Below are 72,089 nucleotides of genomic sequence, written 5' to 3' on the forward strand. Positions count from 1 at the left end.
CCTTTGAAAAATTGGAATTGATAATCATATGGGTTTGTGTGTAGTAAATTTTGTGTTCCTGTAAACATAAAGAAGGGGTTTATAGTCAAGTGTTGATGCTCTCTGAGGGTAATTATAAACACTGCTCTCCACACAGACTGTTATATTTGTTTAGTTTTTATTGACTTATAAAATTGTAAAAATAATGTAGCAATAGCATTAAGTGAATTTGGAAAAAAGAACAAAAGAAGAAAAATCTCCAGCAATCTCACCATTCTGATGTCATAACTGTTTTTATGTTTGAGTTGTCCCTTTTTACTGTTGGCTGACACATTTCTACCCAGTTGGAATCCTAGCTACACAGATTTTTAATTTACCCAATAACATTTGCAAACTGGAAGCAGCTTCAGTGGTAGATCCATGTACGGATGAGCAAGAAGGGGCATTCGAGAGCTTCTAGCTTGATCTCCTTGTTCTGCTGGAGAAATGGCAAAAGCCCAGAGAGGTGAAGGGATTTGCCTGAAGGATAAAGATTGGGAGTAGCTGAGCTGGGACTTTTCCCAACGCAGTGCTGCTTCTGACCACTCCATAATATCTCTTTAACTTAGTCCTGAGAGTTGCCTCCAACACCACATATCTCTTCAACTTGGCTTTAAAAACATATATATATAAATATAAAAAAAATTATATATATATATATGCACACATATATATATACGCTCGAACATGTATATGCATGTCTGTACATATACATGTAAATATATATTTATGTTTATAGACATGAATGCTATCTGCTATATAGAAAAACTCCAATTTCATAAACAATTTAAAAAATGGAAAAGATTTGAAAAAATTGTTATGGGACTATGGAATTTGATGTTTTCTCACTTAAGTCTCCTAAAAAAGTTTTTTCTAAGATTTTACACTAGGTGCTATTAGGTTATTTATAATGGAATACCACTGCCTAGAAATGTGAAAACCTTACTGGCCCTAGGAAGGAATTCCACAGGAGATGAAAAAGAGAGTAAAGCCATGGGGTGAGCTCATTACAGTGGACAATTGTTTTCTCACAAACAAAACTGAAGTTTATATAAACCTTACTAAATGGGGAAACCACAAGTTTGTTGATTTATTTATTTGACTCTAAGTGATAATAAAGATTAATTCCCCACTGGGGTGGAGGTTGTATTTTTTTTTTTTTTTTTAATCCTGGTCTTTAATATTAGCCTTTAGCAGAAGTCTGTAGAAATGGTAGTCAACATCTTGGAATGTTTTTAATCCATCTACCTCTACATCTAACTTTTAGGTGTAGTTAGCCATACTTTCACAAATGAGTAACTGCAGAGATTAAAGAGAGTGAAAAAATCTGATCAGATTTACTTGAGAGGTAGTTTTGGGGAGGGGAATTTTTTCCTAGACTATACATTGATTTTGGGAGTTAAAAATATCTGTCAAAGGCAAATATTTTTCCAGTTTCAAATTAGCTCCTTGAAAGAACAATGCTTTTTCTGATAGAAAAAACAGTGTTTTTCTGATAGAAGATGCCCTTTTGGGTTTCCTAGTTCAGGAAGAATAATGTATCTCCAGCACATCAGGACACCCTGTCACAAAAATAAGTGCTTAATAAATATTTCTTAAATGAATGGATTTTCTTCATTCAATTTCTTTTCTTTCTGGCCTATTTCCCCTGTTGGTACTCACCAGAAAAAGATCTTCTATGTAGTTTGTATCCGTCAGGTAGACTAGGTTATGCTGCGGTAACAAACTGGCCCATACGTTTCTGTGACTTTACACTCATGCTACATATCCATCATGGGTCAACAGGGAGGCTCTGCTCATCTAGTCATTTAAGCTGATGGAGGCTCCATTTCAACATGTCCTCCCACATCATTGCTATAAGGAGGAAAGAATGCAGTGAATCATGCTGCTCTTGAATCTTCTACTCGGAAGAGACAGTTATCACCTTTTGCATTGGCTAAAGCAAGACGCATGGCCACACCTAGGTCAAATCCTACCATGTTCCCTGGAAGGAGGATCAGAATAAATGGGAACAGACCTGATGACTACAACCTGATTATAGGGTAATAATGATGATTCGGGTGGACTTTTTCCTGAAGAGTTTAAAGTGATTTTAGTGTTTATAACCAATCCACATTTAAGAGAGACAGGGAGGTTGCTGGTGCCACTGTTCCTGGAGGAAGTAGAAGGATGTAGGGAGGGAGAATTAGTGACCTACTCGAAGCCATGGAAAGTGTTAGCAGAAATCCTGCCACCCAGACCCCCAGATTCCCGATGTGCTCTCTTCAGAACCACCTTCACATCTCTCCATAGCCTTTTCAGGGATAACTTTCGTTTCTTTAAGCATCTTCAATCCAGGTCTCTAAGTGGTGATGGGTGAGTTTGCAGTTTAAATAGACTTTAGAATGATTCGTCTTTTCTTCTGGAGAAGCTCTGGGAGGCTGAATTGTATAGACTAGACATAAAAAAATAAAATTTGTATTAAAGTTAGGCAGGTCTGGGTTTAAATTCCAGTCTTGTCTCTCCCCTGTGTGACCTTGGAGAAGTTACTTAACTTGTCTGAGATTAAATTTCTTTCTCTGAAAAGTTAGGATAATATTTCCCACCTTGCAAGTTGTGGTGCTGAGTGAAAGAGGAAAGGTTGTGAAATGCATAGCACCCAGGAGCAGTTCTGTAAGTGGGAGCTGTTGTGATCAACATCACCCGATTCTTCAGTTTTTTGTTTCTCACGTTTTGAGTGCCAGAACAGGCCCAGGAATATCGGGGCACTATTCCCAAGTGAGGCTGATGTTGTTTCAAGATAAACAGTTTGGTTTTTGTTTGTTGTAAGCTACTCAATTTATTTTGCTAAAATATCATTAAGTTCTATCAGACATTTCAGGGCCTTTTTTGTTTTGTTTTGTTTTGTTTTCTCCCCCATTCTTGGAACTGCTGTTAGGGCAACCCAATAGTTGTGGTATGGGCAAGTAGGCACCAAGAAATGACTCAAGTCAAACAGCAGCTTCTAAGAACTGCCTCATCCTACTTCCAAGAGACCTTTGGATACTCAGCGCCAGGGAGCCTGTCTTTCTGTTATTTGTGGGGAAACTCTTGCCACGGTGATAGCAGAGAGGAGTCAGCCGGGAGCTGACTGCCTTGTTGAAAAGCATAACTCTGCTCTAGGCAGAAGATGGTCTAGTCTCGCTTTCCCCGTTTAATGGGACGCCAGCCTGTGCCAACTTCCTCTGTTGTAGTTCATGTGGGTGGGATCACATGTTTCAACAGCATTGCTGGGTGCCTTGCAGGTCTGATTTCATTCTGAGTTTCTCTTTGCTTCACTTTCAAGGTGAATTGCAAATTGAGGCTGTTTGGACTTAAGTCAGGAGAGTTTGGGAAAAAGAAAACAAAACATTTGGATTCAACAGTTTCTTAGTAAGTAGTTGCTGACCAGGAATCTACCACTTGTTTTGACTATTATAAGCTGAAAAAAGATAATTCAAACTGGTTTATGAGCATAGATACCATCTCAGTTTTTTTAAGGCCTACAAATAAAATCTAATCTTTAAAAGTGTGTACTTGTTTGTAAAGAGACATAAATGTTGGGTCAAAATTTGAAATGAGCCTAATATCGCCGCTCAAATTCCAAACTACAGACGGTCTGTCCCTGACTTATGACGGTTCAACTTAGGATTTTTCGACTTTATGATAGTGCGAAAGCAATACACATTCAGTAGAAATTGTACTTCAAATTTTGAATTTTGATCTTTTCTTGGGCTAGCGATATGCTGCGATACTCTTTCGTGATGCTGGGCAGTGGCAGCGAGCCGCGGCTCCCAGTCCGCCACACCATCATGAGGTTAAACAACTGATAAACTTACAACCATTCTGTACCCACACAACCATCTGTTTTTCACTTTCAGTACAGTATTCAATACATTACCTGAGACAGTCAACACTTGATTATAAAATAGGCTTTGAGTTAGATGATTTCGCCCAACTGTAGGCTAATGTAAGTGTTCTGAGCATGTTTAAGGTAGGCTAGGCTAAGCTATGATGTTTAGTAGGTTAGGTGTAAAATGCATTTTCGACTTATGATATTTTCAACTTACGATGGGTTTATTGGAATGTAACCCAGCCGTGAGTCAAGGAAGATCTGTAGTTAAAACCCTATTCCTTAGACTTTATTTTAAATAACCTCCCTTGTTTCTCTCCCTCACCTCCAGCTCTAGCTGGCTTCCTTCTTCTCTCCCTTTTTCTGAGAGGCTGAAATAGGCTTATGTATTAGCAGGTCCATTCGAAATCAAGGTCGGATGCTCTTCTTTGAGCAGGTTGAATAAATAATAACAAAACATGATCTTTGCTCAATACCCCCTCCCTCACCCCTTTCTCCCTCTTTTTTTTCGTAATATACCCGGGAGAAAAAACTTTCCAAACACAGAACTTTATGGCCAGAGACAATCTGGCTGCTGGAATAAACAGTCTGCTCCCTCGTTTACCATTCCATCATGGGCTTAAATCCTGAGAAGCTCGCGGCTGCCCGCAATAGTTCTTGCTTGGCAGCGGGGAAGTCTGCCAACATCCCATCAGGCTTGTTTCTTAAGCAAAGTTGTATAAGTTAACAGGTTTTATTGTTGGGGGTAATCTGGGGTTGTTCTTACAGGAGGAAGGGATGAGGCCCCCAGAGTGTTTGCCAGCAACAGCCCTTGGCTTTACTCATTGCCGCTCCTCATTAATTTGTGTGAGCTCAGCTCGGATAACAAACGGTGGGGCAGGGGGATCCTATTCAGCCAGGCCTGGCCCCTGTACGGCCTGTGAGCTAATTGCTCTAATTGAGGGGGAGGGACTGCCTTCCTCTCCATTCCATCCCTTCCCAGCCCTGTGTGGAGAGCAATGAATGGAGGCCCACTTCAGCTCCTGCTGGCAGCCCACGCAGCCAGCTCGGCCATAGGATCCAACGCTGGGTCCACATCACCGTCAGTCCTATTACAACTGCTGCTCTGGCCCTTCATTGTGTGAAGAGGTATTCCAACAGTGCTCATACTGGGCTTTGCTCTCCTGCTTTCCTTTCGGGTTGAGAAACATTCTGCTATAATTTATATCTGGGAAACAGCATTAGAAATGTGTTAGCGTTCTGCTCCGGATGGACAGACCATTTACAACTAGCACAATATATTATCAATGTGCTGCTCTTTAGGACCTGCTATATAATAGACATGTAATGAAGCATGGAAAACATGGATTTCATTTCCAAGCCCCGAAAGGGGAAAATGATTTCGGGGCGGAAAACTCACCCCAGGTTGGGGGCAAAGGGTGGGGCTTGGGGGAACAGGGGGAAGGGTCTGTCTCTTTAAGACAGACTAGGAGGAAAACCAAAAGTCACCAACTCCGAAAGTAACAAATGAGAGCCCAGAGCTGTGGAGCTAATGTGCAAACTTGTTTCTGTCCTCTATGGCGCCATCATTTATTCAGGAGGTAGAAGCAGAAGACGGGGACTTGCATTTGCTTGATACTCAATTATACATTAGTGTACATCACTTGGCAATCTGTTCATATCAATTTAATTGGATTTTAATATTGCCTCTGATCTTGTTGTCCAATTAACAGTACTGGCTGGCAATAAAGCAGAACCACACACTATGTAACACCTTTGATCCCTGCCATATGGAGCTCTTCCATTGATTACCACATTTTCAAAAAATTTCACTCTCTCAATATGGGCTGTGATAAATGGGAGAAAAAGCACATCCCTGATGTGATAAAAATTTCACTTCAACTCGCAACTTCATTTATTTTGTTGACATTCGGCTCTGATTAAGAACAATAAAAAAATCATGCCCTGAATATCATATGCAAATACAACCCTGGGCATGAATCTAATCATGCCATGGGAGCATTACCATGACTAGCCTGGCATCAGCTCAATTTTTTTTAAAGTGACAGCATACAGTTCTGGGCTCCCTGTGCAAAGTAGTTGCCACCGCTATGTCATTTAATAAACATGTGATGTTTCGGTTCCCACCAAGGCATGGAGAAAGCATTTGAATTTCTGCCTGTTAGCGTGAGGCCTCTGTGTTCAGGTGATGTCTTGCATTGACCCTCCCCTATCCCCATTCCCTGACTCCCTGTTCCGGTAGAGCCAGGCAGCTGGGAGCTGGGATGGGGTGAGGTTCCTGGGTGATGCCTCAGCCTTCTGCCTCCTCTTGGGGCCACCCCACAGAATGGGTAAGGGGGTGGAGCTTTGGTTTGGAAGGGGCTGCAGAGCCACGGACAGGACCAGCTTGCTCTAGGAAGCTTGTGCATGTGTGTGTGCAAGCCAGCTTCCTGTTTGCCTCTTGGAGTTATGCAAGCAATTATGGCTTAATGCCCCGGAGACACTCCCAAATGGCAGGATTAACCCCCAAGGGAAACAGGCTTCTGTTGTGAAGGATTACATCAACGTTCTAAAAAGCCCTTCCACAGCTCTGAGGAATCGCTGATCCTTTTCATGCCCGGACAAGAAGGTTGCCAGTGGCCAGAGCTGGGAAATGCCAGAGAGGCCCCTGTCTGGTCTGTGGGCTCTGCTTTCACACCCTTTCTTGCTGGTAGTGCTCTGGGACAGACTCCATGGGCCATCTCTGTGCCTGTGCTGCTGGCTGCTACCCAGCTAGTCCTGGGGAGTTTGACTCCCAGCTTTAGAGCAGGGCCAGCCCCCCCCAGCAGTCTCACAGGGACCTGGGGGAGAAAGGGTGGCTAAGATGGCCATGTCCAATGGCAGTGGCAGCCAGGGCTCACCCGGAATCCCAGGGACTTTGGAATGTGGGAGGGGGGCTAAGGCGTTGGGTTACACATGTCATAAATTATTTCTTGACCATTAGCAGTGTTTCTGCCTCATAACTGTTCTTCAGGCGTATTAAATCAGCGAGAAGGAAGAGCATGCTAGGACATCTGGGGCTGCCAGATAATTCAGTTAATTTCTATTCCCTTGAACCTGGAGGTGTTAATTTGGAAGCACAACAGAAGAGTCTGAAGAATGCTAACACGTCATTTGAATGATTAATGCAATCAGGGGGATTGGGGGGACCTCTGTTTACTCTTTAATTTTGACATGGCACAGCAAGGAGGAGAGTGGCTAATTTTCCAAAGTTAAGGGCAAGTTGGTTTCATTTCAGTCGTGTGGCCTCAGCTGGGGTTTGGGGAGCTGGGGTGACTCAGAAGGGCTGTATCAGGCGATGGGGGCCAGTTTTGTTCGTATAATGGCTACAGCCAGGAAAACAGATGAAATTGTTTGTGATCTGATGAGCCCTGTCCTCTTGGGTGAGGAAGCTCCCAGAAGCTGCTGGGAACAGCAAACAGAAGGAGAAAAAAAGAAAGAAAGAAAGGAAAAGAGAGAGGCTGGAAAAACATAGCTGAAAATAGGTGATAGCCTTATAATGTACATGTATTTTTATCTGACATTTCCAAATTGAGTGGCTTTCTTTAAAAGAAGGAAAATATTTCCAAATTTATTTAAATGGAACCTTATTAGGGAAAGCTTAGGACTGAGCGACTATTTAAAAATATATTTTGAGGAGAGACGCAAAGGAAGACATTTAATTCTTAGCAGACTGTAGGCATTTTAAAGAAGGCTTGTGTCTATTTATTGCACTGCCTCTGATTAGAGGCAGCTTATGACTGTGATAACAGGAAATTTCAAAGGGCACTTTCCCCCCACCAGCCAGACACTATAGTATCTCCTTTTTAAAACAAAGGAAGTATTGTGAGAGTGAAAAGGATTTGGCCCCAAGCACTAAACAAATTCTAGAGAGCAGAAAAAACCCTGTAATTATGTTAATAGTAAATTAATGTTTTGCAATTTACCCATATCACCTCAGAATAGGTGTTGTTCAGAAGTACTTATTGGAAATATTCGGCAGAGATGCTAGAGAAGCGAAGAAGTCAAAATGTTTAGTTCCCTATAAAGCCTTGTGTTTAATCTACAAATGGAGCTTCCCAGTGGCAGAAATACCTGTTTTCCTGAGGTGCCGCCCAGACACTGCTTACAGAAGCTGGGACTAAGGGGCACTTTCCTGAGTCTCCTGGGGTGTGGAGTCTCCTTGTCTGTAAACGACTGGATGGACTACTACCTGATCTCGCAGGTCCTTTCCATCTTGGAATTCTTTGACTGTGACCAGCCCAGACTTCCTGGGTCTGTAACGCAGGACATGTTACCTCCCGTGACCACTGACTTCGGCTCTTGGTCTTAGATGACCCACCCATGGGGTCTCAGTTCATATAGGGCCCAAGTTGAATAGACCTCAGTTTTGATTCTCATGGAAAGGTTTCTCAGTTCATTTGAAGTTCTTTGTCTAAGTCCAACACACAGATTAATAAACATTTACTGAGGAACTATATATGCCGGGAAATGTGCTGAGATCTTTCTGGAACATAAGATTTTTCTTGATTAATTCTCAAAACAGCCCTGAGGTGTATGAGTTATTATCCATGTTTTGCTGATGAGGAAATTGATGCTGAGTAACTTGCCTAAGGCCCCAACTGAGGTGGGGCACGTTTTCTGACCAGGCTGTTCTATGCACAATTGTGAAGTAGACCGGTTCCCTTGGTACCCTAGGCATCCTCTCGTATACATATTCCCTTCCTCAGTGATGTTTCTTCTTCCCTTCATGAATCTACTATTTTTTTTATGCTCTATATTTTCATCAAAGCCTACTTTCAAGAAAGGATCTTATATTAGTCATGTATTCTTTAGTATGAATTTTAAGCCAAGTCAGAAACTGTGCTAGGCTTTTTTTTTTTAACACACAATTTTTCTTGATTAATTCTCAAGGGATCTCAGTATTTAAAATTTTATAGCTAATAATGGAATAAAATATTCTACCTGCCTTTTAAAGTAGCTGAGGCAATAATGAGTAGGAACAATTAGGGCGGATTTGCCTTAATCTTTCAAGTAAAGTAAATGTTGGCTTTTTCTGCCATACATCAGCTAGAAGCACTCTAGAAAGCAGCATTTCTGATAAGCCTTATTATGGAAATTGTTTTAAATAAAACACCTGACAAGGAGTGAGGAAGCCTGGATTTCAATTCCATGTCACTAAAGTGTGTGTTTTGGGGCATACAGGACTGGAAAATGAAGGAGCTGGATCATGGCAATGCTCTCTCCCTATCTCCTCATCCATAGCAGACATCATTAATTAATCTTGAGGCTCTATCTGATCAGGTCTGGATGCTGTTTGGAATCTATCTCTACTGATCCTCTAAGCTGCATTATTTATCATGTGCAATTGGCACTCAAGATGAAACTTATTGCCACTTAAGGGCTAGATGGTGTTCAACATTTCTTCCTGTTAAAAATTTCGTGATATCTTCAATCTAGGAATGTAACTAGGTCCATGGTTCCCAAACCTGTCTGTGCATCAACACTGGGGGCTTTGTAAATTATCTGTTCAATCGGATTCTTTAGAAGTGAAGTTTGAGAATCTATATTTTTATAAGGCTTCTCCAATGATTATGATATAGCCAGTCTATGGACTGGCATTTGAGCACTGCCACTTTAGATTGTGTGATTTGCAGTTTTGTTCATTTTAATAATGGGAATTTGCAAGTTGAAATCATTGCCATTTCTAGCAGAGATTCATGAATTGACTTTTAATTAGCTAAAAATTTTTAATGAATTTCTACTTTTAATTTTTGCTGTTTCATCATCAAGCTTCTAAAGAGTACTATGGAATACTGCCCACACTCGGGCTTGTAGAACCCTGTTCTGACTGGGTTCAAATATTGGATACATAAGCTTATCAGCTGTGTAGCCTTGAACAGGTCATTTAACATAGGCAAGTAATTAATCTTATCTTCTGTAAAACCAATGTCAGAATACCTACCTTGCAGAGTTGATTCTGTTATTTCTAGTTGACGTTATGCATAACAGTTTTTGAGCACCTACTAATGGACCAGGTGGTATAAAATCAAGTGAAGAGACAAGATGAATAAATAGAATCATGGTTTCTGAAAGTCATCTAAACCACTGTTTTACTTTTGTTATACAATCCTCACGTTACACTTAGGCACATGTGTACACACAGACAACTGAAACAAAAATTTTTATATTTATCCTTGCTGTGTGTAATGCACTTTGAAAATTTCCATTCTATTCCATTAAACAATACTGACCATGACACCTACATTAATGTCATTGGCCACTAATGGGCCATTACCTGCACTAAACCACTCTCTTCCCCAGTTCCTCTAGTGATTCCTCGACATGACCATCCAACCCCTGTGTGTCTACCTCCAGTGATGGGAAACTCTTTGAAGCCAGGAAAAATATCTCTCAGTTCACTCTAGTTAATATTAATTGGGCATCGACTATTAACAAAATAATCCACTACCTTCATACTGTGTGTTTTACCTAACGGCCTGTAAACTGATTATTTGGAATGCTGGTTGGGTTTCCATAGTACCCTCTACTGGTCCTTGGCTATCCAGGACCTACTCTGGTACGGCTTTCTATTCCAGACTATGAAGTCTTTATTCTGTCAGAACTCAGCAGTCTTGTGACCCAGTGTTGATAAGCTAATTACAGCCAAGAGTTTCCTGACTGACAATGACAAGTGTTGCCTTGCATTTTAAGAGTAACCTTTGAAGGCTAAAACAAGGAATTTTTTTTTATTAGAAAAAGCTAGTAAAGAGAAAATTTTGGTCATGACAGAATTTTGGAATCACTTAAAACTGTTTCTACTCTTGGGAACTAAGATCAAGAACTTAAACTGGGTATGTAGTTGTATGTTGGGGTCTGATTGGACTGCTGGTGTAGCCTGTCATGGTTCTTCTGAATATACCAAAGTATAAGGATGCTTCCATGAGGCGTTTGCTCTCATCTAGAGGGAAGATGAAAGGACAGTTCACATATGCATTCCAAAGTGAGGCATGATCAAGAATAAATTCTTGGGTGAGGACTGCATTAGTAATAACCACTTAAATCATGTTTGAGGCAGTGATAATGCACTTATGTAGAGGAAGCACTATGTCTGAAACTCAGATTTGTGCCAGGTTAACACCAGGGTTGGATTTTTTATATTGATAAATTGATTGTTAATTGAATTACTTATGTTGACAATTCAGCACTGATCCAAAAGAATTCCTGATTTAAAAAAAATCAAATATAAATTTGCTGATTTGATTTGGAAGACACATGGGTGTCCTTGTTTAGCCATAGGGAGGTTTATGATGCCTTATTCTTGGGGGTACACTGTAATGGTCACCAAGATTAACTCTTTAAATCTGTAGTGATATTGCATTAACTGAGGATGAGTGGGGAGGAAGAGGAAAAACACACATACACGAATATATTCACACAAAGTGCAAAAGAGGATTGGCAGAGAGAGAGACTAGTTATAAACAATGCCTTGAGAGAAGTGAATGATGGAACCTAGGGATTAACTAGGCTGTACACCAATAAATGTGTACCACTACAAAATATAATTAAGTAGGAAGCTGGTAATGATAAAAAAGAGTTTTGGTTTAAGGATTAATCAGTTCTGTGACCTTAGGCAAGTTAATTGACCTCTTTGAGCCAGTTTCTTCATTTAGAAAATAAAAGGGTTAGGCGACAAGATTTCTCTTAAGCCTTTCTGCAGCTTGAAAATGCTATTATTCCAGGGATTTATACAAGTTACACATCAGTGAAACATTACAATGGCTTCTAAGCAATGCCTTCTAAATTCATAAATTTATCCATTTAATAAATATTGAATAAGGACCTACTAGTATTTTAGCTCCACATCAAAGTGACAAAAGTTTCTCAGCTGTGCTCACTACCACTTGGCTTTTACACTTTTCTGAGCTCGATCAAAACTCAGGCCACAGCAGGCTGAGGATAGATTCTGTCACAGGAAGGAGGCAGAGTAGTGTCAGGATTTAATGCCGAGCCTCCTTAGGCCACACACATCCACTTCCTTTTTCTTCAGAGGAGCAATAGCCAGCAAGGATCTTTCTGCTGGCTTCTATGGGGTAGCTGTTGACTGACTGATGGGTGTGAAGGGAAGAGAGGGAGGAAGGGAGAGGCTGGTCAACCTTCTCAGGAACCAACCCGCCACGTACATCAAAAGCAAATGATGGCATTGGTAAACCCAGGTCTTACCAATATAGGGAAATGAGACGCTTATGTTGTACACAACTCATCCTTTGGGTTCAGTAGGTCAGAGATAAAGGGAGAAGAACCCTTATAAGACATAAAATAAAATGGATCTATATTGGAGAAAATGCTGAAAATACATGAGAAAATGTAGCATGAAATGCTTAACCAAAAACAGAAAGAAGAACGGCCAGCTGAGCTCACAGTCTTTCTCGTTGACTGTGCCTACATATTTTAGGGTGCTGCTTGCAGCGTGTTACCTTAGCATTTATTTTGTTCATTGTCTAATTTTACCCTCTAGCCATTACTACAAAAATTAATCTCCTTTTTTTTAGAACTAATGAATTGCAAGATGAAATATGCAATAAATATTGTATCATATAGATGTAATATAAAGTCAATAAGTGTGTAAATAAAACAGTTATCTTGTCACCTTAGTGACAAACAAACATAAGAATAAACTTGAATTTCTTAAAAATGGACTCTTTATTATGACAAAAGTTATAGGTTGTTCCAGGTTATATAATTTATTTGATTTTTAAAATTCTCAATAAATATACTGTAAGTGAAGAATTACATATATAGGAGAGTACACAATCATAAGTGTAAAGCTTAATTAATTTTTAAAATAGATTTTATTTTTTAGAACAGTTTTAGATTTACAGGAAAACTGAGAAGATATTACAGAGAGTTCTCATATAGCTGACACCTGGTTTCCTCAATTGTTAACACCTTATACTAGTAAGGTACATTTGGTATGATAATTCAACCCATACTGATACATTATTGTTAACTAAAGTCCACACTTTATTCATATTTTCTTACTTTTAACGTAATGTCCTTTTTCTGTTCTAATATCTCATCCAAGACACCACCATACATTTAGTTGTCATGTCTCCTTAGGCTCCTCTTATCTGTGACAGATTTTCAGACCTTTCTTGTTTTAGATGACCTCGACAGTTTTGAGGAGTACTGGTCAGATATGTTGGAGAAATCCCCTTAATTAGAATGTGTCTGATGTTTTTCTCATGATTAGACTGGGGCGATGGGTTTCTGGAAAGAATATAGAGGTAAATTGCCACTTTCACCGCATCACATCATGTCGACGGTGCACGCTATCAACATGATTTCTCATTGCTGGTATTGACATTTATCACCTGGTTGAAGTAATGTTTGCCTGGTTTCTCCACTGTAAAGTTACTCCCCACCGCTTTCCATACTGAACTCTTTGGAAAGAAGTCATTTTGTGAAAACTACACTTAAGGAATGGGGAACTATGGTCTAGCTGCTTAAGGGGGAAGTATATATAAATTATTTGGAATTCTGCATAGGAGATTCATATATTATCTGTAACTTATTTTTTTATATCAGTATGGACTCCTGGATATTTATTTTATACTTTGGGTTATAATCCAAAACTATTTTATTTATTTTGTTGCTCGAATTGTTTCAGCTTTGGCCATTGGGAGCTCTTTCAGTTGGCTCCTATGTCCCTTTGACATATCCTCAGCATTTTAAGGTTTTTTTTTTTTTAGAGCACTTCCTTATGTTTTGACACAGCGAGATGCTCCAGGTTCATCTTGTATATTTCCTTCCTCATTCATAGAATTGAGCTTTTCTCCAAAGATGTCTGTTTCCTTTTAGTGGAGAATGGTATTAGAAACCAAGGTATGGCTAGTAGGTATAGGCATTGCTACTGCGGTGTTGTTAATTCTAGGCTCTCTTAGCTGGCAGAACAAGGAAATATACGTGTGTGTACTAATCCCTTTATATATGCACATATCTATAAATATTTCTAAATGTAACCGTCTATGTTTATATTAAGCTAAACATAAGTTCATATTGATATCTGCTACTCTAGTTCATTACCACATGGATCATTCTAGCCTTCTTATTTTGCTTATCTGTAAACTCCCACTCCAACAGTGAGAAACCTGGCTCCCACCATTCACCATCCATTTACTTAATTGTTGAGTTCCAGTATACCTATATAGCGGTATCAGACTTATTAACCTCTATCCCTGTGGGAAACAACTTTATCAACTACAGTACAGTGCTTATAGTACAGTTCCTTTTTGCCTTTAGTCTTAAAAACTCTACTCGTTTCCAAAGTAACTTGGGTCAGCACCTTTTCCTTCCACTTCTTTCAGTGATATTATTTCATGCATTTGTAATACAGTTAGACTGTTTTGTCATAGTCTGTATTCCATCCTGGTGATCACCTGACCTCCTAAATGATTTTTAAAATTTTATATACACAAAGTTTCACACTTTGTGCTGTAAAAGTCTATACATTTCACAAATGCATAATGTTATGTTGACAAATGCATAGTGTTATGTATCCACTATTACAATATTATACAGAATAGATTCACAGCCCTAAAAATGCCCTGTGCTTCACCTATTAGCCTTCTCCTCTTCCTCTGAACTCCTAGCAACTACTGATATTTTTACTGTCTCTATAGATTTACCTTTTCCAGAATGTCACATAATTGGAATCATACAATATGTAGCCCTTTCATACTGGCTTCCTATACTTAGCAATATGCACCCAAGGTTTCTTCATGTCTTTTTGCGGCTTGATAGCTCTTTTTTTTTTTTTTGAGGAAGATCAGCCCTGAGCTAACATCCATGCTAATCCTCCTCTTTTTGCTGAGGAAGACTGGCTCTGAGCTAACATCTATTGCCAATCCTCCTCCTTTTTTTCCCCAAAGCCCCAGTAGATAGTTGTACGTCATAGTTGCACATCCTTCTAGTTGCTGTATGTGGGACGCGGCCTCAGCATGGCCAGAGAAGCGGTGCGTGGGTGCGTGGGTGCGTGCCCGGGGATGTGAACCCCGGGCCGCCAGCAGCGGAGCGCACGCACTTAACTGCTAAGCCACAGGGCTGGCCCCTCATTTTTTTTTTTTTTATTGCTGAATAATATTCCATTGTATGGGTACACCACAATTTATCCGTTCACCTGTTAAGGACATCTTCACTGCTTGCAGTTTTGGGAGGTTGTGAATAAAGCTGTTATAAACATTTGGGTACAGGTTTTGGTGTGGGCTTAAGTCTTCAAATCAGTTTGGAAAATATTTAGGAGTATGATCGCTGGTTTGTATGGTAAGACTATGTTTAGCTTTGCCAGAAACGGCCAAACTGTCTTCCAAAGTGACTGTACCACTTTGCATTCCCATCAACAATGAATAAGAGTTCCTGTTGCTCTGTATCTTTGCCAGCATTGGTATCTTCAGTTTTGTTTTTAGTCATTCTAATAGGTATTTAGTGGTATCTCATTGTTGTTTTACTGTGTAATTCCCTAATGACGTATAATGTTGAGCATCTTTTCATATGCTTATTTGCCATCTGTATATCTTCTTTGATATACAGATATATATCTGTCTGTTCAGATCTTTTGCCCATTTTTAAATTGGATCTTTTGTTTTTTTATTGTTGAGTTTTAAGGGTTTTTGTACATTTTGGATACAAGTCCTTTATCAGATGTTTTACGAATATTTTCTCCCAGTCTGTAGCTTGTGTATTGATTCTCTTAACTGTGTCTTTCACAGAGCAGAAATTTTAAATTTTAATAAAGTCCCACTTTTCTTTCTTTCACCGTGCTTTTGGTATTCTACGTAAAAACTCGTCACCAAACCTAAGATCCCCTAGATTTTCTTCTAGAAGTTTTATAGTTTTGAGTTTTTTTGATATTTAGGTCTGTGATCCATTTTGAATTAATTTTTGTAAAAGGTGTTAGGTCTGTGCCTGGATTTATTTATTTATTTATTTTTTGTGTATGGATGTCTAACTGTTCCAGTGCTGTTTGTTGGAAAGACTATACTTTCTCCATTGAGTTACCTTTGCTCCTTTCTCAAAGATCAGTCAACTATATTTCTTTGGGTCAGTTTCTGGGCTCTCTGTTGTGTTCCGCTGATCTGTGTATCTGTTCTTTTGTCAATACCACACTGTCTTGATTACTAGAGCTTTATGGTGAATCCTCTGCTTTGTTGTGATTCTTCAGTGTTGTGTTCGCTCTTCCAGGTCTTTTGCCTTTCCATATAAACTTTAGATTCAATTTGTCATTATCTACAAAATAGCTTTCTGGGGTTTGGATTGGGATTGTGTTGAATCTATAGACCAAGTTGGGAAGAATTTACATCTCAATCCGTGAACACAGAATATCTGTCCATTAATTTAGATTTAATTGGATTTCATTTATGAGTTTTGCAGTTTTCTGCATATAAAACTTGTACATATTTTGTTAGATTTATAAAGTATTTCATATTTTTAGTGTTATTATAGATTTTTTTTTAAATTTCAGATCTCAGTTGTTTATTGTTTTTATATGGAAAAACAATTGAGTTTTTTATACTTACTTTGTATTGCTTGTATAGCAACCTTGCTATAATCATATTAGTTATAGAATTTTTTTTGTAAGTTTCTTGGGATTTTCTACATTGGCAATTGTGTCATTTGTGAACAAAGACATTTTAATTTCTTCCTTCCAAATCTGTATACTTTTTTTCTTTTACTTGTCTTGTTGCACTATCTAGGACTTCTAGTACAATTTTGAATAGAATGGTGAGAGAAGACACCCTTGCTTGTTTGTGATCTTAGTGGGAAAGCATCTAGTTTAGTTTCTCACCACTGAGTAGAGTATGATGATGTTAGCTATAGGTTTTTTTGTAAATGTTCATTATCAAGATGAGGGAATTCCCCTTTATTCTTAGTTTGTTAAGAGTTTTTATCATGAACAGATATTGGATTTTGTCAAATGCTTTTTCTGTATCTATTGATATGATCATCTAAGTTTTCTTCTTTAGCCAATTGATGTGGAGGATTGCATTAATTGATTCCTGAACGTTGAACCAGCCTTGTATACCTGGAATAAATCAGACTTGGTTGTGGTGTATTATTTTTATACATTGTTGAGTTTGATATGCTAATATTTTGCTGAGAATTTTTGCATCTGGGTTCATGAGAGATATTGATCTATAGTTTTCCTTTCTTGTAATGTCTTAAAATTCTGCCCCCTATTCCAATACATGGGGTTTTTTCCACACTACCAAGCAACTCTCTGACGCCAGCTGGGTGTTCTAAAATTCAGTTCAATTCTGACACAATCTGCCTGGAGATAGCATCAGATCTCACAGGCCTACAAGATTGCCCCCTACCCTCCCTTCAGATGCCAATTGCAAGTCAAGGTTGTCACTTGTGCTTCTGACCGACTGGCTGTAGATTGGAGGTTCCAACAACTCCTTCTTTGGGGTTCATTAATTTGCTAGAGTGGCTCACAGAGCTCAGAGAAACGTTTTACTTACTAGATTACCTGTTTATTATAAAAAGATATAACTCAGAAACAGCCAGATGGAAGAGACGCATAGGGCAAGGTATGGGGAAAAGGTGCAGAGCTCCCTTGCCCTCTCCAAATGCTCCACTCTTCCCAAATCTACACGTGTTCACCAACCTGGAAGCTCTTTGAACCTCTTCTTTTTGGATTTTTATGGAGGCTTCATTATGTAGGCATGATTGATTAAATCATTGGCTATTGGAGATTAAACTCAATCTCCAGCCCCCCTCTTCTCCCCGGAGGTTGTGGGATGGGATTGAAAGTTCTAGCCCTCTAATCACATGGTTGGTTCTCCTGACAACCAGCCCCCATCCTTAGATGGGGTCCCAAAGTCATCTCATTAACATAACAAAAGACACCTTTGTCTCTCTCCTCACTTAGGAAATTCCAAGGGTTTTAGGAGCTCTGTGCCAGAAACAGTGACAAAGACCAAATGTATTTCTTTAAACAGGCAGCTGGTCTACAGGCTGTAGTTTGGTGACCCCTGAATTCTTTTTCTTTTTTTTTTTTTTGTGAGGAAGATCAGCCCTGAGCTAACATCCATGCCAATTTCTTCCTCTTTTTTTTTTTTGCTAAGGAAGACTGGCCCTGAGCTAACATCTATTGCCAATCCTCCTCATTTTTTTCCCTTTTTTTCCCCAAAGCCCCAGTAGATAGTTGCATGTCGTAGTTGCACATCCTGGGAGTTGCTGTATGTGGGATGCCCCCTCAGCAGGGCCGGAGAAGCGGTGCTTTGGTGTGCACCCAGGATCTGAACTCAGGCTGCCAGTAGCGGAGCGCGCGCACTTAACTGCTAAGCCACGGGGCCGGACCCCAAATGTATTTCTTAATATAAATCACAATATCACATCTTTAGTGGTTTTGGTATTAGGGTAGTGCTGGCTTCATAGAATGAGTTAGGAAGTGTTCCCCCGTCTCTATTTTCTGAAAAGATTGTGGAGAATTAGTATAATTTCTTCTTTAAATGTTTGGCGGAATTCACCAGTGAAATCATCTGGATGTAGTGCTTTCTTTTTTGGAAGGTTATTAACAATTTCCTTAGTAAATATTAGACTATCCAGATTATCTATTTCTCCTTCTGTGGGTTTTGTTAGCTTGGTGTCTTGCAAGGAATTGGTCTATTTTATCTAAGTTGTCAAATTTGTTGGCATAGAGTTGTTCCTTTATTATCATTGTAAGGCCCATCGAATTAGTAGCGATAACCCCTCTTCCATTTCTAATATTGGTGTTTCGTGTCTTCTCTCTCTCTCTCTCTTTTTTTTTTAGTTAACCTGGCCAGAGGTTTATTAATTTTATTAATCTTTTCAAAGAACTAGATTTTGGTTTTGTTGATTTTCTCTATTGTTTTTCTGTTTTCAATTTCATTGATTTCCGCTCTAATTTTTATTATTTCTTTTCTTCTGCTTACTTTAGGCTTAAATTGCTCTTCATTCTCTAGTTTCCTAAGGTGGAAGTTTAGAATATCGATTTTAGATCCTTCTTCTTTTCTAATATGTGCATTCAGTGCCATAAATTTTCCTCTAAGCACTGCTTTTGCTGCATCCCACAAATGTTTTTAAGTTGTATTTTCAGTTTCATTTAGATCAAAATATGCTTAATTTACCTTGAGACTTCCTCTTTGACCTGTATGTTACTTAGAAGTGAGTTGTTTAAACTCCCAGTATCTGTGGATTTTCTGATAATCTGTCTGCTTTGATTTCTAGTTTAATTCTATTGTAGTCTGAAAACATATTTTGTATGATTTCTATTTTTTTGAATTTGTGAAGGTGTTTTTTATGGCCCCAAAAGTGGTATGTCTTGGTTAATGTTCCATGTGAGCTTGAGAAGAATGTGTATTCTGATGTTTTGAGGTCAAGTATTCTATAAATATTAAGTAGATCAAGTTGATTAATAGTGTTGTTTAGGTCAACTGTATCCTTACTTATTTTCTGGTTGCTTGAACTGTCAATTAGTGAAAAGAGGTGTTGAAGTCTCCAACTATAATAGTGGATTTGTCTATTTCTCTTTGTGATTCTATCAATTTTTGCCTCTTGTATTTTGACACTCTGTTGTTAGGTACATAGATGTTAAGGATTGTTATGTCTTCTTGGAGAATTAACTCCTTTGTCACTATGTAATGTCCTCTTTATACCTGATAATTTTCCTTGTTCTGAGGTCTGCTTTGTCTGAAATTAGTACAGTTACTCCAGCTTTGTTTTTTATTAGTGTTATCATGGTACATATTTCTTTATCCATTTAATTTTAACCTACCTGAGTTTTTATATTAAAGTTGGGTATCTTGTAGATAACCTACAATTCTGTGTTTTTTTTATAACTTTTTTTCTTTTTTTAGTGAGAAAGATTGGCCCTGAGCTAGCATCTGTTGCCAGTCTTCCTCTATTTTGTATGTGGTACACCACCACAGCCTGACTTGATGAGTGGTGTAGGCCTGTGCCCGGGATCCAAACCTGTGAACCCTGGGCCACCAAAGCAGAGTGCGTGAACTTAGCCACTATTCCACTGGGATGACCCTTTGTGTTGTTGTTTTTTATCTACTCTGACAATCTCTGTTTTTTTAATTTCTGTATTTAGACCAATATTCACATTTAAAGTAATTATTGATAGAGTGGGATTGACTTCTGTTTATTGTACCTGTTTATTGTTTCTTTTTTCCTTCCCTTCTTTTTCTGCCTTCCCTGGTTTTGATTGTGCATTTTATATGATTCACTTTATCTCCTCTCTTAGCATTCAATTATACTTCTTAAAAAAATTCTTTTAGAGATTTTTGGAATAAAATACACATTTACAACTAGTTCATTCTACGTCAAATAACATTATACCACTTCATGTGTAGTGCAGGTACCTTATAAGAGAGTCTTCCCAATTCTTCCCTCCCATACCTTATGATGTTGCTGTCATTCATTTCACTTATCCATATGGTACAATCACCCAATACATTGTTACTATTATTAGTTCAAACAAAGGGTTATATTTTAGATCAATCAAGAATAAGAAAAATAAAAAGATTTTATTTTCATTTATTCCTTCTCCTATACTCTTCCTTTCTTTATGTAGATCTGATTTTCCAACCAATATAATTTTCCTTCCCCTGAAGAATTTCTCTTAACATTTGTTTTCTCCTTTTTTTGGTGAGGAAGATTGGTACTGAGCTAACATCTGGTCTGAATCTTCCTCTTTTTGCTTGGGGAAGATTGGCCCTAAACTAATATCTGTGCCAGTCTTCCTCTATTTTGTACATGGGTCACTGCCACAGCATGGCTTGATGTCAGTCCACTTCTGGGATCTGAACCTGTGAATGTGGGCTGCCAAAGCGGAGAGCGCTGAACTTAACCTCTGTGCCACTGGAACAGCCCCTCTTAACATTTCTTGCAGGGCAGGTCTGGCAATTAATTCTCTCAGTTTATTTCTCCTTCACTTTTGAAGGAAAATTTTGCTGGACATATAATCAAGGTTGGTGTTTTTCTTTCAACACTTTAAATATTTCACTCCATTCTCTTTTGCTTACGTGGCTTCTGATGAGAAGTCCTCTGTAGCTCTTTTAACTCTTACCCTTGTTCCTCTATAGGTAAGGGTTTTTTTTGTTTTTTTTTTTTTTGGTGAGGAGGATTGGCCCCAAGCTAACATCTGTTGCCAATCTTCCTCTTTTCGCTTGAGGAAGACCAGCCCTAAGCTAACATCTGTGCCAATCATCCTCTATTTTGTATGTGGGATGCTGCCACAGCATGGCTTGATGAGTGGTGTGTAGGTCTGTGCCTGGGACCTGAACCTGGAAACCCTGGGCTGCTAAAGCGGAGCATGTGAACTTAAGCACTATGCCATCGGGCCAGCTCCTTGTTTTGTTCTTTAAAGATTTTTTTCTCTTTTGTCTTTGGATTTCTTCAGTTAGAATATGATGCATTTAGGTGTAGAGTTTTTTTTGGAATTTATCTTGCTTGGTGTTTGTTGAGGTTCCTGGATCTGCGGTTTGGTCATTAATTTTGTTAAATTATTGACCATTATTATTTCATTACATTATATGTTATTACTCCTGCTCCATTCTTCTTTTCTTCTCCTTCTGGTATTCCAGTTATTCTTATGTTATACTTTTTGAAATTATTCCACAGTTTTTGGATGTTGTTTTTATCATTCTTTGTTCTCTTTGTGTTTCCGTATGGGAAGTTTCTATTGACTTATCTTTAAACTCGCTGATTCTTTCCTCAGCCATATCTAGCCTAGTGATGAGCCTGTAAAGGCATTCTTCATTTCTATTCAGAATTTTTGATTTGTAGCATTTACTTTTTTATTCTTCATTAAAGTTTCCCTCTCTTTGCTTACCTTACTCATTCTGTTCTTGCATGTTGTTTACTTTTTCCACGGGAGCCCTAAAAATATTAATCACAGTTATTTTTAAATCCTTATCTGATAATTCCACAATCTGTGTCACGTCTGAGTCTGATTCTGATTCTTGCTTTATCTCTTCAGACTGTGTTTTTTTAGGCATATCTTGTCATTTTTTCTTGAAAGCTGGACATGATATATTGGGTAATAAGACCTTGGGTGAAAGGTCTTTAGTGTGAGATTTTGAGTTAATCTGGCTTGGAGTTGGGCTGTGTTTAATGTGTGCTGTAGCTTTAGGGGCCAAGAATTTCAAGTTCCTCTGTTGTCCTTGTATTTGTCTCCATATTGTCTTAGAGCTGCCCTAAGAATTCTTGCTTAAGTGGAGTCTGCACCTTGCAGCTCATTCAACAGTAATCCGCTGTTATTATACCAGAGTCTATTAATGTGGTGAAAAGATGTTGGGGAGGGAATGTGTTCTATAGTGTTATGATAAAATCTCAGTCTTTTCGTGGACCTGTGTCCCTGGACTTTGACCTCTGAAAGTATTTTTTAGTTTCTGTCCCCTTTAGGTGAGGCAGGAAAGCTAGAGGTGCTGGTGTTGGGTAATTGAACTTTCCCTTGTATGGAATAAATTTCTGTACGGGATAAGGCAAGGTCTTTTTCGTAGAGAATAGGCCTTTGTTATGGAGAATGCTCTCCATGTGTTTTAAATGGTTACTTTCCCCTCCATCTATCTCCCATAGCCATGAGAAGCTCTTTCTTGGCTCTTCACTGTGAGAACCTGCTGGGGTTCCTAGAGGTAAAACCCACAAAAGCATGGGGGTCCCACTAAGACTGTGGCCCCTAAGAGTTTCTCAATATCCCAGTAGTCCATATTCAGCCTCCAGCAATTTGTCAAAATTACCATTTGTTTGTTTCTTCCAGTTTGTGCCTCCAGTGGTTTCCGCTCCAGGTAAGCAGATCTTGGCTGTGACTCTCTGAGTTCATCTGTGAAGGACTGAGTTCAGAGCGTTTCAGATGTACAAAAAAATACAATTACAAAGTAACTTTTTGGTCAGAAATTTCAATACGAATTTTAATGGCTGTAAATATATTTTGTTTTGATAAGCCGAGGTGATAATATATTAAATCAAAATTGAAATCTTTTCTCAAAAACTCATTGAGAAAATTATAAACATTCGTAAGACTAACAGATTTCTAGCCACCATTCATCAAAGAAAGAACACGATGCCTTTTGAGTAGCTGGCCACTCAAGCAACTATGTTATTACCAATGGCAGTACGCTTAATGAAAAATTGTGTCCCCTGAAAAGTAATCAATTGATTAGCTCCAATGTGTATTATGAAAACTTTAACAGTAGGAGAATTGCCTGTGCTGTATAAAATGTAATAGCTATTTGTAATCCTTTGTCAAATGAGGCAGGGCATACTTAAATAAATAATAAAATAAATTAGAATGTTAAGTGGTATTGAATCATATATTCTTAAATGCACGAAGGATTGGCACATTAATTTACTATATAAAAGTTGTAACTTTCCACTGGTATCCCATTGGCTGGAAAAAGTCAATGCCATTTCCAAGCGTGCTTCCTGTGGTCTTAATGAGAACAGCTCTCACTCCCAGTTACTGTCTCTCATGAATTCCCATCAAATAGCCATAGAGCTGGAAAGAAACCCATGGAATATAAAGGGACACATTAGCATGTAAAGGCTGGCGCCTGCCCATCTTCAGATGAAAGGTCACAAGGAAGATATTTGCGACGAGGAACAGCAAGTTGTGACCACTCTCCAGATCTGTACCCATCAGACAGAGGTTGACACCTGTGACAGGTACATTCTGATTTTCACATGCCTTGTGCAAAATCAGACGTGCTCACAACAGCATGGCAGCCAAATGTCAAGTGCTTCACCTCTCAGCATGAAGACACTCAGAAACCTTGGCTGGAAAAGGCACTTGGATTCACCTCTTGAAGTGCACACTGCGGGAGAGCCAGACCAGGAGAGGGTTCTGTTAAGCCTTGTTCAACAACAGGTGCAAGGAGTCATGCATGCTGACACTCCTTGTCCCCAGTGCTCTGCACTCTGGCACCTCCCTGACCTGGTCCTGCACAGCAGAGAGGTTGAGGCTGAAGCCACTGGAGGGGCAGCAGGCGTGTCTCTTTGTCCCCTTGCTGTTCCAGATGCGGTTTAATGAGAGGGAGGAGGGTTCGTAATTTCAGAGCAGGAAACGAAGGGCATGTGCGGATTTGAACTGGGCCTGCAAACTCAGGCTGGAAATGTTCTGGCAAATTCGATTGTTCTTGGAGTTCAGGAGCTCTCACAAGGAGACAACGTTGAGAAAAAAAATCAAATTTATAGAACCTTTTAAACCAAGATCTAGGTCTTGGTGGGCACTATTGTTTTAGGTGGAAACTTCAAATAGACCCTGAAGAAGTAGGCTTTCCCAGGACCAGAGCTACTCCTGATGGGAAGGAAGGCACTTTCACCCCTTTAGATGTGACTCTGGGTCTTTAAGAATGCTCCCCAAATCTCCTTGGGCATGACACTATGGGGCTGACATCTAACTTCCAGAAGGCCAATGTTTTTCTCCTAGTGTAGGGTGCAGGGATCCACACACATTCCCTTGTGACCTTTGTTGCAAACAAGAGCAGGTATGAGATGTCCCCTGGAGGAGAGTGTGGTGTGAGACTTCTGAAACCGAGATGCTGACAGCTCTCTTAGCAAGAAACAAGCAGTGCTTGGAGACAGCATTGCCCTGACTCCCTGAAGAACTGCTTTTATTGAAATGTTCTGTAGGGTAAGAGCTGATTTACGAAATAGCTCTATGCAATGTGTCCTGAGTCTATTATTATAAGGATGTTGGAGATAGTGTTGTTATTTCATCTGGCATTTCGGTTTTTTGATTTTGTGGACATAGTGAATCTAAGTTAATTATTCCTTCTTTCCTTCCTTCCTCCCTTCCTCCTTTCTTCCCTTCCTTCCTTCTTTCCTCCCTCCCTCCATCTTTTAGATCAAAGCTAGATAGCTCAGAACACCAGATCTGTGGCCTACCAGATATAAAAGCATATGTCATTAGGGCGTGATATATATTTTTTGGCTTTATTTTCAACTCCTTTTGTTATCTGTGGAGTTTTATAGAGCCTGGATAGCCAACTTCTGTCCTTTCTGGAGGAAGGCCAGTATGAATACCCAAATTAGTAAATGAGCTTCCTCACCCAGACGTTGAGCCTGGGACATAGGCTTTTAGTAATTGGTTCTGGGAACTAGGCTAGAGCAGAATATAAACTTTGGTGGACTCAAAGTAAAAAGCCAAAGGGCCTGATTTATGATGACGTGAGAGGTTAGGCCTGGCGAGAATCTGACCCACTGACTTGGAAGCACTCATTTTTCTGTTAAGTGGTTGAAAGAGCATAGACTTTGATTTCAGGAAGACTTTTGGGTTTCTGGGACCACCCCTTATGTGAACTTCAGCAGGCCACTAAACCCCTCTGAGGCTTCAGTCTCTTCATCACTAAAATGAGAATAGTATCATGTACATGGTTGTTATGAGTATTAGATCAGAGAGTCTCTGCAGCACCCGACATGTTGGTTCCTCATCCCCTATTCTCTTCCACGAGGTTGGGATAAAATGTGTTTGGAACTGCCCTGCTTTTTCAAATCTCTGGGAAGATGAGGATGTTCATGCCTTCCTTTGAAACAATCCTGGCACCCCGGGGACTTGTCCGGAAATTCAGCTCGTGTTCAAGCCTGTTTAAGGGGCTTTTGCTTTCATCTTCAGGGGCCAAATGCCAGTGGCTGCTTTTAATGAAACCAAATCCTTCCTAGTTCTGTGTGATTTGGGGTTTTGCTTCCCCAGCCTGGGCACAGTTGGATACATTCTGTTTTCTTTATTTTCCCAGTGACCTTAGAGCACTTTGTGATTCTAAAACTGACCTACTGGGAGAAGCAAAATAAACTCTTCTATTCCGTCTTCTCTTTCTCTGAATGTATGTGGAATGACGTGACTTTATACACCTACCATCAAGCTTGCTGGCTCTAGAGTGATAACAACTAACATAAGTACAGTTATCCGTTACATATTCTGGGAAGGCTCTGCAGAGCGTCCTTGACAAACTGATATCTTCTTCAGCCATTGGTGGCCCAGGGGCCAAACATGGAAGAAATAAGTAAAACCATAGAAAAAATCAAATAAACAAAAATATTGTCTTTTAGCACCCAGGGGATACATGCCCCATTTCCATTCCTCATCAATAAATTATAATTTCTTCTCTTCTGAAACTGGGGGTCAAGATAGCACAATAATTCCTTAATTTGGTGCTTTCCTGTGCTTTGATTTTGGGGAGTGGGTGGTTTATAATGAAACAGTGAGGTTTGTATATTGGTCTAACTTTTGATGCTTCTTTTTTCCTTCTGCTCTTCTCTTTGGGCCTCTGCAGCTGACAGGTCTCCCCTGAGCCTTATGGGAGAGGCCCATGTCTGTGATCACCCGCATGCACACCCTGAGCTTTTCAGTTTGTCCACAAGTAATTTGGGCCCTACTTTTTCCTGCTGAGCCTGGGGTCAGAGTCTCTCCCGTTTGTGAGATTTCCTTCTACAAGGCCACTGTCTGGTTAAGGACCTTGTGGGCAGTGGTTTCATGGCCCAGACTTTAGCCCTTACTCCTTACACAGAACCTGACTCCTTCCCTTACCAGCTGGGTGACTCTGGACAAATTACTCAACTGCTCTGTGGTGCAGTTTTCTTGTTTGTAAACAGGGATAGTAAAAGCATCTGCTTCAAAGGGTTGTTCTGAGGATTGAGTGAAGTAATGCGTGTGCAGGCTTAGGACATTGCTGGCGTATTTCAAGCACTCAACGTATTAAGCACTACCGTCACTATTGCTACGTCAGCTTGGCCGTGAACATTCAGTGGACGGACTACTTTCCTCAGGGAGGATGGGTATTAGAATGGACTCATCCAAGAGCTTCAAAATTAACAAAATCTTGGAAAATATTCTCAGCTTTTCATGCTCCCCGAAAGGAATGTAGAATCTTCAAGGAGGAAGTAGATGGATGTAGGTACCATCCTAAGGACAGGAGTCTCTGCTTTGTCTCTATTCTCCTCGTACCAACGTAATTAATCATTCCCGGTCTCCTGGCTTAACTATGGCTATTCCTCCTGGCCAGAAAGCTCCTTCTAACCTATTCTACATACCAGTGCCTTGCTGATCTTCTGATATTGTGCTTTAACCTTGTTGTCTGCCCTTTCTTCAGAACCTTCCATAAGGCCCTCTGCTCTTGGTCCTTAGCCTCTTTTCCACTTCCATCTCCCATTGCTCTACTGCAGTCAGACTGGTTTACCTTGTTCATCCCTACTTCTGTGCTTTGCTCTAACTATTCCTCTCACCTGGAGGGACTGGCCTGTGGATCTAAGTCACATGCATTCATTAAGTCCCACCTCTTCTATGAAGCCTTCCCTGACCACTGCAGCTTATTGTTCTCTTTCCTTCCCCTGAGCCACCACAGTCACTAGTGATGATCATGTCTGGGCTCATTTTAGATTCATGAGCCCAAATCACAGATGCACCCTCTGCAATGTATAACCATCCTACTGTATTTTCACTCTCAGCTCAAACCTCCTCCACCTCCTTGTCCTCTTACCTCTTTTTCACTGGCAACTTGGTCTCATAATTCCCAGATAAGACAGGAGAAATCATATGCATACCTCCCCTGCTCTACGTACTTACCTGCACCTTTAGCTGTGCTCTCTACCTTCCCTTCCATTGGGCGATGAGTCCCCGCTTCTAACAAAGCCAACTCTTCCCCTTGTGCTCCAGGTCTCTTCTCTTTGGCCTGCTCAAGAAATGCATCATTGATTTCTCCTTCTTTATGGGATCATTCTTATCAGCACACGAACACACTCTCGAAACTTGCCTCTTAAAACAATACTTGCCTCTTGAGGCCACTTCTGCCTCCAATTTCTCTGTTCTCTTTCTCAGAAAATCAGGAAAAATCTGTCTATAAGGACTGTTTATACTTCCTTACTGCACCTTTTCTCCTCCACCCACCTCAATTGGTCCTGGTCTTACTCTTAAACCCAAACTGCTCTTTTCAAGTTTTCTGCTGATTTCAATGTTGTGTGTCTGTCCTGATCTTATTCAGTTTCTTGTAAATATTCCAGTCAGTTGACCATACTCTCCCTTTTGAACATGTTCTTCTCTTGGCTTCTGTGACACCTCATTCTATTTTTTCTCCCATCTATTGTCCACTTCTTCCTGAAATCCTTTGCTGGCTCTATCTTCATTGATGGGAATGTTAGAATGCACCAGGGCTGCTTCTCTTTTCAATCTATGCTCCCTTCCTGGGTGATTCCATCCACAAGACAGCTTTAATTATAATATATATGCTGATGACTTCAAAATTTATAGCTCTAATTTAAAATTCACCCTTTAATTCTGGACTCTTCTCTCCGATGACCAACTCGGCATCTCCACTTGGCTAATAGGCACCTTAAACTAGCTGTCAGCTCTACCCTCCCAAGCAGATCTGAATCAGCCCAATTCTCTTTGTCTTCACTGCTACCACCTTGTCTGCACTGTTGTCTTCTCTCTCCCGTACTGCAGCAGTGGCCTCTTAACTCATCTCCCTGCTTCCATCCTGTCCCCTATTGTCCGTTCTCCACACAGCACCCACACAAAAATCTAAATCAGATCATGTGTCTCCCCTGGTCAAAACTTCCAACAGTTTCCTGCTGCTCTCTTGCTACCAGGCCCAGGAAGGTCTAGCTTCTACATACCCCCAGCCTCCTCATGTGCCCTGCTTTCCCTGCACACTCCGCTAGCACTCCTGTGGCTGGCTTGCTGCTCCTCTAAGCTCGTTGTCCCCAAGCGTGCTCTGCCATGAGGGCTTTGCACTTGCTGTGACCTCTTCTTGGAGGGCTCTTCCTCTAGATCTGTATATGGGTTGCTTCCTTGTCATTGTTTTAAATTTCTTTGTCCCCTCTGTCAAGAAGGGAAGTCATTTTTCATATCGCCCTATTTTGATTTTCATCATAGCATCTCTGATTCTTTGTTGCCTGTTACTTTTCTTGTTTATTGTCCTTCTCCTCCACCAGACAGAAAGCACTTTGAGAAGAGAGATCTTCTTCTTATTCATCACTGTGCCCCTTTATCTGGCACAAAGAAGGTGCTCAATACATATTTTTGAATCAATAAATGCTGACTACTTGTAGTTCTATATTTCTGGTTTTGCCAATACTTAGGTCTTGGAAGGAAGGAAATGATTGCCTTCTGAGAACTAAGCTTTTGAAATGGACTGGGACAGGGATGTGGGACATCTCCTCCAACAGGGAGGTCGGTTCTCAGGCCAAGACTTGACTGTGAGGAACTAAATGTATTAACATACCTAAAGCAAGAATGCATCAGTGAGGAAGGGGATTGACTAGCCCCTAGAAACCTAGAAAAAGGAAAGTCCTTGAAGCAAATGCTGGCATTGCCCCTGCAAACACTGACCAAGCACCTTTGCTGCTGGCATATATGCATCTTCTAGTGCCATTGGCAAGACCATTCCTACTGTGAGATCAGTATTTAGCTGGATGTGATTAAATAGTCAATGAATGAGACTCCCCTTCTTGGAGTCCTTGTGCACTACATCACCTTGTGATTATGTTTGCTCTCCCTTATAGGCCTACCTACATGGGTAGGATGTGCTGGTCACTTGTATTTTAAGTTTTGGGTCCTTGGTAAAGTAATGGCTCAGTGTGAATTATTAAAATGTCATCCCCTTTCATATATCAGCCTGGTGAGATTGGTATAACGGGGTCCTCATCTGAGTGACAGATTTGTCTTTTGGGTGCTGACAAAACCTGGTCTCTGAGCCTTCAAGACTGGGTCTTGGTACATTCACTGGGGAGCAAAGGCCCTTCCGGGGAACTCCTGGGAAACAACCTGTTAACATTTTCCCAGGTGGACTACACCCACTGTTTATCATTTCTCTTCTTTCTACCCTTTTAAGTTAGTTATTCCACAAACATATTTTGAGCCCCACTATGTGCTAGGTTCTTTCCAGGGCCCTGGGATACAACTATAAACCCTAGGAAGGTTTCTGCTTCCTTGGAGTTGAGAGTCTATTGGGAAGGACAAACCATGCAAAGTAAACAAACGAACAAGGCAATTTCAGGTAGAGATAAGTGCTATGAGAAAGGGAAATTGGGCAATGTGATCGGGGGGTGGGGTGTACGACACATTAGTTTCTGGAGTCAGAGAAGGCCTCTTTGAGGAGGTGGCTTTGGGCTTAACATTGAATGGGAACCAAGGGAAAGGAGCCATGGGACAATCACAGAGAGGAGTTTACCTCTCACCTCCCTAACTAGAAGGGCAGATTTTGGTTGAAGATTAGGTGGAAGGGACTATATGGATCATATTCACAATACATATTTTCTGAACCTGGAATTGGGATACTGTCTGCTATGGGCTGAACTGTGTCCCCCTGCCAAATTCGTATGTTAAAGTCCTATCCTTCAGTATCTCAGAATGTGACTGTATTTGGAGATAGGGTCTTTAAAGAGGTAACTAAGTTACAATGAGGTCATTAGGGTGGGCTGTAATCTAATATGGCTGGTGTACTTATAAGAAGAGGAGATTAGGACACGGACAACACAGAGGGAAGACCAGGTGAAGACACAGGGAGAAGACAGCCATCTACAAGCCAAGGACAGAGGCCTCAGAAGAAAACGTCTCTGCCAACACCTTGATCTTGGACATCTAGCCTCCAGCAGTGTGAGGAAACAAATTTCTGTTATTTAAGCCACCAAATCTATGATATTTTGTTATGGTAGCCCTAACAAAGTAATACACAGTCAAAAGAGAAAAGGATTTGAAATTGGGACAGTCTCAGAGAATCCAAACCAAATGGTTACCAGCCAGCCCAGGCCAGTCCCTTCGAAATCTCATCCCCAGTCCCGAGCTATGGCAGCAACGTTGATACTGCAAGCTTCCCTTCCCCTGAGACCACTGGCTCCATTCCTGCTGACATCGAGTGTCTGTGCAGCAGCAACTGCCTTTGCTCCCCGGCATCCTCCCCAGGGTTTGAACCACTGACCTTACCATTACGAATGAGTCAGATTATAGACAAGTGTTCTTACTTGCATGCTCAGACTGTCTGTATATAATTAACTGTGAGTTACAATAATGATGATGATGATATGAAGTGCTCAAGGGCCTTTGGAATTTGAGGCCAATAAAAATATAACATTGTTATTATTGTCATTACTATAATCAGGAACATATACCTGGATAAAAAGGCCATTTCTCACTAGTGTAATAACACATGACCATAAAAGTACCTAAAAATCTTTATTTTTCTCCCTTTAGAAATATGACCATCAAGTCACTATCATAATAATTAAAGCACCTTAAAAATTCTTTCCAGGATCTTATGGAGGTGTATACCACCTTTTTTTACTGTGCATGTTCTCACTGGCTCCTATGAAATGGCTTATGAGGACTGGGCATTTGGCACTTTGTCTTGGAGACAAGATATTGGCGACATCTGTTTTGGAGAGAGGAAGTCATCTATAAAATATAATCAGCCTATAATGGCACACCTACCTACAATGAACAAGTTCCAGAAGAAGTGGAGTTTGGGCCATGTGTGCTCTACCTGGAGAGCATGTTCTATGAATAAGGAGAATTTTATTAGCTGAAAATGTAGTAAAATTCTAAGCCAATTTGAAGGGTGTGTGTAACAGGTGGGGCAGATGTTCTAAGTGGTCATAAATTATTTGGAAGCTGTCTCCGTAGGGATGAAGAGACGACCCAAAACCGTGGGACTTTTTTTTCTTTCCTTCCCTGTGTCCCTTCTTTTTTTTTTATTTCTGCCATTTTAATTGATTTTCAGAGGATTTTAAATGAATTTAGAAGCAAAATCTCCTGATAAGCTTCATAAAATCTGCCCTCTCCCAGGATGGGGAAACTGAGGTCAGTTGGCTGCCTAACTCAAAATGAAACAAAACTATCCTTCTCCTCTCTTCCCTCCCTCCTCTTCTCTCTTCTTCAGCCCTACCAGAGTGCTCACAAGCCAAAGAAGGAACAGAATAAAGCAGATTGCAGAGGAATCGTTTGGAGCTTAAAGAAGATTCTGAGGAAGTGTGGTAATTCTGAAAAATCTTAATTAATGTCTCACTGGTACTTTCAGTACCTGAGGGCTTGTGAAGAGAGTGAAGCCAGAAACAGAGCACTTCGATTATAAAAGGCTCTGAGAGCTACACAGATAGTCTAGTTGGAGACAGGCTACTCACTGAAATATCCACATGATGGAAGCAGAGTTGGTGAGGATTTTGGTCTGGCAAACAGACCAGGGTACGTGGGAGTATATTCATTGCCAAGCCTTATTGAAAGCTCCTTTCATTTCTCTGGTCTTCAAGTTCTCATCTATAATACAGGCTTAACATGAACATTGTGTCTGTACAATTAAACAAGTCAACAAAAAACAAAGTAGCACCCTGTCTTCAAAATATTCCTCCAAACCAAACCTGAAAGCTAGGTAAATTAACTGGTTGAGAGAACAAGTTTTCAACTGGTCATTTAGCATCATAGAGAACCTAACAAACCAAATGTTGTTAGACTGAAGTTACATTGTTTTTTTCCCTATTGACCACAAACAGGTTTGTATATAGACGTATAAACCTTAGCTCCAAATACCGTTGAGTGCCTTGTTGCCCCAAATCTAAACTTACCCTCTGCCTCTCGTTTTCAAGGCTCTCCATTGACTGGCCCCACCCTCCCTTTCTAACCTAATTTCTCATCACTCCCTAGTATTCACCTTTAGCTTGAGTCAGGCTGGTGTTTTCTCCTCATGTCCTCCTCATTCCCATCTCCATGCTCGTATTCGTGTTGTTTGCTTTTCCTGAGATGAGCACAGTGCCCCTAACAGTGTCTCTCACCATTCATTCATTCATTCATTTATTCATTCATATCTTGAATATTAGGCTGCATGTGTCAGGTGTTGTACCAGTTTCTGTTGGGGGCATACAAAAGACTTAGGCAAGGTCACTTCCTTCTTGACCCCTGTGGCTTTTTCTTTCTAGAAGGGGCAGGATGGAGATGGACATTCATTCAACACCAAAAGAAGTCAATAAATGCTGTGGTGATGTATCCTGGATGTCACTGTTTTCTGTTCCTACCTCAGCTCCATGAGAAGTTCCTTCCTGGCGTGCCTGAGGCTCCCCAATTGTCTCATATGTGCTCACACCCAAGTCCAGTCGGCTAATATGGGATCTGTTTCTTATTCCTCTCATCTCTCTGGTTCTGTCGTGGTCACTGGGTTGGCCTCGACCTCTGTGCTCTGCTGCCCTTGCTGCTGGGTGTTACCCCTCTGTAGATGCCAACCCCACCACCACCGCTGCTTCCTTTGGCCACAAATGCTACTTCAACTGTAGCCTTCATGTGGTGCGAATGCCACTCAGTGTACACTGATGGAGGATCCCAAGGCTGTTGTCTCCAACATCTTACAGAGGCTTAGGAGGTAATAGAGATTTTAGGTTTTACTCACAGCCGTCTCTCTCCCTGGGAACCAGACACAAGTCCTCTGGGGGCTGGGGTTGAGACATCCCACCCTGCTCCGTGAGTCCTGCCCCAATGATGAAGCTGTTTTGCCTGACTCCATCTTCCCTTAGGAAAAGTTCTAACGAGGAAGCTCCTGTCCCAGCTGTTCATCAGACATTCTGAAGCAGATGTAATTCCTAGCGGTGGACTGAGCCTGGGCTCAATCCAGAGCTCTTTGCTACTTTGGTTATGTCCCAGGTATTATGGGGTAATACTTAGAAGTCTTAGAAACTCTTAGAAAGAAGGCTATTTCCTGTGAGAGTGGAGGAAAATATCAATGAGAAGGTAACAGAGAAGGTTTGGAAGGATGAATCAGTAGATGGTGAATGGGGGAAAATCAGCTCAGGCAGAAGGGGCAGCTTGAAGGCACAATAGCCTGGAAGAGCCCGAGATGAAGTAGCCCATGGCTGGAGCTAAGGCTGTGTTTCAGGAAAAGGGAGGAAGTAAGGCTGGGAGGTTAGATTGCAGCCAGATCGTAAAGGGTCTTAGAGCGCATTGTAAGGCATTTGGACTTTGTTAAGTGTGGGCTCCATGGCAAAGTAGTCAGTACATATTGTTGGATTTAAAATGCCTGACTTTGTGCCATGATTCAGGTTCTATTACATATACAGATTCATTCTTGATGTAATTCCTTCCCTTAACTATTTTTTTCATTGTGTTATATTTCTTTCAGTGTGTGTTTTATTTTTTCCAATTTTATTTTAAGATCCTGACATTAATAACCTATAGAGGAAAAACTGATCTAGCTTAAATTTTCTACTTGTGTGCCTTGATTTCTCAAGAAATGGAAGAAGGCTCTCCTAATTCCTGGATTTTAAATTTCTGCAGGAAAAAACCAAAATGTTTAGCCATTGGATGATAATTTTGTGTAACCTGAGTAATTTCCAAGTTCTTCCAGGTGGCATGATGAGGGCTTTTCAGTCTTTGTCTTAGTGTGGCCCACTCATTTGATTTATCTTCGTATCTCAGATCAGACGAAGGGAGGTAGATCCCTTAGGCATGTGCTATACATCAAGTAATGAACATTTGTTGAGTGCTTTCTCTATTCATTATTGATGATGACTTTGAGGGTAGAGGGCCAGGCTTTCTACCTCTTTTGTCACTCCCATGTGAACCAAGACAGTGTTCTGTACCTAGATGGTCCTCGGGAAAAACTCATTGAAACAGGAGAGGTAGATGGTGGGACAAAGAAGTGGCCTTGAATACTGGAAAATACAAGGATTTTGGAGCCAACTAGGGCTGCATATGGATCACTTTGCTATTAGGTGTGATCTTGGGTTAGTTAATTTGTCTCTTTCAATGTCCCTACCTAAGAAGTGGACATAATAATATCTAACACATAGATCTAATGGGAATATTTAATAGGATAATATATGAGTAGTGTTGGGTACATAGTAAGCACTAGACTAGTTAAAAAAATGAACAGAAACAGAATCCAAAATTGCCACAATAGGCCACAGAGATAAGAACAGCAACCTTATACTCCCCTTTCCCAAAATGTCTAGCCTGTGTCTGTAAAACACTCTTCAGCTGGTTTGATTTATTCAGAACTCAATCTTGTTTCCAGATGTTGCACAGGGAAATTCTTTCTTCCACTTTCCCCCTCAATACTGAGTAATGCCATCAGACTCCACCAAGCCTGTATCCAAATCAGTGAATAGGCGGCCTCATCCCCGTGGAGACACATTCATGGAGTCCTTTTGGGAAAGCTGACCTGGAGGTAAGAAGGAGAGAAGCCCCCCCGGTTATCCCTGGAGGATACATAAATGGTCCATCCAAGCAGCACCGGTTGTTTCTGTCTCAGGTCTCTTCTTTGAACAACAGTAGCAATCAGATCTGTTCCTTGAAACCACGTTTGTGGGAGGGGACAGTGAGGCCTGGGCAGACTTTGTAGGAACCACCCTAGGACTCACCAGCTTGATATTCCCCCATGAACTGAGTTGGTATCAGGTTTGCAACTTTTCTGTCCTGAATCCTAATGTTTGAACAATTTTGCTCTTCAAATGGAAATGAAGCGACCTGCAGTAAAATGCACCTCACTTCTGGAATCTGGGATTCAAAGACTTCCTTGCCCATTTGGGGACTCGTTCTCGGCCAGTCCTCCTTCTTTCTCTCGTTGCTTCGTAAGAGACGAGGGCTCTAGCTGTCCCAGAGCACCTGTCCTCCCTAAAGACCCAGGATGGCTAATTCAGACTGAAGAGTTCATGATTTAATGTTTTACCCTCCCAAGGGGTGTTGCAGCCACCTTAATTTCATTTCAACAGGTATTTGTCAAACTTCTATGTTACTCAAGCTGGGTGCTGGAGATAGCAGATAAAAACAAAGCCAAAAGGTTCTAACACTGCTGTCCAAAAGTCTAGTGGGAAACAATAGTCATATGTAAATAATTCATTTCAAAACTATATAAAAAGTGCGTGTGTGTGTGTGTGCACCCTAAAAGAAAAAGGCATTAATTTGCCCGAAGGACTTTTAGGTGACCCAGGGAGAAATTACAGTGCATGGAAACTAGAGCTGAGTCTCTGAGGGTGGAACCCGGGGAACCCTGAAGGCAGAGGCTGGGACGCCTCTCGTGCCTTGTGTGGGAGCACTGGGTATGTTGGCAAGCCCAGTGTTTGCCGGTTATAAACTGAGCTCCTAGAAGCCAATGCCTGCCTGTCTGCCCCCTCCCTTACCATGAGGGTGGAGAAAGGTTCCTGAGGATACAAAGTAACTGCCGGAGGCAGGCAAGGAGCCATCTGCTCCTGCTGCTGCACCCACGTTATCTCTTTCGGCTCCTGCAGTGTTGTCGAGTCCAGGCCATGGAAGCACGCTGGCAGTGAGTCAGGACCCCTGAGTTCCAACGAGGATCCATGCCTACTTTGGAAAGGCATGTAACCTTTCAGAGCCTTAGTTTCCTGTTCTTGAGTTAGATAACACCTATCAGCTACGCAGAGAAAAATGAGATTATAAAAGTGAAAGCAGTTGGAAAAATAACCGTAGTGCCCTTCAATAAAATTTTATTAATAATTAATCAAAAAGCATTTATTATCTGTTGTGCACCCAGAATTTGGCGAGGTGCTAAGTAGAGTCCATTAGTCCAGTAGGTTTCTAATAACAAAGTATTTTTTCCAGTCCATCTGGTACAGAGAAATTGTCGGCACGGAGTACGTACTGTAGAGAATACATTGGCTTCACGGTCACAGATTGCTGTGCTTCTGTTGCTGATTAGCTGCGTGGTACTGGACAGTTATCTTCCTTCCTTTGAGTCTCGGTTTCCCAATCTGTAAAATAAAGTTTTTCCACTGATCCTTTCTGATCCCTCTTTCTCTTACCTTCCATCTACCCCCTTTCTTCTGGCTGTGGTATTAGAATGAGGCTCAGTAAATCAAGACACGTTAAAATAGAAAAGACTATAAATAATAATGTGCTGATTCTTTGGGGGACAGTTTAACCCAAAGGAGTGACACTCCAGTGGTTGAATATCAGGTATGTACAATAGGCTAATGGGAGAATTATTTGGGAGTAGGCAGTTGTAAGGCCTGCCTTGCTAGCATCTTCCCTTCAAGGAACCATGGTTGGGAGTATCAAGCAGAAAGTTCCAGAGTCTCACCTGAATGTGGCTATTGCCTTACATTATTGCCAATCAGCTGTGTTGTCTTCTCCTAAAAGGAAGCCAGTAGTAAAAAATCTCCAAGGCAGAGTCTAGAAATATCTTATATTTGTGTTCACTTTCATTCTTTATTCTGCATTCTCTCACGTGCATTGTCTCACTGATCTGTATAGCATGAGTCCATGCGCAGTTAAGGCATTATAATTGCCATCCTATTTAGTAGAGGAAGGAGAAAGGGTGACTGATTTGACATCACAGAGTAAGACAGTGGCACAGCTGAAAGTAGAGCCAGATGATGTCACTTCTGGTCTGGAACTCTCAGTGTGACGCTGAGCCTGGGAGAAATGAGTGTGTCCTGGGGGGGACCCTGCAGGGTCCCATGTTCCCTGGCTATGGGAGGTTAAATATATGTGTGCATTGCTCAGCATAAGGATGATAACTTTGAAGAGAACAGGCATTGCCATGTTGTAGGGGCTCCATAGATGTTTGTCAATCAATAGATAAAGCTGCCATAACTGTGTTTGAGAAAAACTCTGGGATAGACTCAATGGCTCAAGTGGTGGATGCCTCTGCTTGCTTTCTTGGCCTTTTTTTTTTTTTTTTTTTTCCAGCTCCTGACTTTGCCTGCAAGGAAAGTAGAGGGGGAATTCTCTACCCAGGGACCCCACATTTGTCAATTTGATTCCCTAAAAATTCAGTCACATGATTTAGACACAGGCTTAGCATTCCTTTTACACAAAGGAGATCTAATCAGCCAGCAAATACACCTTGAACATAGTCCACACACACATTGTCACCCAGGGTGGTGCTACAAAGACAGATGATGGAGTTTTTTCCCCACACAGAATTTCCTGTCTCTTTGGCAAGACATGCTATGTTCATTCTAATTTCTATTAGTGCTGAGTAGAAGACTATGTTACATTAGTAAGAAAATATGAAAACAAAGCCCATGTCTGTGTAACGTACTCTTTTAGCATAGAAAGCACACAAGGAAGTGTGCGCGCGTGTGGAGAAGCAGCACATCCAACAAACCTGTTTTGTGGGAAATGATCACCATAAACATAAAGCATTTTTCTCTGTGATGGTCAGTTTTACGTGTCATCTTGGCTAGGCCAGGTACCCAGAGATTTGGCCAAACGTTACTCTAGATGTTTCTGTGAAGGTATGTTTTAGAAGAGATTCACATTTAAATCAGTAGGCTTTGAGTAAAGCATATTAGCTTCCATAATGTGGGCGGGCCTCATTCAATCAGTTGAAGGCCTTCATAGGAAAAGCCTGATCTCCCCTGAGGAAGAGGGGATTCTGCCAGCAGACTACCTTCAGCCTTGAGCTGCAGCAACAGCTCCTCTGTGGGTCTCCAGCCTGCTGGCCTAGCCTGCAGATTTTGGACTTGCCAGCCTCTACAATTCCTTAAAATAAATCTCTTTATATATCTCTATCTCTATACATATATATCTCTATATATGTGTGTATATATCTATGTACATCCTATTGATTCTCTTTCTCTGGAGAACCCTGTCTTCCTCCACCTGTCCTTAGAATACCCAATCCTGTATAATCGTCTAGAGTCCCAGTGTGATACAAGGTCACATCTCTCTGTGTGGGGTGAGGGCCTTTTGTGGGGTGTATGTTTGTAGTAGGGTGGAGAGTGGGGAGAATCCCGAGACCCGTCTTCTCTCTTTCTTGGTCATTTTCTCTGCCCTCTGGCTGGCTGTTGTGATAGACCCTCCAGGGTTAGTGCATGGGGAGGGGGGAGGGAAGAGGGCATAAGAAGTCCTGGTGGGAGCTGCTCTGTTGTAAGGCATCTTCAGCATCTCTGGGTCTGGCTGATGTTTCAGCTGATTCTTTTCCTTGTGGGCACTTTCATGGGACTTCAGAGGCTCCAGACCCTGGAGCTAAAATGGCCCCTGACATGGGTGATGCCTTTCCTTTGGCCAACTGTGCCCCGATAAGCCCCTGTTCTCCAGGGATCCAGTCCACACAGGACCTCAGTCCTCTTAGGCAGAACTTAAAATGACTCTAGGCTGGCTCTGCCTCCCACGGGGCCTCCATCTGGTTAATAACATACAGTGACGTAGCTCTGATCTTGTGCCGGGTACTACTTTAAGCACTTTCCACGTATTAACTCATTTCATTCTCACAACGTTTTTTGAGGTAGGTACTTGTACTATCTCTGTTTTACAGAGGAGGAAGGTGAGCCTCAGAGAGGTTAAGCAACATACTCAAGGCCACACAGCTGCTAAGTGTCGGAGCTTCAGACCTGGGAGTCGGGCTCTGGAGTGGGTGCTTTTAAGGCCGGCACTAGGCTCCAGGGGAAATGTGGATGCGCTCTTTGACCTGCCACATACCCTCCTCAGTGGAAGCAGGTCCTTGCCTGTCTCTTGTTTTCTAGATTTCCTGATGTCCGCTCTGTTCCCAAACCCTGGGGGGACTCAGCTGTCCAAGTGATCTCTTTGAAGCCCGTCTTCCCGCTCCCTGCCCCGGCAACAAGCTTTGAGTTAGGGGGCAGTTCTTGTTTTTTTCTAAAGGAGAAATTTCCCACAAAACGTTTTTTCTCTCTCCAGTCTTCTATATTCTCCAAGTAGCTAAGGGGCTACAGAGTCGTGAAATCAATTATAGTTCATTTCTTTTGAAAATTCTGCACAAAGGGATCCTGTACCTTATATGGACTTTTACATCTATGATATTTTGGTGTGTCTGTTGAAACTGTAATTTTTATATCTTATTTTATTTATATATATGCACATTATATGTATGGAATAATGATTACGATGTATCTAATTAAGTACAAATGATAAACAGTACACATAGATGACTATGATTGGTATGAAGCAAGCCACTATTTTTTTTTTTTTTTTCACTCTATTTGTTCTCAGATATATAGTTTTCCCTGATTCCATTATTGTTATCGTCATCTTCTTTTCCATTTCATGCAAGCTCACACATTTTCAAGCCCAGGCTTATGGGTGTTAATCATTTATTTCTATCCACTTCCAAGATGTTTCCCTCATGGCTGTTTTCCGCTGGCTGCCAGATTCCCCTGGGGTGGGGTGGGATCCTGGGAGTCTATGGTCCCAGTCCTTGTGTAGGGGTCCTGGGTGTTGTAGGGCTTCTGTTCCCATTGCCCAGTGCTGACCCGCAGTGAGAGGGGACCCGTGCATACATGGATGGATATCCTAGCCCACATATCCACGCTTTGTATCCACCTAGCCCACACATCTCCTCCTCGGCAAACACTGCCCTACTCCCTTAGGCCTAGGGATGCTCATATCAATGACAGAGTCTGCCCTCAGGAGCTGAAGGACCTGGAAACAGGCTAGGACTCTTTGGGCAGGACTTTTTGGGGTCCTGGGTAACTGTGGGGAAGGACAAGCCAGAGGAGGCGCAGAGCTGGGCCCCCAAGTGTGCGTCCTAGGGCTGGGGCCTCTGCCCTGTCTGAGGGCAGCACTGATTGCTGGTGTCATCCATTTATGCCCACGGTGCTCTCCCCATCATTGTGCTGCTCTAAATTGTCCCCTTGGTGATGCTACCCCTATGGATTTAGGTAGAAAAATGGCCTGGGAATCCAGCCTTTGCAGGTTGGGAGCATTCAGATAACCAAATACTCTCTGCATACTACCTACGGAAAGCTGTGATACAAAGAAGAGAGGAGGCAGAAAATTACATGAGGCTATAGAGATTTCCATATGGTGAGTCTGATTATTTCTTTCTTATTTTTAAAGTTGTTCTGTGAAGTGAGTTGAGCTCATGGAAAATTATTCAGCCACAGGACAGCCCTGGAAAAACCTATCTTGGCCGTAGCGGGCCTTCCACTTTTAAAAGACTTTATTCATCTGTCTAGACAGGTTAACTTGAAGTTAACCATCTTACTTCACAAGAACCAAGCTCTCAGTCCATTTACATTTTTTATTACCCCACATATATCCTAAGGCTTAAAAGCTTCGGGGAGGGAGGTCAACATTATTTTAAAATGATCAAGAGGCCTGGGGTGCTAAAAATCGTGTCATTATCTTTGGCTGGAGAATGCCTGGCCCGCGCTGGTGTTTGATTTCTTCTGAATCTCTCTTATATAAAATGTCTGATAGACACGTTCTGTCTCAGATTTCCTTGGCCGCTCATTTTCCTCTTCACTCTCCATCCCTTTGTCTCTTCATCTAGGTTTCCATTGAAGCTGAAACGATTTATGAGGCTTTTTGAGTATATAAACATATTTGCATGTTGGCAGCAGAAAGGTCAAGGTTGGACTGAGGTTTCTCCTATGTGGTGCTTATAAGGGTGAAAAAAACAGAGCTTAGGGCTCTTTTTGGAAGGAAGGGAGCGAGGACCACCTCGTGCCCACAGGGAGCATGGCTTACCATCTGCAAGGGGGCATGCCTCCCAGAGTTAATGCAGGGGCTCTGGCTTTAATGGTACACTTCAAGGGGTAGAGAACTGTGTTCGTTCTAATCGCCATGTAGATTATTACCGATGCTAAGACCAGTGCCGAGAGACTCATTTTAAATATGGATGGACTTCTTGTTTTCTTGTGTAGTTGGTATGGTAAAGATACTGGTAAACCACACTCTACATAATAGATGTTTCTTAGAAGACATAGCAATTCTTTAAAAATAAAACCAAATAAATGTTTTAAATGCACAGTGAGCTTACTTTTTCAAAGAATCTCTTTTTAATATAGCAATTTCCTTATCCATTTTTTGAAAAATAAGTAGTTTTTCCTATTTTTAAGAAAGTGAGTCATGCCTCCTTTCTAGTATCCTAGTTTACCTTCAAACAATTCATTATATACACTACATACATTTGGGGGTTAAAATGAAAATGTGTTCATCAAATCACATTTTAACCTTGACTTAATTTTGATTTCTGAAGTGTGTTTGCATGGAAAAAAAATGTCTAAGTAATGAATCCTTATATTAGGTATAAGATTCACTATATTTCTTTCTTTTTTTTTTTTTGAGGAAGATTTGATCTGAGCTAACATCCGTTGCCGATCTTCCTCTTTTTGTATGTGAGCCACCACCACAGCATGGCCACTGACAGACGAGTGGTGTGGGTCCATGCCCAGGAACTGAACCCAGGCTGCCAAAGCAGAGCATGCCAAATTTAACCACTAGGCCACTGGTGCTGGCCCAAGATTCACTATATTTTTTAATGTGCAAATCCATGTGCATTAATGGAGTCTTTTTTGAAGAGAAAAGAGAATGAGCTTTGGATTCAGAGCATTGGGTTAAATTCCAGTTCCTCCATGTATTCTGTGGCTTTGGGTAAATTGCTCAGCCTCCCTGAGCCTTGGACTTTTTAGCTGCAAAATGGGACTAATCAGATTCCGGTTACTTAGTTGAAGCTGCCATGTAATAAGGGCCTCTGTAACGCAGATAGCCGTGAAAAGGAGTTGACCTGTGTGCCAATGTTGGAAGAGCTTGGGATCCAGCATCCAGGGTTATCCTTAGAAGATGTGAGACAGAAATGGTCATCTTCCACTCCACATGGCTACAGGTGGTCCACCACATCCTTTCCTTTCACAAAGAGGGAATTGTCATTCTAGAGGAGAATTATTATTTAACTTGTTTTTGGAGAACCAGTAAATGAAAGTAATTACAAAAGCAAAGAGAAAGTTTAAGAGAAATGTATTGTTTTTAAAGCTTGTAAGTAACTTCCCTGAGTTCTCACATATAATGTAGTTGAAATAAACACTAAAGGGGCAGAAAAGTCCTGAGAGGAAATATTTAAAAAGGGGCCATGAGGACCTCAATCATTATACCCTAGACATTATTTAGCTGAAAACCCTTTTTGAGATGTGTCTTTGCATGCTCATTGATATTGCTGTTGACAGGTTTTACAGGATGGTCAAATCATGACCTCTTATATCTCATGGGGCTTATATCTTGGGGCTTGATTATAAAATCAATCTCAGAAGGACTCTTGTCTCTACCCCTGCATCTGCTGCCACCATCCTGATCCATACAGTGTGTTTGGTGGGCTTTGAGCTTCTTGGGAGAAAGTTGGCATGGCGATTCAGCATGGCATTCTTCTTAGTGATCTCAACCCCTTGCCTCTTTCAGTTTTGGGAGCTGAGATTGGGGAACCAGAAACTGCCTATGGCAGTTGGTAGAAGTCCACTGGTTTTCAGGTGGAATGAGGCTTCCTGAGGGTCTGGCCCCTGATCGCAGTAAGGATGGGAGCAAAGAGCAGAGGCTGCCCCTGGCCACCAACTGGTCTCCAGGGTCAGAGGTGAAGGCAGGACCTCTACATTAGGGTTTTTCAAACTCTTGGTCTTGACTCATTAGTGGGTGGTAAAATCAATTTCATGGGTTGAAGACAGCCTTTTAAAATAATTGAAAAAGATGAGAATAGAAAGTAGAGTACATCACACAATAGGTGAGAATAAACATTGTTTCCTGAAATTTTATTTTAGTTTTATATATATGTATATATTTTTATACACCCATATGTATATACACATACATATTCTGCGTTGAGTTGTGATAGAAAATGTTTTTCTTTTAGGCTGTGGCAAAATTTCTTTTAGGATATAGCATGTAGCAATAAATATTCAATAGTCACTACTTTTCATGACCCAAAAAACTATTACAAAATTCGAAAACCACAGACTGAATTTATAAAGACACACACATGTGCATACAGACACACACACACACACACACACACACACACACATACAGAGTTAACTGCTTTCTCCCTGAGCAACACACAAACCTGGCATCTTAAATTGCAAATATGAATAAAGCCCCGTTGAAACCACTTCGTCCTCAGTTTTGTAAATCCAAGGCAACCTAGGGAGTTAGAATAGAGCTGTTTTGTCCCAGGGCTTCTGTGTCATTCCAGAAGGCTGAAGTGAAATATTGGGATCTGTGATTGGGATGTAAAAGACTGTGGCTTGGTAAACTGCCGTCTATAAGAGGGGGACATTCTTGAGGCCCCTTCTGATCATTCTAGAACAGAGAGAAAGAGAAGGATTTTAGGGAAAAGTGAAGGTGTCAAACATTGCTGCCTTTACCACATGAACACTGAGCAGGCTGTGGAAGTAGGTAATGAGGGACAAAGAAGAGAAGATCTCCTTGCAGTCAGTGCTGTTGTTTCTGTAAATTTCTAGATGAGGCATTCACGCCAGGATCCGTCTTCCTAAATACTACTATGCTGGACCTTGTGAACGTGGCTGGCTGAAGCTGCTGATACCATGGTTAATCTGACAGGGTATCTACAATGAAAGAGGAGAAGGGATGCTTAGCCTGGTCTGATGGAGTATGTCAATGAATAATGGAATGAAGCTAAGAGAAGGTAAAATTGGGCTGAATATCAAGGAAAAAAATTACCTAACAGAAAGATCTATTAGATAGTGGAGTGGTCTCTCCGGGGGACGGTGGCAGGGCCGGTGGTGCTGGAATCATTTACAAGTTGGCTGTTGAAAGCCCCTGAGAATATGCTGTGGAGAACAAGACTGAGTTGACAAGAGTGGACAAGATGACCTCAAAGGTCTTTTCCATCTTTAGTGTCTACGATTTTGTGATCGTCCGCTCTTCACTGAGGTGCTCCAGCTATGGCTACTCTCTCTCTGGGGCCTGAAACACATGAAATAATTGTTAGTAAGACATCCAGCGATGAAACATTTTTGAGGAACCGTTCGTTCTTGGCCATCTTTTTCCATTCAGAACTGGACTGGAGAGAAATGAACAAGATAAAGGAAGAAGTTGAAGTCTATTGTTCTCAAAGCTGACATTATTATTTTAGTCTGCATTTATTCATTCAAAATATTTACTCAAATGCAGCACTATTCTTAAAGGTTGTATTCAAATATAAAGGCAGTTTCTTTGGGACTACACCATACTAAATTTCTTATTTCTCAACAGGTTGTTTTAGTATTGTATAGAAAGAGCCTGTTTTAGGGGTTAACAGATGAAACGAGTTCTTGGATAAGCAGCATTGTTCCATCTGCAACATGGTTAGAACTCTCGTACATTTGCATTTCTGTGTTTCAGAATTATTCAGGCAATAAATTACTCAGGATATCAACCTTATGCTGAAACAGAAATGACCTACTTTGTGAGGATCTCATGTATTTTAAATTTAACCTTGTGCCTTTTCTTCAACTAGGAACAGGAGAAAGTGAGTAAAGAATGGTGAAATCCTGAGCTTTGTATGCATGATCACAAGGAAACCAAAAAGAGCTAAAATATATTGACTCTTACTATGTGCTAGACATTGTTCTAACAGTTTGATGTGCATTAGCTCATTTATTTTCTTGCAGCAACCCAGGAGGCAGGTGCTATTATTATAGTTGAGGAAACTGAGGTACAGAGAGGTTGAAAATCTTGCCCAAGATTGCAAACCCAGTAAGAGGTAGATTGAACAGGTAGTCTGGGTCCAAATTTGAATAGGTAGTCTGGGTCCAAAACCCATACACCTAATCGGGCTTACTCTGCCACCTCTCTCAGTGTAGGTTCTTACTTCCTTCATGAACAGTGATGAGCGTGGGAATTTTGGTCTCTCTTGTTCACTGATGAACCTCCAGAGACTAGAACAGCTCCTGGCACATAGGAGGTACTCAATAAATTTTGGCTGAAAGAGTGAATGGAAGTTGGTATTGGCAGTTCTGAGTTTGTCAATGCCAAATTCATCTTTTCCAAATTTGCTGACTAAAGGAAAAAGGCAACTCTTTGTCTCTCCTGTTTATCTGAACAATCTCTTAGCTTCCAAAGTTTTTTCTCCAGGATACCTTCATTGTCCTCTTGGAATAGGTTAGCTGTCCTTGATACAGGGTTCAAAAGTTCCTGCATTTCCTTGACATGGCCAATTTCATACTTTATTGTAATTATTTGTTTCATTGTCTATCTACCTAACTGCATTGTAAGCTCTGTGAGGGCAGGGTCAACGTTTTGCTCACCACTGTACCTACAGACCCAGCACTGAACTGGAACCAGAGAGCTCTATTTGTGGATAGTTGTTGAATGAATGATTGAAAGAGGATACTCTTTCCAACCTATTTTTCTACTTGTTATTTACGCAGAACTGTCATAATCTGTATTAGTTATCTATTGCAGCATAACAAATTACCTCAAAACCCAGTGGCTTAAAACAATAATAAATCCTACAATTTCTGTGAATCAGAATTCTGGAGTGGCTTAGCTGGGTGGTTCTGACTCAAGGTCTTTCATGAGGTTGGAGTTAGATGTCAGCTAGGGCCGCAGTCATCTGAAGGCTTGACTGAGGCTGGAGGATCCACTTCCAAGATGGCTCCCTCACAGGTCTCTTGTTGGGAGGCTCCAGTTACTTTTCACATGGGCCTTTCCATAGGACTACTTGAGTATCTAGATGATATGGCAGCTAGCTTTCCCCAGAGTTAGTGATGTAAGAGAAGATGGTGAATGCTGTAATGCCTGTTATGAACTAACCTTGGAAGTCACATACTACTGCATTTCATTGGTCATATAGATGAGCCCTTATTCAATGTGGGAGGAGACTCCACAGGGGTGTGGATACCAGGGGGTGAGGATCAGGGGGAGCTATATTGGAGACTGTTGCAACACATACCATTTATATCTCCTCTTCCTATCAAGCCTGTGAGGTATTATCCCTATTTTACAGATGAGGAAACTGAGGCTGATCGTGAGTTGCCTAATATCATACCCTGTGCTTAAATCCAAGTTTATTCCCTCCAAGTTGAGTGTTCTTTTCAACATATCATCGCTGTATGACTAACTAAGTAAATTATGTACAGCTTTGAGAAAACTCAAGATAAAAAAATCTAAATACCAAATTAGAAGCACTAGTTGCATTATAAAAGGATTCACCATACCACAGGCTTACTTAAATGGCATATTCAAAATGATTCAGTTTATCAAAGATGAGTTTTAATGTGACTTTTGGAGACACATTTATTAGGTAATGAGAAATATAACTTGAAAATATATGTGTGTTGGAGACACTCAATCGTATTAGATTGTGAGTTTCTTGAAGGCAGGGATAGAGTTGATAGATAGCTAATAGGTAGTCCATAATCGATAGTCAATAGATAGTCAATAGATAGTCAATAAATAGCTGTATCTTCAACACCAACCCTGAGACCTAGTCAAGAGGAAGCTTTCAATGAAAGTTTATTAAATAAATGAAGGATTATGGCAAAATATCTGTAGCTACAATTTCTTAAGAATCTCTTTGTATGTGGAAAGTTGACAAATTATTTTTAAGAATACATTTTATTCTTATAACTAAGAGTCTGATCCCTACTGAGCTTTATATTTTTAGACTACCTAAAACTTATTTAGATATTAGTACTGGCCTGATGTAACATGTGAAATTTTTCATCCCTAATGAAAACAAAGAAAAAGGTAAAAAAAAAAAAAAATCTAGAGAATGGGTAAAAAAATCTGGTTTTCAGAACATGTAGGCAAATGGAACGGTATTTATTTTTAGACTCGATTAACCAACTAAACTAATATCCTAAATCTGAATAAAATCTTTTCCATTGGGAAAAAAATACCAAAGAATTAAAAAAAAAAGTTTTAAAAAAGGCATTGCACTCCAATTGGGTTGAAGACTTGAAGAGATTCCTATCAGTTATTTTTTAAACAACCAGAGATCTAATGTTTTCTGATTTGAACACTATTGCTATTTGTAAAGATTTTCTGAGGGAAGGTGAACAGACAAGCTTCTTTGAAATGATTTCTTATCAAGTTTTGTCTGTAAAATTACTGTATTATCAGGCTTCTGATAGTATGGTTGTTAGCATAAGCTCACATAGGGGATCAAATTATGGCAGGACATAGATAAAAAATAAAAGAGTTAAAGAAAGATGTTTGTTGAATAACTACAGTTAAAGATAGGAAGGTGAGCATTAGAATCCTGATCATGTTGATAGCCTGGTATAAATATTTTACAATTTTATACAGTTTATTTTTGTGATGGTGGTAATGTGAGATGAGTTCTGTTTATCCTAGTTCAGGTAGTGTAGATACATATTTGCCAGAGTCACTTTCTCAGCTAAGTTTTCTGCCTGGATTTGGTGTTAGTCATTCTTCCATCTACATAGCCTGTTTAGAGTCTGAGAGGAAAAGCATCTACGACAGGAATGGTAAATACATGCCGTGTGAGATCATGCCCCTTCCTCACCCACAGCAGACATTTATCATGGCACATTTGCCCTCTGAGTCATTGATTGGGGTTTGCAAAACAGCAAGAGATTGGCAAAATGAGGAGAGGTCGAAATTATCACCCATAAGAGGGAACTGTATCACTAACAACAGGTAGGAAGTTGCCTTGATAAACCGGTAACTTACCTGTTATTGGCTAAAGATGGTAAATTAGACTCACCTGAGGGGAGTTACAAGGAAAACATTTGCTCTTTTATGTATGTTGTCGTGGATTGTCATTTAATGTTTTGAATATAAGAGGAATGTATAATGATTTAAAAAAGTTTTTGGTTAAAAAAATGTTTTTAAACCAAGAACATTCAAAAGACCAGTTCCTGTTTTTATGCAAAATATAACCATACAAGGCATAGAAGATTAACACTAGAAAGGACCATTGAGACCACTTATTCCAACCCTCTCTCCGTTTTACCATTGCAAAAATTAAGGCTCAGATAGGGGAGCTGGTTCACCTAAGTCCACAAAGCTCATACGTGACAGCAGTGGGGCTGGTGAAGTTGCTGCAGTCTTCGTTGGCTGTGAAGGTATGAAGTAAGAAGGTTTCAAAATCTCTCCAACTCTAGGGTATAATGTTTCTTTCTAACCCCTCAGGAACTCTCTGATATTTACAGGTATTTATTTGTTTATTTCGGGTCTCCAACTACTAGAATGTAAACTCCATGAAGACTAGGCCTGTATCTGTGTTGTTCTCTACTATTTCCCTACTATATCCCCCTCATTTATGGAGGATTATAGGACATGTTCCAAAAACAGCTGTGCTGGATGAATGAGCTGAGTTGAAGCTCAGAATCTTCACTAATCTCACATTCCAGATAGCTGCCACCAATTAATTGGAGTTAGCTTTCTAGTAACCTGTGCTAGACAGACTCCAAGGTCACCCTCCCTGATCTTGTCCTCCTGCTGTGAACACCCTTGTGTAATCCTCTTCCCTTCAGAGAAGGAGTGGTCTGTGACTTGCTTCTACCGATAAAATACAGCAAAGGTGAAAGAATGTGTTTGATTACATGTGTGTGATTCCATTATGTCAGATTGTAACACCTGTCTTGGTAAGACGCATTCTCCCTTTCTGGCTTTGAAGAAGCTAGCTGCCATGTTGTCAGCTGCCTATGAAGAGGGCAATTTAGCAAGGAACTGAGGGTGGCATCTAGATGATATCCAGCAAGAAACTGAGGCCTTCAGTGCACCAGTCTGCAAAGAACTGAATGCTGCCGACAACCATGTGAGCAAGGAAGTGGATTCTTCTCCACTCAAGCCTCAGATGAGAGCCCAGCCGTGACAATACCTCGATGGCAGCTGCAAGAGGACCCAGCGAAGCCATGCCTGATCTTCAGAAACTGAGATAGTAAGTGTGTGTCATTTTAAGCTGCTGTTTGTTGTAGCAATAAGTAGCTATCACAGCCATCCCTCATTTAGATGCATTTCTTTCATTTGAACATTTATAAAATAGAACTCTAAACCAGGTTTGGAGTACTCTAAATTCAACACTGTAATCTAGGAAAAAGTGAAGCTCTCTTTTGAGAGTGAAAAGGTTTAGTTTCTGGTTTGGGTTCTGTTGAATTCACAGGACCACAGCATTCAGCTCTTTCTAATCTACTGGTGCTTAATCATGGCTCATTCATTGGCAGTCGGTTCTCCTCCCTTAACTTCTACTCACTTGGTTGCCAACATTCAAACTAATGCACAAGACAGGCTGGGAGCATTTCTGAGTATCTCTGTTTATATCCAAAAATGGTTCTCAACATTTTGACTGGTAAATTAGTTACTTAAAGTCTGTATTACGAATCAGTCAACAGGTGAGTCAATAAAGATTCCACTCTTTTAAAAGGTCTTTTCATTTAAAATGGTTTGTCTGTAGACTGTGTGTGTTAGTAAGGGTTGATGAAGCCACTTAAAAAAATGGAGTCAAATAATTTTTTATGAGTCTAAATGATCACTAAGTGATAAAAATCCAGGCAGTGGAATTGTGCCTTTGCATTTCAGAGCCAAATAGAAATAAAATAGGTTATGTGTAATTTTGTATTGTCCTTGTCCTATGCCTCTATTTTCATGAGTAATTGATGATATCACTATCTTTTACTTTATAAAATCATTGCTGTTTAGCAAAATTGGCTTTATATCAAATCTCGTTTTGCCAACTGGTTCCATGAAATGTTACTTGGATATCCATAAAAAAGTCACCAAATAATGAGTTGAAAATGTTATATGAAGACAATGTTAACTTGGTGGCCAGGTCTGTGGGCTCCTGGAGATATTTTGGGTGGGCTTTTGCAATTATTTTAGAACTACAAGATACTGAGCAGCACTTTTCTATTATCACCTCCTTTATCTCTACCTTCTCTAGACCAAGGAACACATTTTACTTTGGAGAATGTCCTTTTTCTGTATTCAAAGCACACAGAGCTTAGCCCTTCTGAGGATTATAGGGCATAATAACATAACGCCTCTGCCAGGCATTATTTCCAATGCCTAAGAGGGCTAGCCTGCAATACCTGATTCTACCATTAGGTGCTGCTCTTTAACATGTGATATCTAGCACAGTGATTATTTATTTTTTTTTCCCCAAACTAATTTAAGGGCACAGAAGCACCCCATACTTTTTTATTTCGCATATTAGGATTTTGATAAGTTTTCATTTGAAGAAATATTTGCTTTTCTAAACAAATTGGAAGCCACAGCCCTAACCTGAAAATTTCCCAAATTTGTTAGTTAAGTTTCTGTAAAATAAATTAGTGAGCTATTCTAGTAATGCTATAAGGCTTCACTTTTACAGAATACATTTCTTTTTTAAACAGCAAAAAAATCTTTCTTACAAGAAAATATATTAAATATATTCAAAATGAATAACTTGGGAAGTATCTTTGAAATACATTTTTTATTGTTCAAATTTTAGTCTCTTTTTCTGATTAAGGTAGGAATTACCTAGATATTTTGGTTTCACTGGTAAAATAAATTTTCTATGTGCAATTGAATTTTTTCAAGGAAGTGAAAATATTATGCTTTTTTGTTTTTTTAAAAAGTGGTGGAAAGAATTCTAAAGAAGAAAGAACTACCAAAAGGGTGGCATTTCTACTTTTTGTACTTCTCTATCAGTCTAGGGATTAACAGCTGTGGCAGAAGCTACTTTTTGCAGGGGGAGGGGGGGAGGGCACATACACAATAGATCTGAGGCAATAATTCAATGCTGAGTGGTCTCACATTCCAGGAAAACTTGAAGTAGGACGTCATAGTGGCTCAGACACAATGTTGTGTGACACTGAGCAGTCCACAGCCCTTGGCAGAAGCTGTGGGATTTACGGGTTAACCCTTGGTGTTCCATTAAGGCTACCAGCCCATCTGTCTCAGGTCCTGGAAAGCTAGCTGGGGGGGAAGATAAGAGTTAAACCTGGGGAGTGGGAGAGAGGTATAATAAAAAAAATAAAAACCACAGAGCTCACCATATTTCAACATAGGGAGTGTTATATTCAGGTAAGAAGTTATCTTTATAGGAGAGGTTTTTTCCCCCTTTATTCTTTACTTTTCTATTTCTTTATAAAAAAATATTTGCTGATTTCGGAAAATTGTTTCCTATGAATGAAACTCTTCACTTTAGGGTTGATACGTTGTGACTTATGAAAATTTGAAATACCTGTTATGGATCAGCTCTCACTTAGCAAGGGCTGTATTTGTCAGGTGATGATTGAAGTTGTAAATCAGTATTCTTGGATCTGGAATTTCCTATAGTGAAGCAAATAGCTGCAAACATCAGCTTTAAGAATAAAATAAAATGAAATAAGCAGTAAAAAAAAAAAAAAAAAAACCTTGACAGGCAAATTTGCTGTTACACGTTGTACATTTCTTTTCAGTCTCTCAAACTTTCTGAACACTATAATTTGTTTGTGCTGCTGCATCACTATCATCAAGGATATACGACTTTATTAGCTCTTCTCTCTTAGGAATGTCTTTTTTTTTTTTTTTAAGAGAAAGGAATGCATAAAAGTCCAGCCACTTAAGTCTGTGTGTAATCACTCTTCCTAGCAAAAGTCTTATATTTCTTTAGTACAAGAAAGAAAAGAAGGAAGAAAGAATATATAGAAAGCAAGGAATAGTGAAAGGGAGAGAAGAGAGGGAAAGAAGAGGAAAGAGAAGAAGAGAAAGAAACCTAGGGACAAATTTTCTTTTGAAAAAGTAAGATACCAAGGTGACAATATTGTCTCATGAGGATGAGATAATTTTTCAGACCTCCATAGCCATCTACCCAAACTCTATCAGAAATAAATAGCTCACATTTAGAGCATAATGTTAGTAAACAACAATTCAGTTCCTTTATTGTCTGTGGAGAAGACTTTGTCCTTGTTGAATGGTCATCTTATTTTTAGTTCAAGTGTCTTTAAACATTTGAAAGGCATTAAGATGAGATCAGATGAGAGGTGATAGAGAAGTGGCTTTAACAGTCTGTTGGGCTGGATTAACGGGTTGTTAATGGCCTAAGCTGATCATTTAGTCACAAGCCTAAAGTCCTTGTCTACTTTGGCTCTCCAGAGGTTGAGATCAGCTCCTAAGACAGCTGTCCAAGGTGCAGAGGAGAGCTAACGTGTTACAGGGCAGCCTCCAACAGGTGGTGGACAATATCACATTGGCTGCTCTTCTGTATTAATGATCATTTTGTCTTTGAATCCAAAGATATGCCCATCAACTTTTCAAAAAGAAAATGTGATGGCCATGCCGTTTAGCCTGGGCATATGAAGCCAAGTTGGACTTCTCGTCTCACCTGGTGCCATCTCCCAGTCCTGAGTTCTAGATGTTCTCTCTTTCTATTATGTTTGCTACCACTTTGTCATCTCACTGTCCACTCTTCTGTTATCCCTCCTACTTGTTCTTCCTTCTCCTGAATTATAGATGAGGGGAACTAAAGGCATGGGTAGACAAGAGTGGATGGGTCCATGGGGTCCATGGTACCGTGTTTAGAAGTGCCTGGAAGTCAGGCTGTGCCGGAAGGCCAGGAAGGTGATTCTGGCCTTGCTGTGACAAACCTCGAGCCCACTGGGTGGAACCGTTAGCCAGGGTACCTGCCTTGTGCCCGGAAAAGGGTCTGAGACAAGCTCACTGGCTTTCATTGAAGGCCGTGAGACAGAAGGAGAAATGATTTAGCAGGAGAGATTGAGAACTGGGATGGAGGAAGATGATTCCACTTTGATGCTTCTTAGCGCCGGCAGCCCTGCAGAGGATGCTGTTTGCCTCTGGGATGCTTATAATTGTTTGACACTCCTGATAGGGCTTGCAGCCTGTTGGCAATTTATTTAGAGATAGAAAGGATTCTCCTAAGTTAGAAAAAAAAATACCCTACCCAATCTTAAAATAACAAAAACAGAACACACACTTCTGCTTTGCTCCTCCTCATGACACACAAAAGGGCAGCCGAGGAGGAAATGGAGGAGGGTGGTAGCGCAACCTTGCTCGACTGGTGTTTCTAGTAGCCAGGGTAGAGGCAGAGGGCTAGGCTGACAGATGCTGTGTGCTGTTGAATTGTGAAACTGGGAGACACCAAACACCTGAAGTTGGGGATGGGGCCTCCTGTTAGCTCCTCACAAACACTTTCCTCCTCCCCAGGCCTCTCCCTCAGGGCAGCCTCACATTTCATCTGGTCACTGCAGAAATTCATCTCATTTTCAGACCCTTCCTGTGGGGCTGCTGGGTAACATTCTCTGGACACGGCTTTGTCTGGCCGTGAGAACCATCTGGTGAAGGAGTGGAGGGTGGGAATGCAGAAAGATCATTCTCTCTCGGGTTAGGTCTGGCCGTGGCCTCCAACTGGTTGTAACTCTTCATTCTTGAGACCAAAGGCCAAGGAAACAGGGCACAGGGGAGCTGGGAGAGAGGCTCCCCATGCTGTCCTGGCTTAGATTTTTATGATTTGAGAGAGGACTGCTGAGTGGTAACAAGGGCTAACTCTTAACCACAGAGCTTTCCTCTGTTTTCCTACAGCGGTGGTTCTCAAACTTTAGCAAGTGGCCAAATCACCTAGAGAACTTGTTAAAACTCAGAATTTTTTGTCCCCACTCCCAAAGTTTCTGATTCAGTAGGTCTGAGGTGAGCCCAAGAATCTGCACGTCTAACAAGCTCCCAGGTGATGCAGATTCTGCAGGCCCAGGGACCCTGCTTGGAGAACCACTGAAACTTGAGGGGAGCTCTGGCCCATCGTGTGACTCCATCTGTGACCTCCGTGGATAGCTCTGATCCCACTGTACCATAGTATCTATCGGCATGTCTGCCTGCCACTTCACACTCTGCAGTCCTCCAGGGAGCTGCTGTTTCTAGGGCTGTGCTTGGCAGGTTGAAGGAGTGCGGAAAGATTTTGTTGCAGGGTAGTTTTTGAGATGCTTTTTCACAGGCTTTGATGTACTTAGAACCATAAAGCATTAGAGTTGAAGGGAGATTTATAGCTGACCTTATCCAACCAAGTTGTTCTACAGACAGCAAAACTGAAGTTCAGAAAAACCAAGGTCGCAAGATGACACAAGATTGCCCAACATCACACAGCTGGCAGGTTTCATACTTCAATTACCGTGCCCTGATTATCTCCAGTGTTTATTGAGCAACTGTTCACTATGTGCTGGAGACCAGGCTAACCACTGTAAGTTCCCATTTAATTCTTTGCATTATCTCGGTATTATCTCATTTAATTCTTGGAATAACTCTGTAAGTCAGTACAATTATTGTACTCATTTTGCAGATATAAAAACTGAGGCTCTGAGAGGTAAATAACTTGTCTCAGTCACATAGCTAGTAAGTGAGGAGCCAGGCAGCGTGACGGGAGAATGAGCTATTGACCACTAAGCTATTCTGCCTTACGTGTAGTTGGTGCTCGATGAATGCTGAGGTTCTGGCAGATTCGGTCTTCTTGTCTGTGACATGGGGAATCACTTATTGCACAGAATTTTGAAGGCTAAAATGGAAAACGTGTTAGAGCCCAACTGTGAAGAACTGTAGGACGGGCTGATACCTGTGGGAAATGGATTTGTATTCTCCAAAGTGTTTTCACAGACACTCTGCTTTTGCAGATGTTTTTCCATCCACTGAAATGCCCTTCCATGTTGTGTGCACAGCTGTCCAGTTCTTGCTCTTGGAGAGTCTTGATCTCCCTCTTCAATCTCCACAGATCTCCCAAGGACCTGTGTTCCTCGTATATGTATGTATTTTCCTTTTTTTTTTTTTTTAACTCGTTCATGTTTTGAATGTGGAACTGGTGCCCCACATTGTCACTTGTTGGCTCATATATCTGCAGCTGTATTGGATTATCAAGTGGGGGCCCTACCGTACCCATGTCTGTACTCCCAGGAACGTCGCATGGAGGGCCCCTCAGTGCCAGCTGACTTAGAGGTGTTCACATGCGGCCTTCTCAGAACCTGGCTAGGTTGGCTGAGCGGGTATTACAATCCTCAGACTGGAAGGCAAGAGGGCTGAACCAGGCTGACCCTCGGGGTGGCCCACAGTCCCATGAGTTCCTGGTAGAACTTCACCTAGAGCCCAGTCTTCTGTGCTCCTCTCCACATTGTCTCCCCATGATCCTGGGTCAGTGGGGGAGAAAATCGGGACCACCTAACTTCCCCTTGCAGTTGCCTCAAGGTCCTCCTAATTTTTGGCTGACCAACCATGAGTTATTCTTTCTAGAATATCCAGGTGCTTCCAAAACGATCAGGAAACTTCCTGGGGCCACCCAGCTTCTGATCTCTTAAGATTTGGGAAAATTGTGCCTTCAATGGGGTGGAGACTTCCTGCAAGAGGAGGAGGAACATAGCGTCACAGAATCTCAGGTTTTGTGGACCCTTCAACCAGAGCTGGGCTTTGAATGAGGGGGCAGTGCCTGGGCAGGAAAACTTTGCTGTTGCCTCCTCCCCTCTACACACACACACACACACACACACACACACACACACACACATCATATATATATATATATATATATATATACATATCTGTTTATAGCTGCTTTGGGACTGATTGAATTTTTCTTCCCACTAAGCTAAGCTCCCTTTGGGAACATGGCCCTGGTGGGAATTTTGGAGTGTTCGAATCAGTCTATGTTGTCCCACACTATAGGCTCTTTTCTTTTTCTTGGTTGTTATTGCCAGCTCGCTTTAGTGTGCTCTGTATTGTGTTCTCAGCTAGGGATAAAATATGGTTTATACTCACTGGCTTGGAGGGGATGATTCACTAGAGGTTGAACCCTTCAGGAATAGTTTACTGACACAGGAATTAGGATGAACTGTGTCTGCCTCAGAGTACCCTGCATATTTCAAAGACAGAGTGGGAGTCAGCCCCTCATGCACACACCAGCCTCCTGGAGAGTGGTATGATGACGATGCCCCCTCCCCTGTTCAACACAGAGTGTGCTGTTGCTCAAGTGAATGTGGGTGCTACGAGCAGAGACAAGTTTGATTGTGAGCCAAGCGGCCATTTTGGCTCTGGCTGCCTGAGAAATCCAGGGCAGATCCAGAGACAGCCCTGAGACCCCGGGTAAGGGCCTGTGAGGAAGGCACACAGAGCTTCCAGGTTCGGCCCACTCCATAGGGAATTTCCTTTCCCTTCTCCTCCTCTCTGCCTGTCACATCCTGCTTTCCCTGGGGTCCACTTTACACCCCAGCTCTGCTGAGAAGCCCCCTTCTTGACAGAATGGCAGTGGTCATGTTGCCCAGTGGATCTCACTGCCCATCTCGATGATGTGGAGGCATTGCCACAGGGAAGCCCAGATCAGGCAGCAAACAGGTGATGTCCAGGGTCCTGAACGGTGCGAGGCTCCTTTACCGTGTTGAGAAGGAGCATTTTTATTGCAAGCTCCTCATCTTTCAAAGGGATGCAATTGGTCTGCTTTCCCCTGGGCAATGAGCGAGAAGGGAGCGGGGAGGACAGTCCCGTCCTTTTACGGCACTTGGGAAACCACAAGGACTCAGTCCTGAGGGGTCCACTCAATAATATGGATGCAAAGTTCTGTGCTCTTCTAGGCACACGGACTCCACATCCACTCATTTCTCTTCCACTCTCAAGAGCATGTCAGAATGGAAGCGACAGGGAAATCTCGAATCTCTTCTCAGTTGTTAAGACAAAATAAAGTATTTTAAAACCATAAATTATTAGGAGGAACAATTTGTCTGTGACGTATGTTGTATCTGGGAGAGACACACAGCTGCTTCCCAACACAGTCGAGAACTGCTCTTCTGACTTACACAGTCTACCTTTGATAATAAACGGTGCTGTGCAGTTCACTGTTTTGGGTTTGAGTGTTGTCTCCTTAACAATATTGTAGGACTATGATGTAGGGCTGGAAGGAATATTAAAGTCATCCAGTTCAATTCCCTTATTTAATGGACGAGGAAAGTGTTGTTTGGAGAAGTAAGTGACTCAATCAAGGTCACAGTGAATTATGAGCTGGTAATGGAATCAGGTCTCTCAACTCTTAGTCTAGTGCTCTTTCCCCTCTCTGATGGCATCTTTGCTGTTGTGGTGTGCTGGCCATTTATCCTGTTCATAAAAGGGCCCAGGGAAGGAGATACCAAGCCTCACTTGAGCACCATAACTGTGAAAGAAAGAATAAATTAATATATAGGGATGAAGTCTGGCCTGGAGGTTTTACCGTATCTGCCCAATCCTTCTCTTATATAGCTGGCTTCTCCACCACAGCCTTCTTTATATTTGAGAATATTTGGAAGCAACTCAAATGTTTAAAAAGAGGATTGGCAAAATAAATTATGGCACATCCCTATAATGCATTATCTCACAGTTATTTAAAGTGGTACTGTAGAATAATAATGATCAACCCAGGGAAATACAGTAGAACATTATGTGGCAAGCCGCAGACTACTCAAGTACATAGGAGTATAACCTTAGTTTGAAAAAAATAAATTCATGCATATAACAAAAGGATACCAAAATGCGAATAATTGTTATCTCTGGGTATTGGATTGTGGAGTGATCTTGATTTTTTTCTTGTCTACATTTCCAAATTTTTTTCAATGATGATTTATTATTTTTATATCAGAGAGAAACAAAAGATATTATTTTTAAAGAAGAAGTCTGCATTGAGAAGAGTTATACACAGTCCTCCCAAAAAGCCTCTTGGGAATGCATGCTATCCTACACTACAAATTCAGATCTTCATGTAGCTTGTAAAACCTGCTCCAGGAAACAGGAGCTCTGATTAAAGGATAGGAAAGGTGAATTCAGAATTTGAATTCTCTTTCCTTTATTGGTTCTGGATCTATTTGATCTCTCTCTGTTCTCAGTGTTCTCGGCTCCCTAGTGAGTATAATCCATCTGCCTTCCCTGGGCAGAGAGAAGGCGGTCTCTGGGGGAGGGAGCTGTAACTCACTCACAAGCACCTTGGAAATCCTAAATCCTTGGCCATAAAGAGCCCAAAGTGAGTCGGTGGTAATGACCAAAGGGACCCATGGACACTCAGCTCAGGCTTCTAGAATGTAAAAGAAAGACACGACTGGATCCTGCTACTCAGCATTCGCCTGCTGTGTTGGAAGTGAGGCGTGGAAATCCCCTCTGCTGGCACTTTGGCAACTTCACAAGGAATAATCTTTAATTGAACAGGCTTCACCTTCAAAAAGCTGATCAGGAGACTTTGGGGGTGTCTGAGGTTTCTGTCACCGTGGCCTTTACCCTGCAGATCCTTCCCAGGGAAAATATTTGCTCCTCAGGCTCACCTTGGCCTGTCTCAGAGAAAGAGGATGTGGATCGCTCCTTCGCCTCCACTCACAGGGGAGCCAGAGAGCTTGAGGGCTCCTGTGGTGGGTCCACACAGACCAAAAATCAGCCAATGGATTCCTCTCCCTGTCTCTCAAGGGTTTCCTGAGCCGCTTGAGAAATGTGCAGATATTTTGTCTTGCAACCAGAAAAACTGCCAAAATTGAGGGCAAGGGGAGGAGAGACCTTCCTCCCACCAACCAAATGATGTAAAAACACAAGCCTATCTCGAGGTTGGCTTCAGCCTGGCCCTGAGCACTGGCCCTGCTTGACTTCGACCTGATCCAGGAGAGTTTGAAAAGCTACTCTGCTCATTCCTATTCCAGACAGTCCCAGGTTAGGGCCGCTGGTTGATACAATCTACACTATGGAAAAGAGCAACCCAATTACAATTGGTTTTACAGGCTCCCCGGAGCCAGGGGTGAGGCTCCTCCCGTTGCCCATTGGAGCTGACCACCAGGGTGCCCTGGGCAGCCGGCCTCGGTGGTGAATCTTTGACCTCTAGCTGATCTGCTCCCTTTGCAGCCTAGACATTGACAGAGGTCTTGAAGCCAGGCGAGGTGGGTCCTTCTGGACTGCCTGTGACCTCCCGCTTTAATCACTGTTGCTCTTGATCCTCCTGCTCCAGGGAGTCTGAATGAATCTTGCAAATGGAGCTAATGACAAGTCTGGAAGGCCTCTGCTGGTGACGTCTTCGTCGTCGACTTTCAAGGCTCAGCTCAGATGCTGCTTTCACAGTGAGGCCTCTCTCACCCTTCGTTCCTAGCTCTTTCCTAGCTCCACAGCCCGTGCCTCATAGCCTGAGTTCTCTCTCATTCCTTTCTGCCATGCATTTCAGATGATTGCCTGCCTGTCTGTCTGCACCCCTAAGCTGTAAGCTCCACAGGACTCTTTACTGTGCCTGCCTGGTGTAGGTGCCCACTGAATGCCTCATGGTTTGATATAAAAGGACGGGGCCCCATGGTGCTGGACTCCAGCTTTGCTGATTGCTTTGACCATTCCTGGTCCCACACTAAGTTTATTCTCTTCTCCTTAATACCTAACTCGGTATGGGAGGCAGAGACAATCCATGGCTTAAGCAATAAATGAGACTTTAACAAGACGAATAGGCCATGGCCCCCAGCTTTGAGGGGCTTGTAATGGAGCTAGAGAGAAAACATTACCCACCCGGAGCAACCCAAGAACCACGCCGGACAGTGCTGGAAGTTGTGGGTTAGGCCACGGGAACTATCAGAGAGGCCTTCCTGGAGGAGGGAGAATTTGCCTTAGAGCCTTAACAATGGGAAGGACTCTGATGAACCAGTCCATAATTTTCCTAGCAAGTAGAGGAAAGAACTTGGTGTTTGTGTCAGAAGACTGAGTTCATTTTCTAACACTGAGTTGCTATATGGCCTTGGACTAGCCACCTAACCTCTCAGGTCTTGTATTTCTAAAAATGAGAATCATAAAAAAGTCTGCTTGGCTTTCCTTATGGAATGCTGGTGACATAAAGAATGTGAAACCTTTTGCAAATGATGTATAATCATTTGCATATATAATCATGCAATCATGTATAAATACTACTTCTTATCACTCCTGTTATCTATCGGTAGACTGTGAGGACACAAGATCTGCCTCCATGATTGCAAAGGTGGTTTACTTTATTTGTTTTAGGGTTTTAGTTGTCTAATTTCCTGTAAAACCCTTTGGCATGTTTCTGACCCACTTTAATTTTTGCATGAACTTCAGCCATGTACATTATGCTTTTTTCAATGCATTCTAGTGCTTTAAAAACTGTCTTTTAATGATAATTCACAATTATCAATACATTTTATATCATTACACAATACTACACACTTACGTTTCAGTGTGTGAAATACATATTATAAGCAAAATTTTTGCAAAACCAAATACACTTGATATCCACAATACACTGATCTTTCCTTTCCTATGCAACGATTTCAATTAAAACATTCTTGTTGCAACCTACTAAATTAATTTCACATTTTACTGAAAAATATTGCCCTATAGGTTTAAAAATCCTGCTCTACAGTGCACAAAGAACCATTTCAGAAAATAAGATATGTGGAACAGCAAACTAGAGAAGAAGATATCCGACGCGAGCTAGATTAAATTCAGACTATAAAATCAGTAGTTTAGAGGAGGAAGATAAGAGGTTCAATTTAGTTTCTAAAGTTTTTCTGGAGGAAGTGAGAATGCATCTGGGCCCTCAGCTCCTGGTCCATGGTAGACGGTGAATAAAATAAGAGAATTAAATGAAATGGTGTTGGTAGGAAAGAAGGGCAAGTAAAGTTACGATAGGCTGACTATGGCAAAAAGAATGAGTGTTTTTGTTTGTGGGACGGCAAAACATTACAGGACTTGTGGTGAGCGGTTTTGGGAAATCTGGTTTGTTAGGTAGTAGGACCAGGTTATTGGTTTTGAGTGCCAGACTGGGACAAATAAAATTGATATGGCAATTTGGCTTGATGTGGTAGGACATGGCATGCCATTGGTGGTCCTTGAATAGGAGAGTGATTTGTCGAAAACAGTGTTTTGGGAAGGATAATGTGGCAATAGTAATTAAGATCAGCATTCCTTCAGGTCAGAGGGTGTGTTTCATTTTCCTTATTAATGGATACATCAGATATTTCCCCTTATAGTCCACTAAGGATGCGGTAGACTAAAACAGAGCAAACTTTCTTTCCCTTTCTTCCTCCCTTCCTCCTGTTCCTCTCGTTCCTCCCTTCTTCCCTTCCTCCTTTCCTTCCTTCCTCCCTTCCTTCCTTCTTTTCTTTCTTTCTTTCCCTTCCTCTCTCCCTCTCTCTCTCAGGAAAAGGCTACTAGCATAATTTACATGAGAAAGTTTGATTTTTCCCCCTTCTTTCGTGTGTTGATGAAGTATCTTTTGGCATGTTCTCTTCTAAGGAAAGCAGGGGTCTATGTAATGCCCTTTTAGAAATACACACCAGACCACCTCCCCAGGCCTATTAATATCTTTGTCTAGGGGGCTCTCTGGCTCTTAGTTGCCCAACACCCACAAAACTCTGCAAGGCTAGTGGTTTCTTTGCGAATCTATAAACAAATTAAAATTCAGATTATAAACACAATTAAATTTGCTTATGAACTTCTCAGGGGAGAATTTCCAGGGGGAATTTTATGGCAAACACAAGGCTTAGAATAACAGTTAGGTCAAGGAGTGAGTGAGCCTAGGATGTCTCTCTCTAAGCAGGCCTGTGGTAGGCAAAATTCCAAGATGGCCTCAAGATTTCTTACCACTGGTATACATACCATATATAATCCTCTCCTCTTGTTCGTGGGTGGGACCTGTAAACATAAAAGGATAGCACTCTCATGATTAGAGTACGTTATATGGTAGATGTTTTGCAGATGTAATTAAGGTTCCTAACCAGTTGAATTTAAGCTAATGAAAAGGCAGATTATCCTGTGTGGGCTGGATCTAAACAGATATGACCTTGAAAGAGGTCAGAGAGGAGCCGGCCTGGTGGTATTGTGGTTAAGTTCACACACTCTGCTTCAGTGGCCCTGGGGTTTGCTGGCTTGGATCCCAGGCGTGGACCTATGCACCACTCATTAAAGCCATGCTGTGGCAGCATCCCATATACAAAATAGAGGAAGATGGGAAAGATGTTGGCTCAGGGCTAATCTTCCTCAGCATGAAGAGGAAGATTGGCAATGGATGTTAGCTTAGGGCCAATCTTCCTCACTATAAAAAAAGAAAAGAAAAGAAGTCAGAGAGATTGTCTTACTGGTCTTCAAGAAGCAAACAACAATGCTTTGAACTGCTGCCTATGGAGAGGCTGCATGGCAAGTGTGTGAGAAGCCGTCTCTAGGAGCTGAGAGTGATCTGTGGCCAACAGGCAGTAAGAAAACAGGGACTGAAGTAACTGAATTCTGCCAATACCTAGTGAGCTTGGAGAGGACCTCGAGCCTCAGATAAGGTTGCAGTCTGGCTGCCACCTTGATTTCAGTCTGGTGAGACCCTGAGCAGATGACTCAGCTAAACTGTACCTAGACTTCTGGTGCACAGAAGCTGCGAGATAATAAATGGATGTTTTAAACCACTATGTTTGTTGTAATTTGTTGCACAGCATAGTACAGGGTCCTAATATATCATTGGCATGATGCAACATCCTTGGATATATAACAAGATAGGATTTTTGAAAACTTAGAATTCTTATCAGGGAGAAGAAATTCTTTGACCAAATTCTTGAGAAAGGAATGAGACTCACCAAGAGTATGCTCAACAATTACTAGAGTTCACTACATTACAAGGTTTCTATTTTCTGGATGGAGTATGCAAGTTTTGGCTCAGAGCTGAATTGTTCTAGAAGTTAGGGAGACAGGGAGCTGCCATCTGAATCATCCCTTTCCACTTTCTTTTAACTAGTGCATGGTCTCTCTCCTAAATAAATTGTGAACTCTTATTTGTTTGCTTCTTTTAAAGGAGCACTGAACTCTAGCCAGCTGAGTTCATCCCAAATTATTAACCTTCTCAGGGTGCTCAGATGTTTGATCTGGCCTGGAAAGTCTCAATAAACCTCAGTTCCTTTCTCTGAAGTAGGAAGACTCCATTGTTACCACCTGGTTTAGCAATGAAGGCTTGATGTCCCTGGCAAGGCTTCAGTTTGTGAGAAGAAGAACCAGGGGACAGAGTTAACGTGAGAGGGTTTATGTTGCTGAAGGAGAAAGAGAACAGATGAAGGAAGAGATCTGAACTTGGGGGAATGGGCACACTTACATTGGTTTCACCACGTGCAGTGATAGAATCAACTAATTTGGAGCGTGAGTCTCTTAACTTTGTAGACTCCATTGGTATCTGAGCTTATTCAAATTGTGCTATTCTACAGGACTGATTGTGGGAAATTGAGCTAAAAGGCAAGGTGGAAGAACACATAATTGGTAGCTCAGAAATAAAGGCACAAGAAGGGGCTGGTATGAGCTTAGAGCTTATTTACAACCTCCCTTGGTAGGATGTGACATAACAAACCCAAGCATCAGAGGCTGGGATAATGAGGGAAATGACCAAGGGTTGGAGCAGAGCGTCCTGCTCCTCGTATTCCTGGGTGGTGTGTGCTCCACCGACACAGAGAGGGGATTTTCTGATTGTTGATGCCTTGCTGACCTTTAGCGTGTTTACTCTTCAGTCAGTTTGGGGAAGGCACGTTTGAACTTGGCCGTATGAGCTAGTTCACTCCTCCTCCACTTTCCTTTTTCTCCCCCCTCTTGCCCGAAACGGTTTGCTGAGTGACAAATAAACACAAGTTGTTTTTACCAACCAAGGTGTAAAACCAACAGATCAAATGCTGGCCTGTGCCTGGGCTTGTGAATGGGGACCGTGTTCTGTTTGGAGAACACCACCACATCATTTACACTTGCAAACCCTTTGTAATCTTAATCTCTTTGTTGCTTTTATGTTATATTGGCCCCCCAAGGTTAAAGAAAGAGATTTAGACCTTAAACACAAATCCAGCCTTCAAGCTCTGGAATTATCTTTGCCTTTAAATGCAGCTGATCAATGCCCATTTCTTTTGAAAATAAAACCCTTTTGAACCTTGAAAGCCTTCCACTGTTGAGCTATGCCTAAGTGCCACATGGGGGAATGGGCAGAAAAGAGCCCATTTTTCCCTTAGTGCTTGCATTAGGGGTCCCAGAGTTCAGTCCAACGCAATCAATTTAATTGGCGCTAGCTCTGGTGACAAATTATGCTGGTTTACACTCCAGTGTAGCAGGGATTCCTCAAACGCAGGGGAAGAAGGGAGATACACTTCTTGGTCTCTACTTAAAGAGGGCAACAGTATTGGAAAAGGAGCACATTTAATTTATCACTGTCAGAGCAGGTGCAAAGTTTAATTCTAACTAAAAGCATTAAACAATTAACCCAGACAGTCAGGCCTTCTGAAAATGCTCAGTAGCAGGGAACACACAGACCAGATTACCAATGGAAACGTCGATGCTTCTCTTTTATTCCTCTGAACATCTTCTTGCACTTTAAAAAAAAAAAACACAAAGAAAAGTCCCAGAAATACAATAACTTCTCAGGTCTTTTGGATGATATCTGAATTGAAAGGGCCAAAAAGGACACCACCTTACACTCAAAGATCAACAAATAACTGTGTCTTGAGCCCTAGTGGATTAGCTGTGAGAAGAGAAATAAGAAGTCACATGATCTTGAAGCTCTCACAAGCTGGTTGTCCTTCTTTTTTATGGTAAAGTATATCACATGCAACATATATTCCACTAATTTGAATTGTTCTGCAGTACCTGAATCCTTGGAGGTTATCTGTTATTTGGGTGGTGGGTGGACAAGGGGGAAGAACTAGGGGATATAAAGGACTCAGAGAGCAATGAAATCCAGTTAGACAGAGATGAACCTGGCTTCACAGATATTTAATACATTTACTTTTTGTGGTTGTTGATTTGACCAGAGCCATAAGGTCCTTGGAGAACTTTGAGGCTTAACCTGGGGAATTTGACTGTGAAAATGTTGAGGCCCAGAGAGGGTAAGTGTCTGCTTTGTGTTATGTCGTTTCTGCAAAACTCTCACTACAAGCTAACTATTCTGACTCAATGCAGGCAGTCTAGGAAAGACTGGGCTTTGGAGTCTGTCAGACCTGCATTCGAATTGTGACTGTGCTTCATACTTGGCGTTTTGGGCGTCTGTAAACACTGGAGGGTGCTACACCCCCCATGCGGTAATACACGTAACACACCCAGCCTAGCGTGTGGCACCTATAGCGCTCGTCATGTGTTGGTGTCCTGCCTCTCTCCCTCCAGGTACTCAGATTTAATGAGGGGCTATGGGCAAAGCATCTAGTCCAGTGTCTGAAACACATGTTGGCAGTGTATTTCTGACTCTTTAGTCAACCGGGAAAAAATAGTTTAACTTATGATACCAGTGCTTTGGAAGTTTAGAAGCATTATCATTTTCTGGATTCATTTGTCAATGCAAACCTGTGTTACTGAGAGAAGAGGGTAAAATTGAGGTAAAAAAAACGTGTCGCTAGAAGAGATTTGGGCGGAGTGGGACCTTAGAGATGGGAGACCACTCTCCTCACTTTACAGATGAGGAAACATAGGCCAAGATTGGTTAAATACTTTACCAAGGACATGGCTAGTTACCATTGGCCAGCCCTGTCTGGGGATCTCAAGGTCTGAGAGCTGCTCAGAGTGGGGTGGAAGTGGGGGTCTGGACCCCTGTCAACTCAGCTGCCCCCACCCAACCTTGCAGAACCTCCTAGCTCCATTGAACACACTCTGAAACCACAGAGGCCTGTTCTGAAATTGTCATAAAGGTAATCTACTCTTGAGAAAGCTACCAGCTTGCTGTATAGGAGAAAATTATGGTGCTGATCTAGCATTTTGCATAAGTTAACTACTTTAAACATGAGATTCCCCTGCTTTTATTTTAAATATAATTTAGCATTAGGAAAAAATTTAAGGAGAAACAAACCAACCAATCCTGCATCACTCTATGTCCTGCCTCGGCATCAAACATAGTGTACTGAACACAAGTTTTATTTGAGGGAGCTGACACAGTCCCATGATTGGAAAGGAGTCAAGCTCTGTTCACCTAATGTAAGGGGAAGATGTTTATTGAGTGCCTTCTGCATACATGGTTTCATTTAATCCTTACAACAGCTTTGTGGTGTAGATACTATTATCTCTACTCCAGAGATAGAAACTAGAGAGAGGTAATGTCCACCGTCACCAGGGAAAAGAGGAGCCAGGGTTTGAACCCACTTCTACACAAAGCCTGTGCTCTTTGTAATCTACACGATGATCTTCAGTAGTTATGGCCCCACTGGACTTACATTACCAAAATGGCATGTGGCCAAATTCTCAAGAATCACACTGATAGAAACTGCTCATGGGGTGCATGGGGCTATCAGTTGCTGATGTTTTTCCTTTGAGATCTTTGGTCAGTAAGATTTTTTTCTTCCCAAGTCTGTTTGTTTTCATGATATAACACATTTTTATTACACAGAAAATGTTCAAAAGGGACCTCTATGCCCTCATTGCATGTTGCTCCCCGGGAAGAAACAACCAGCTTGGATTCTTTCCATGGCTTTTGTCAACTTTTGGAAGCCCAGCAGCCATCTCTTTATAACATTTGGTGTTATGAGGTGTGGAGGGCCAGAGACTAATGGACATCTTTTAGAAAAACACAATCTGCTGTGGCACCTGTTCACCCTACAGAGTTGTAAGAAAGGAGAATAAAACGATGATGCGGGCACTCACTCACTTTTTCTCATCAAGGAGAAGATGAAGTGAGGCCCCAACAGTGGTTCAATTGAGATCTAGGGCAGACAGGCCTTCCAACAGTGGCTGAGGAGTGTGTAATTCAAATTATTAGTCCAACTCCCAAAGCTCTCATTTATTATATCTGATTGCAAAATAAGGAATCTTACATGCATATGTCTCATATCCTATTTCTCCATTATTTGCTTTACTCATTCATCTAGATTTAATTGCCATTTCACAGCAGTCTCCATGAAATCTGGTTAAATTGCCTATTGCCACTATAATTTTGGGAGTCTTATATAGCTTAATGTCATTAACATGAGCTGCCCTTCTCCTGTGGTCCCTTTGTTTTGCTCCTCACTGAGTCTCTTTGTCTCCATCCATTCTGGTCCAGGACAGCCTGCTCCGACAGCCATTTCCAAGGAGAACTCTTACACAGAGTAGGGTAAAGGCCCATGGGTTCCTACAACTATTCTAGGAAAAGTTGTGGGTGCAGTACAGAAAAAATGGTGAAGGTCTAGTCTATCTCAATTTGTGTTTTAATATTGCTGTAGTCAAGGTATTTTAATCTTGATGGAAGAGAAGGAAATAAAATTTTGGAAGGTTGTTGAATAACTTTTCCCCAAATTTAGAATTATGTGTGAAGGTGTGTTTCTGTGTGATATGGGTGTGTACATGTTTAAGTTCCCTCTTTATTGCTCTTATCTTTTAAAGCAAAACTAAAAAAAAAAAAAAAAAACCACCCCAAAAAACAAAAAACAAAAATACAGATACCAAAATGCATTTCCTTATGGTGGGATAAACATTCAGCTGTGTCATTTGCAAGAACTCAATAACATAAACAAAAATAAACCAACCAATTTTCATAGTGAGTTTTTGTGCTTAGTATATGGAGTATTTCTGGATTGTCATCAAGCCAGCATTTATGACCACTTTAGAGAAATAAAAATTTTAGTAACAGAAAATTATAACATCGTCCAGCTCTTGATGGGGGACAAGGGAAGAGAGGAGACTACAAATGATCTTAAAAAATAGACATTTTCCAAGGCGTGCAGGGACAGAGTAGAGAAAGGGCTGCCTCGTGGAGGTCTGAACCCAACACCAATATAGGATTCCTTAGTGTCCAGTCTAACTTCGAAGAGCGCTGGCTTTCTGTGGCTAATGAGTGGCCCTTCAATTTTGTCTTAGAACTTATCCTGCACATCTGCAAAACAGGAACTCCTTTGTTGTTCATGTCCCTGGGCTAAGGACTAAATCAAATCAGCCCAGGCTTTTACCGTCTTAGAAATAAAGTCCATAAAATTTATTTCAGGTTTCATTTGGCATATAATTGCAAAATTTCCTTATAGTTAAAAAAAATAGAAAAAAAACCCCCAAAACCTATTCAGGTTAACTCTGGGAAAACAATAAGACAGGATTAAAAGCATACTTTTCTGACGTCCTATAGAGGACTGCAGGTCCTTTTCCTTTCAGTGTTGGGGTTCCTCTGCCTACTTGCCTTCTGCATACATTTATTTCATTTATTCTCAGAATTCTGCCTTGAGTCAGTGTTGAGTCACGCCAGCTCCCGTTCTGCCCTCTCTCACCCACTCTGACTCTCTCTGAGTCACACACAGTCACACTCAGGGCGTAGTAACCTCTCACTCCTGTGACCTCTCCAGAGTCTGGGCATCATATTCTCTTTAGCATTAAACCTTCCTGTTTGCCCATGTCTCCGATTCCCTTCAGGGCATTCAAATTCATCATTCACTCCCTTCCAGGTGGCAGTTTTCAAGGCGTAGTCTGAGAGTTGTTCTTTTCTAGTGCTCATGTTTCCAACATGATAAGGTCTGTAATTTTGATTCTGGCAGGAATTAATAATCTCCTTGTTATATTCCTAATTAGTTTTTCATCAAAATCACTGTTAGGGTCTATTCATTCCTTTATTCTGTTGAGGCTTTCCTCCCCCTCAGGTGACAAGCCAGAGTTGGTGACAGAGGTATTCCAAGGAGGTTTTAGCTCTATTAAAGGCTCCATGGACATATCTTTTCCTCCATCCAATTAAGAATTTCCCCTAAAACTATCCCAGTAGGAACTAGGTTTTTGACAGAGCTCTCTGAATAACTCAACTTTTTAAGACCACTATAATGTCCTTCTCATTTGGATTCACTTCCTGGGTTCTAGACTTTGGAAAACATCCAATTATGCCATAGATTACAAAACTGTCTTAGGAAGCTCCTTTTTCTTCCTATACAAGTAGTAACTCCTATGTAACCTGAAAATGATTAAAATAGTGATAGACAAAGCATATTTTGGCTTCGACCGAGAAAATTTTGACTCAAGACTTGCTTCTCTTGTCTGATTAGGCAGTAGGATTAGATGCCTTTGGTCCAGTGAAATTTGTAGTGACATATCCTTGTTGAAATAGAGTAGACTAATGTAATTTCTGATCTTGTCAGTTCCAGATTCTTCTCCAAGAACCATTCTTTCCCTCCAGTTGCTCATTGTTTCCATTAACTCCTGCATAGCACAGGACTAGGGACTTGAGAAGGAATCCCAAGGAAAGGCCTCAGTTGGATGGAGAAGCTTACTTCTGTGGTCTATTACTGCATTTTATCTACTCTCTTTGTGAGACCAGGCTCCTAAGGGACAAAGAGAGCACTTGTAGGTATGGTGGTTTTTCAGTCCAGGCTCTTATCTGCACTGGTCAGACCTGGTTAGAGTAAGAATCTCAAAGACTCACACATTCTTAATGCTTGGAGTTGGAGCTCAGGAATTTCTCATAGTGTTTGGGAACTGGAGCCCACTCACCTTGTAATTACAGGTAATTCTTCAGGGGGAGGGATCTGTAAAGATGCTAACCTACTTCTCTTCTCCAATTATCAGAAAGCTTAAACCATTTTGTTGATGTGCTGCTAAGTAGGTTTAGAGTAAATAGTTGCAGTGGGGCTCAAGTTCCTCTCAACTTCTACTCCATCCTCCAGCTTAGTTTAAAATGCAGCAAATCCACCAAAGTAGTGTCTAAGCCGTCAGATGGAGACGTAATGCTGGTCTGTGTCACTCCAGCATTTTCCTGGGACATGTTTGGGGAGAGAGTATGGGATGAACACGGTTGAGAAGGCTTCTGTGGGGGTGTGCACCCTTGAGTTGTTAACACTGATGATAGTATAAATCCCACAGTCAACGTATTCCAGCTCCTCTCAGTACTGAAGCATTTATTGAGCATCTTTGATTTGTCAATCACTTGGGGTAGAAGGGTGAATAAGAAGACCTAGTTGCAGCCATCAAAAGTTCCTAGAGTAGAGAAGAAATGCACAACCATGAGATCAAGGCCTTGTAGGAGAAGATGGGAATCTGGCTCCAGGATGCTGCTCCCTCCCTCTGGTAGGTTGAGGATTAACTGGTCAGGAATCATTTGATTGCAAAGGACAGAAACATTCAGAGAAGCTCAAATAATGGGTTTATTGGAAGGATGGAGGTGCCCTTCACCAGGGCTGCTGTGTATGGTTGTGCGAGGTTTGCTCTGGGCAAGGGCTCCTGGCTGAAGGGGTGTGTGGTACTGAAATTCAGCAGTGCCAACGCTGGCATGGGGCTATAGAGGGCACTCTTCTCTTTGTCCTCACTTTCATATTTTATTTTTAAAACATCTTATTTTTTGAAATCATTTCAAACTTGGAGAAAATTTGCAAGAATAATACAGAGAACCTTCATACACCTTTTATCTAGATTCACCAATTTTTAACATTTTGGTGCATTTATTTTATATCAATCTGTATGTCTGTCATAGTGCTTTCTGAATCATTTGAATATAGATGTCATACTCTGTCTTAATATTTCAATGTATATTTTTTAAGAACAAAGATGTTCTCTTACGTGACCAGAATAAAGTTATCAAATAATATAAAATTTAATAGCAAAGTAATGCTTTTATCTAATCTATAGTCCATATTCTATTTTTTGTCAGTTATATCAATAACATCCTTTATAGTATTATTTTTACCTCAAGTGCAGGATTCAGTCCAGGCTCATGAATTGCATTTAGTTGTCATGTCTCTTTTTTTCTCTTTTAATTGGGAATAGTACTTCGACTTTTCTTTGTCTTTCATTACATAGACATTTTTGAAGAATATAAACCAGTTATTTTATAGAACATTCCTCATTGGGTTTTTCTGGTATTTCCTCATGATTAGATTCAGGTTATGCATTCTTGGCCAGAATTCTATAAAGATGATGTTGTATGCTTCTCAGAGTAACACATTCAAGGACACATGAAGTGTGTCTGACCCTTCCTGTTGATGTTAATTTTGATAAACTGATCAAGGTATTGCCTGGTTTCTCCACTGCATAGTTACTGCTTTTACCCTTGTAACTAATAAACAATCTGTGGGGACATACTTTGAGCATGTAAATATCTTGTAACTCATCACATTTTGACCTCAAGATTTAACATCCATTGTTAATTCTTGCACATTGATGGTTAAATATGCAATTTTCCAATCTACTACTTCCTCCAAGTTTATCAGTCAGCATGCTATTGTAAGGAAAGCCCTCCTTTTCCCCTCATTTGTTTATTCATCTATTTATAAGCAATATGGACTCATGCATTCATTCTTTTTTACAATGGATTATAATATGTTGCTTATTTTGATGCTTAAATTATCAGACATTGGCCAGTGGGGAACTCCTTCAAGGTGCGCCTATGTTTTTTGGACATGCCACCATCATTTTTTAAAGCACTTCCTTACTCTCTGGAGTAAGAGGATGTTCCAGGCTCATCTTCGCTGTCTCAGCCCCGTAATCATCCATTTCTCCAAGAAGCTCCCTGATTCCTTTTAGTGAGGGAATGGTAGGTTACTGATTTCATTGTTTTCTGATTTATCTTCCCTGTATTTCTATTTGAAAAAAAAAAAAGCAGATTTATGTATGCTTTATTTCCCTTCCTGCTTTCTACATAAAAGATAGCATACAGAACATTCTGTGTTGTGTTTTATTCTTACACTTAACAGTATATGCTGGAAATTACTCCAGATCAGTCCATATAGATCTTCCTTTTTTGCTTGCTTGTTTTTTAATAGTTGC

The sequence above is a fragment of the Ceratotherium simum genome, chromosome 11, assembly GCF_057802395.1.
Source record: "Ceratotherium simum simum isolate JZ-2026a chromosome 11, ASM5780239v1, whole genome shotgun sequence".
In the NCBI taxonomy this organism is placed as follows: domain Eukaryota; kingdom Metazoa; phylum Chordata; class Mammalia; order Perissodactyla; family Rhinocerotidae; genus Ceratotherium; species Ceratotherium simum.